Source organism: Sciurus carolinensis, chromosome 12 (assembly GCF_902686445.1).
Source record: "Sciurus carolinensis chromosome 12, mSciCar1.2, whole genome shotgun sequence".
Classification (NCBI taxonomy): domain Eukaryota; kingdom Metazoa; phylum Chordata; class Mammalia; order Rodentia; family Sciuridae; genus Sciurus; species Sciurus carolinensis.
In genome coordinates this window covers 104,541,019-104,611,707 of record NC_062224.1, presented here as the reverse complement: position 1 = coordinate 104,611,707, position 70,689 = coordinate 104,541,019, and the positions used below count along the sequence as shown (strand labels likewise).

At 49.1% G+C, this 70,689-nt stretch overlaps 1 protein-coding gene and 2 long non-coding RNA genes across 4 annotated transcripts; 2 read left to right on the top strand and 1 right to left on the bottom strand.

The window, feature by feature from the left end:
* The first annotated feature begins 11,901 nt into the window (after positions 1 to 11,901).
* Ier5 (immediate early response 5) lies at positions 11,902 to 14,001 on the top strand. Its single transcript, XM_047521793.1, has one exon. The coding sequence runs from the start codon at positions 12,108 to 12,110 to the stop codon at positions 13,044 to 13,046; it is 939 nt and encodes a 312-aa protein (XP_047377749.1). The 5' UTR covers positions 11,902 to 12,107; the 3' UTR covers positions 13,047 to 14,001.
* A 20,578-nt stretch (positions 14,002 to 34,579) lies between these two features.
* LOC124961145 (uncharacterized) lies at positions 34,580 to 47,737 on the top strand. The gene is made up of 3 exons (XR_007104245.1): positions 34,580 to 34,711; positions 43,875 to 43,984; positions 45,663 to 47,737. It is a non-coding gene; the product is annotated as an uncharacterized LOC124961145 (long non-coding RNA).
* On the bottom strand, positions 37,595 to 40,789 carry LOC124961853 (uncharacterized). 2 transcript variants are annotated; one of them, XR_007104343.1, is made up of 4 exons: positions 40,657 to 40,789; positions 40,268 to 40,307; positions 39,188 to 39,527; positions 37,595 to 37,697 (listed from the first exon to the last, which is right to left on the bottom strand). It is a non-coding gene; the product is annotated as an uncharacterized LOC124961853 (long non-coding RNA). The 2 variants fall into 2 exon arrangements; XR_007104342.1 differs by lacking the exon at positions 40,268 to 40,307.
* Positions 47,738 to 70,689: the final 22,952 nt, after the last annotated feature.

The following is a 70,689-nucleotide window of genomic DNA, read 5'->3' as shown; positions in this document are numbered from 1 at the left end:
TGGGCATGATGGTGCCACTTATAACCTCAGCAGCTCAGGAGGCTGAGACAGGAGGATAGCGAGTTGAAAGCCAGCTTCATCAGCTAGTGAGGACCTGAGCAATGTAGTGAGACCCTGTCTCAAAATAAAAACTAAAAAGGGATAGGGATGTGGCTCAGTAGTTAAGTACCCATGGGTTCAATTCCCAGAACCAGAAAAGAAAGAAAGAAAAGAAAAAGAAAAAAGGCAGTTTAAGGATAAGGAAGAGGCTGTGTGCTAATATAGCATTTTTATTCATTCATTCAACGAGTATTTTGGAAAGCTTTTTTTTTTTCTTTTTTTTTTTTGGCGTGGGGGTACTGGGGATTGAACTCAGGGGCACTTTACTACTGAGCCACACCCCAAGTCCTTTTTATTTTGAGACAGGGTCTCTTTAAGTTACCCAGGCTGGCCTCGAACTTGGGATCCTCCTGTCTCAGCCTCCTACATCACTTGGATTACAGGCGTGTGCCACCATGCCTGGTTTGGAGCACTGTGGTGTCAGTTGCTGTTCTAGGTGCTAGAGAAACTGCAGTAAACAGAGCAAATGTGGGGACCTAAGCACATTTGGGGGGACACAGGAGATTTCATCAGGACTTGGAGGTGATGGGACCTCTCCCTATCACTCCTATCTTTCTGCACAGTATCCTTTTCTACAACCAGAAGAAAAATAACTCAAGCCTCTTTCCTTAACACTGTGTGCAGTGGCCTGTTTCCCTGGCCCCAGGACCTGTATCACCAGAGAGTTCCCTGCCTCTGTGTGTGTGTGTGTGTGTGTGTGTGTGTGTGTGTGTTGCTGGGGGTCAAACCCAGGGCTTCACACGTGCAAGGCAAGCACTCTACCACTGAGCAACACCCCTAGTCCTTCTTATTTTGAGGCAGGGTCTCACTAAGTTGCCAGGCTGGCCTCAAACTTGCCATCCTCCTGCCTCAGCCTCCCAGGCAGCTGGGCTTGTGTTTGCCATGGTGCATAACTTCCTTTTCCCTTTCCATCTCACCCTGGTCCTGCACATAGTCCCACTGAAGAACTGATCCGCATGCATTTGTGTCGTATTCTTACCTTTCTGTCTCCTTTACAAGGTGAGCTTCCTGTAGGCCAGTGGGTGGGGCCATGCTCCTCTTGGTATTCTAAGGACAGGTATAGGGCCCAGCACATAAAAGGCAATCAGTGAGTCTTCATTGGATGAATGAAGTCAAATAAGTCATTTTTAAAGTTAATTAACTAGAATATTATGATGGACCTTTTATCCTCTTGTATTTTGATGGTTGAGACCCTGAACTGCAGAGATTACAATAAGCACCAGAAACACTTAGGAAACAGCTCCTTTTCCCTTAAAATATCCCTCCGCTGCTTACAGGAGAGGCAAGGAATCATGACGATGCCCAGACCAAACCCAGATTTTCTGAGCAGGTTAGAAAGAACCAATTAATATGTTTCAGATGCAAGTTTGCAACCTAATTTGGCAAATAAAGTTGGACAACTCAATGTCTTCTTCATTGCCTTTTTTCTAGTACACTGAACTGGGAGGCCTGATGAACATCCTCATTTCACAGATGAAGCACCTGAGGACGCTGCAGTGGCCCGGCTTGGTACAGTCATGCCTGGCCAGCGGCAGAACCCCTGCTAGAATCTTTGTTCTGTTCCCCATGACTATCTCTCAAATCTTCATAAGATAGCCTGGGTTCCACTGGAGGGACAGACAAAGGTTGAAAAAGAGGTTCCCACCCTGAACTGTTTTATAATCTAGAGAGGAAGGCAGGCATGGAGAACATAATAGAAATACATGCAAAAAAATAAGACGCATGGAAAACCCACGAGGTGATGAGCTTTGACTCCAAGGACTGGCAGATGGCGCTGGAGTGTGAGGGTGGTGTCTTAGTTGCAGTCTCTCCCTTGTCCTCTGGGAGAATGGTGATAGGTGTGTGGAGATGGGGGCTCACACCCCCATCCGGTCCCGGGGGCCATTTCCAGCACAGCTGGCAGGGTGGATTGCTGGCTGCTCCCTCTCCTCCTGTGCTTAAGGGGGAGGCGAAGAACCACCATGATGCCCACATCAACCGTGGGTTTTCTGAGCAGAGAAGAAAGAACCAACCTAAATATTTTAGACACATATTTACAACCTGTCTTTTCTTAACCTAAAGTCTTCCTGAACAAGGACTTCTGAGCCAAAAATCTTAGTTTGCAATTCTAGTCAAGGCAACTTGATTTTGTAAAACCACCTCCAGGATATTAAGTGATCCAGGACGGCAGGGAACAGTCAGTGGAATCAGTGTGTTAATGAGGTACTAACACAGCTTTGCTCAGGATTAACACATTCAGGAGTCAACCAATTAACTGCCCTTTCTGATACCTCGTGGGCACTTTCTGTGTTCAGAACTTGGTAAGGCCGCAGGCTTCTGTAAATCTCAGCTCTCCTATACTTCTTGTTTTTTGCAGGACTTGAGGAGTAGAGGAGAGTTGAAGAAAAGAATGACCTTAAAGGTAGATGAGGCTGGGGTGTAGCTCACGTAGAGCCCTGGCCTAACGTGCATGAGGCCCTGGGTTTAATTCCAGGGGTGGGGCAGGGGCAGTGGGGAAGCCAGCTGAATGACACATCCCAGACTGAGCTATCTTGTCCTTGGACTAAATGTTGGTCATATACATGCACAATCATGCATTTGCTTAGTGTTACCCAAATCCTCCACGGAGCGCCCCCCTCCTTCCCTCCCCTGCCACTGGGGTCAGAACAGAGGCAGTGCTGTCCGGGCTACAAGTGTTCTATTTTGCCTACTGTTCTTCCTCCCTAATGAATATCCTCGATCATGCAGAGTCTTTGCCAAGTAAAAAGAATATAATCCTCTCTGGATCTGAACATCAAACAGCTGAGTTGGCGACAGACTTCTGTATAGGAAGGGGCTCTGGAAATGCCACACCACACTCTCCTTGCAATAAGAGTCCTTCCAAGTCCTCCAAAATATCCCTTCTCCTCCTGAGGTTCTCTCTTCTATTAGATGTTCCAAAAAACAAGGCTGGGAGAAACACTGTCGTAAATGCTACACATTGGCATCACTGCCCACTGGTCCCTCTTTCTCCTTCCAGGAAACCTTTTCCTCAAAGGAGAATTACTGTTTTGTTTTTTCCTCCTGTAGCTTTGTGTATATTATCTATAGCACTAGGTGCTGAAGAGGATATATGAGGAGCAAGCCTTCCTGTCAGAAGAAAGTCTGCCAATTATATATTCCCTTTTCTAGACTGTTGAGAGAAAAGGAGATGATTTAGAATATTCCAAATGTCTTCTTCTCCCATCTACTCGTCCACCCATCCACCCACCCACCCATCCATCCATTCATCTCACCAATCCACCTACCCATCCATCATCCATCCATTCATCATCCATTCATCCATCCATCCATCCATCCATCCATCTCCTCACCCTAACACTTTAAAAGTCCTAACATTTGATAGCCTCCTTTGGACCAAATGTTGTGCAGGGAACTGAGGATATACCAATTGGACAAGACCTGCCCTCTGCCCTCAGGGAAGTCCCAGTCTGGAGCGCTGCTGTCCAAGGATCAGACCGTGAACTAGAATGTGGCTGCTGGAGTGGAAGCCGGTGCCTGGTGCGAACCCATCATGCCCACAGTTCTGACAGGTAAGGCTGACTGTGAGCTAATTCACAGGACAGATTTCTTTTTTGCTGATTGCTTTAATTCCCCTTGGGTATATTTTCAAGGAATTTTAAAAACAGCAAAATCCTGAATCCAGTTTGAGATGCATGATCTTTCAATTCCTCGGGGGCACGCGTGGGTCCTCCACCTTCCTCCTTATCTCCAGGCTCCTGACCTGGAAGGGAGCTGCTGGCTGGCTCCCTTTGTTCCGCTCAACCTGCGCTTTCCCTTCTCAGGCACTTCCCTCCTTGTGACAGGGGACATTTCAGGACCCCAGAGAGCCTGTTGGAAGAACACATTGACATGTGGGAATGTAAGAGGCGGTCTGTCAGAGAAAATGAAGAGGAAGAGGTAAAAATGGCAGTCATGCGGAGCAGGAAAAGGAGCACGGGAAAAGAGAGGGAAAGGTTGGGGCAGAGAAGGCGGAAGGAGGAGGAGATCAGGGCTGTGATCCATCTCTAGGAGACCCGGTGCTGAGCGATGGCTGTAACTGGAAAGGGCTGGCAATGTCAGTCCTTCCAAATATGGGTGAGGCAGAGCAGAACTGCAGGAATACCAGACGACCTGGGTCATCCGCTGGGCCATGTCTTGAAGAGCGATTTTGCTTCAAAATAAACCGGGGGTGTCGTGGGGGGAGGACAACCCTCCCAACATCCATCATGTGTTGCTTTTGAAAATTATTATTTTGGAGCACAAGCTGTTTCCTGTCTTTAAAGCCTGTTATCTATTTCCCTTCCAGGTGGAGCCTGGGCTGCCTGCTAATTTAATCCCCTGGGTTTCCCCTCTGCCTTCAAGATCTCATAGACATTCAGGCTTCAGAAAGAGGGCACCTTTGTGTCCTCCTCCCCTGAAGGCCCCCATCTACCCTGGCAGCAGAGGAGATGCTATTTTGGGAAACAGCAGCTGAGTAGGGAGGGTTGTTAATTGTTTGTCAAACCCTTCCAGTCTAGTTAGGTCGCATGGAAAAGGTGGGGAAAGAAGAGCAGAGCCGACGGCTTTCCTTCACTGTTTTACTCTCCCATCTGTGACAAGGGACGGGAACGGCTCCTTTCCTCCTCAGACACAGATGCGAACGTTCATTTTTCAAATAATAAACCTAATTCTTCTACCCAATTAGAAATATATAAGCAAACATAACCCTGGTCCAGGAACCAATCAAAATGGTTTAAAAATCACTCATAAACCTCAAAAACCAAGCAAAACAGAAACAACCAAACAAAATACCCTGTCATAACTGAAAGGAGACACCGAGGCTCTGTTATCCATTCTGGCCACAGTGTTTATTCAAACCACTAGGTTCAAACCCGCCAGCAGACCCCAGGCCCTACCACCACCCCACCAACACACTGAGGACAGTCCTGCCAGGCACACTAGCCAGAACCTTCCTGGTGACACATCTGCTGGTCATGGCCTGGACCAACTCAAAGCAAACGGAAAATGACCCAGACTGAGAAGAAGATATGGGTCTCTGACCCCAAGGCCTCCTGTGACTCTGAAACTTTCTAAGCATTAGGTCAGCTTTTGAAGGGAAGAAGGAGCAGAGACTGGGAAACAAAACCTTCTTTTTCTTAAAAGGGCAAGGCCACCAATCATAACCAGGTGGTCCTTCCTTGACCAATTCGCCTATGGACGAATGTCTAGTCCCACCTGTTTTTAAAGGACACTGTTTTTGTTTTTGTGGTTGTTGTAACAATATTTTTTTGGTATTTTAAGAGAACATGAAAAGGAATTCTCTCATTAACAGAGAAGTTGAACTCAGAGCTTATAAGGGACCAGGGTGAAAGGAAGGATGGGAGAGCCCTGCCTACTTTACGATCCTTCTCTCCCCAAAGGAGCTCAGGCTGCCTCATAAACACAGGTTTACTAATCCACACCCTAGCTCTGGCTAGACAGCGGATCTGAAACTTCCTTTCACATGGAGGGAAGTGTCTGTATAAATACTCAAAATCTGCTTAGTCAAAATGAACACGAGATGGGTGAGTGACTTGGGGTTTTTGAACTGATGAGCATTCATGTTAGACTGGAGAGCCACTAGATTCAGGGTGGACTTGATTGATGAGTTAGAACATGTTCTTATCAGCTATAGCAGTTAAAATGGGAGTGGGGAAGAAGTGCCAGGTTTTCTTATGGGTTGAAAGATGAATTGACAGCCCCTAAGGAGGTGCTTATACTCAGTAGGGTTTTCAGAACAAAGTAGGCAAACCATGACATTCTTAGTAATAAAGTCATACGTTTGTAAACAGCTTGGTAGAAAAAGCAAACTGTTTAAAATCAACTTATGTTTCGTGGAAAATAACTTTTATAGGGAAATGATACAGCTTAGAATCATGACTAATTATGAGGTAGGGAAAGACAAAATGGATTTGTGGTGATCATTTGGTTAGTATACTACTAGAATAATTTATGTGGTGTACTCTTTTTAGCCTCTAGTTGGCTGAGTTTGAATGGATTAGTTTCAAATTTAGGGAACCCATTAATTAATTTATCAAGTAGTTATTTGTTCTCTGATACCCACGTAGCTGAGTATAAGGGAGTGGGATGGGAAAAAATGCCACACAGGCTTTCCCAGCACTTTATAATGTTTCTAGGAAATAAAAATACAGCCACAAAAAACGTTAAGTGAGTAATATGTGAGGAAATAAAATATAAAAATGAGGGGTGTCACAAGATGCTGAGTGACATTGTAGTTTTAAATAACAATTGACTGTTAGATTATGAGAGTGTGCACATGTGTGCGTGAGCAGACTTAAACGCCAACAGGCACAGAGGCTTCCTGGAAGAAGTGATGCAGGATGTGACGCTTCCTGGGGCAGGAGGGGAGAAGGTATTTTGTTGAGGAACTAGGAGATGAGATGTATGTATACTTAGTTTGGTTTTATACCTTGTTTTCTGGTAATAGAGATTGAACCCAGGGCCTCATGCATGCAGAGCTACAACCTTAGCTCTAGAAGATACACTTTTTTGTTTCTCTACACGTTTTATTGGTACCTTATACTTGTACATAATGGTGGGATTTGTTGTTACTTATTAGTACATGCGCATGACATGACAATATAATTTGACCAATATCCCTCCCTAGCACTTGTTCTCCATCTCCCACCCTCTAGTTCCTTTCCTCTATTCTATTGATCTCCCTTTGTATTTCATTTGATCACCCTCCACACACCTTTCTTTTCCTTTTTCCTAATAGGTGTACTTTTTTAAAAGAATATTTTGTTTTATTTGTAGGTGGACACAATACCTTTATTTTATTTTTATGTGGTGCTGAGGATCGAACCCAGGGCTTCACACATGCCAGGCAAGCGCGCTACCACTGAGCCACAACCCCAGCCCTTCCTGACAGGTATACTTTTGATAAGACAAGTCTAGCTGGAAAAAGGTGAAGCATTTATAGTAGTAGTAGACAGGCTGGAAAAGTTTGCTTAGATTTAAAGATTCATGGAATTTTAGACCCCAAATAATCCCCGATTGGTTAGGTCACTGGTTCTCAGACATGGCAGCATGGTGTGATCACCTGCGGAGCTTTAAGGAATTCTGGTGCCTGGGTCTCACCCCAGAGACTCTAAGTGATCTGCTGAGACCTGGGTGTCTGATATTTAAAAGCTCCTCAGGTGATTCCAATGTGTAGCCATAGTTTGAGGATTACAGATTTAGTCCAACTCCCCAAATTTATAAATAAGGACCACCTCCTGGTTTGCCCCTAGCCGGCTAATGAGAATGTATTCTTTTTTCTTTTTCAGTTGCAGATGGACATGATACCTTTATTTTACTTATTTTTATGTGGTGCTGAAGAAATCCTTAGACCCAAGGGCAGATAGTGTTTAAGTGGCTCAGATATCTGTGGGAACAGTGGGGCTGACGTTCCCAGGACTAACCTTCCTGTGCCAGGCAGAGGAGACGGGGGCAGGAGGACAGAACAGGCCTGCTGCAGGTTCTTCCGATGTCCCTGCTACTTCTGATCCTGCTACCAATTTTTTTATAACTGAAAAAAAAATCTCAATGATTGGTATTAGCAAATTTTAGCTTATGTGATTCCTGAAGCGTTGAAGAATCTGCATTCCATTTTCCCACTTTGGTAGTGGAGGTAAAGTTTCCTGATCATAAGAGTCCAGTCTCTCCAGAGATGAGTTCTAAAAATTCCATTTTATTGACTCAGGATAAAAGAAAATCCCAATGATAATGGTGGTAATTAATAATTTCAAATCATCAGGTATTTATTAGGGCACCCAATAGGTGGTATATTAGGAAAAGCATTCAAAATTCAACATATACTGACATGTACTTACCACCTGTTCAGTATTGTGCTAGGCCCTGAAGCAATAATAACCACAATCATAACAACGACAACAAAACTTAAGTGCTTAGATGGTATAGGAACTGTACTAAGCAATTTAGGTATTTTTATTATTCCCGTCTTACACAGTAGACTGAGGCACAGGGAGGTTAAGTAACTTACCCAGGTCACAAAATTAGGACACAGTTTTCTCATTTCACCTAGAGGTGAAATAACTTTCCACAGATCACAGAGCAAGAGGTGGAGCCAGGCAATCTAACCAAGAGCCCCCAAATCAAGCTTTAAATAAGTTTGGAGTTGAATCGAATCTCTCCACCTACAGCTGTATCACTTGAGAGACTTACTTAACCTCTCAGAGTCCTAGTTTCCTTACCTGTAAATGAAAATTATGATGCCTGCTTTCAGAATTTCCTAAGGATGTTGAATAATGCATGTAAAGTGACTAGCCTGCTGCTTGGTAGGCGCTGTCATCACCAAGGATCCATTAATCCCAGTGCATTATCACTTCAGATAGACCAGCACGGCCACTCCTGTTGTTAAAACGTTGAAGCACTTCCATGCCTGTTGGCAGAACTTCTTTCCCCAGCCCCTGCATGCTCCTGCAGGAACCCTCCACAACCCCTGGCACTGTGCCCTGCTCGGATGGTTATACCCCACGATGCCATATTTTCATGTCTCCTGGCTGCAGATATGAGACAGGCACCTGCCTTGGGGAGTGTGTGGTCTAGAAGGGGCCCTGGACAGGACAGGAGAAAGTGATGAGGGCAGTGATGAAGGAGCCTAAGTGCAGAGTGAAGGGTGGTGGGACAGCTCAGTTCATGTGGTGAGACAGGGGTCACCAAGGCAAGAGGCTGGTGCTGTCAATAACCTGCTTCCCAGAGTGAGTGAGTGCGTGTGTGTGTGTGTGGTGTGTGTGTGTGTGTGTGTAGCGGGGGATCCCTGATCATCACTAAAGTTCTTTTTGTCTCTTGATGTTTTCATTCTTACTACCTCCAACTAGTTCAGGTCTCATGACGCTTTTCCTAAATGCTCAGAAGAGCTGTCGAATTCAGCATTCTGAGTACCAATTGTTCTAGAATCCATCCTGTGTTCTCTCACTCAACAACCTTCAGTAGGTCTCTGTAGCCCTATCTCCTCACTGAGTCATCACCAGTCCACCATCAGCAGCCCCAGCCTCAGTTTCCCACATTTTCCCACTTACTTTTGGACAGATGCCCATCACACCTGTGAAATGAGATGTTCTCTACACCAGATTCTTGTCCACTGCTTAGAATTTGTGGAAACTCCCTCAGGGGTTTCCACCACCCTCCTCAAATACTTTCTTAGATAAAACTTTCCCCCATCTGTGTATCTTCCTTTTCCAGTCTCCTCTCCCAACTCAAGTTCATGCACAGGATAACATGTTCTAATAACTAGTATATACTGAACACTTACTACATGCCAGGTGCTGTTTGCTTGTGTTACCTTGTTTGTTCTTCACAAAAACTCTTAAGAGGTAGGCTCTATTATTTTGTGTTCCAAGAAGGGTGGAACAAATCTCCAAACAGCACACAGCAAGGAAGAATCAGAGCTGAGAGTACAATCCAGGAAGTTGATGCTCTTAAGCATTGTTTTATAGTGACTAAAACCTATAGAAAGAGAACAAAAGAAAAAAATTCTCATGTGTTATGGTTTGGACCTTGAATGTCCCTGAAAAGTTCTTGTTTTAGTTAATGCAGGAATAATTAGAGGTGACATGATTAGATTATGAGAGCTGTAAACTCATTAGTGGATAGCTGAATAATTATTTGATAGCTTAATAATTTGAATGGACTACTGGGTGGTAACTGTATGCACGTGGGTGTGGCTGGAAGAAGTAGGTCACCGGGGGTGTGCCCTTGGACTACATCTTGTCCTTGGTTCCTCTCCACTTCCTGGCTTCCACGAGCTTACAGCTTTCTTCCACCATACCCTTTGGCCATGATGTTCTGCCTCACCTCAGGCCCAGAGCAATGAAATTGGCCAACCATAGACTAAGACCTCTACAACTGTGAGACCCAAATAAACTTTTCCTCTTCTAATTTGTTCTTGTCAGGTATTTGGGGCACAGAGATGAACAGCTGACCAACACATCGTGTAACTGCTCAACATACACTACCAGGTTTTGTAACTGTTCTTGTAATTATTTATCTTCTTCTTTATGTGGACTGAAAATTCCTAGAATGGAGGAACTCTAGGTCTCATAGTCTGTGTCTCAGTTACCAGCAATAAATTGTTGGTAAAAATAACATTACTGATGGGGTTTTGGTGGCGCAAACCTATAATATCAGCCACTTGGGAAGCTAAGCCAAGAAGACTGAAAGTTAGAGGTCAGTCTGGGCAACTTAGCCAGATGCTATCTCAAAAAAAGAAAAAAAAAGTAACACTACTGAGTCATCAAGTCCTCTGGAAGCATCCTGGTTATGAACTGGCCATGTTAAAGTCCACCTTTCATGAGTATTTCTCTTAAATCAATGCACAGCTTGGCTAAACCCTGATGTAGGATCAGGTCAACTGTTTGGATTCCAAGAAAGTTATGCTTATTCAGATTGTAGCTGAGAGTTGTCATTTGTTTTCTGCATGATACAGTAGATGTATAGGAGACTTTTCACTTTAGAGTTGAAGAAACTCAAAGGTTCTGAGGTTATTTACACAGAGTCATCGGGCAGGTCTGTGTTGGAGTTCAGGTGGGACTAACTAGGATTGACTCTTCACCTTGCCAATTCAGGACCCTGTACAGTGATTTTACCCTTATGCCATGGACTTGTAAGAATCAGCAGATGGAGTCCCAATGACCTGGTGGTTGAGGCAGGAGAATCCCAAGTTCAAGGCCAGCCTCAGCTACTTTGTGAGACCCTCAGCAATTTAGTGAGACCCTGTTGCAAATAAAGAGGACTGGGAATGCGGGTCACTTGATAAAGCACCCCTGGGCCTAATCCCCAGTGCCTAAAAAATAAAAATTAAAATCAAATCAGTAGATGTACTAAGTTGTTGACTGACCAAAAAATTCTAAAACACCCTTCCTCTATACAAAATAAAAACATGACATCATTATGGGAACCCAGAGCTTCTCTATTTGTATTTTTAGAACTTGCTAGATTTTCCCAGTGGCAGATTAGTCAGTTCTTGCGTCGAAGAAAAATCTCTGTGGAGAAATGTGTAACATCTTCCATTTACCTGGCAACTGGATTTGTTCTAGATTCTGGGGAACAAGTGACAGATACCAGCTTTAGTGAAGAACGACTAACTTGGGACCTAGACAGAATTCCTTGATAAGGGGCCAGAAAGTTAAGAACTTCTAGAACCACCCCCTCCCCTTTTCTTTGAGGTTAGAATTGTCAGTTCCTAAGAATTTGTGACTCTAGTGAGCAAGGGACTCTTCCACAAATATCTGCCAAATGCGTTGTGGTGACAGTTTCCTAACCAGTGTTATCCCCTGCCGTGTATTGCCATCATCTTCATTTTTGTCAGAACTGACCTAGGTTTCCGGGAGTATGCAGGTGGAAATGGTGGGAAGGGCGTGGTTGTCCTGGGAAGAATCAGGACTTTATCTTGGAGCAGAGTGCTCCACCAAACTCCGATGAAAGTTCAAGGGTTCCATCCGCTTTAATTCTGGCAACCCAGCACGCAACCCAGAATCTTTACGAACATCACTGAGAGCTCCCAGTGCCTAGTACCGCCCCAGATCCCAGGCCCCACCGTGGGCACTGCTTCGTGGCGGCCAGCAGTCGCCCCCTTTAAGAGCCTGCTCCGCGGGACTAACGTTCGAACCGGCCCCGACGCTCCTCCTCCGTCTCCGATTGGCAGCGCGCGGCGCACGAGGGCGCGCCGACCAGCCCGGAACGGTTGGCGGCGCTTCGTGATTGGCGTTCGAGGAGTCTATATAAAGCGCCCGGCGGCCCAGCAGTCTCAGTTTAGCAACCGGACCCGAAACTACGTGGTGGTTAGATGAAAAGAGGGGAAGAGGGCAGCGCGCGTCCCCGGAGTGATTTCTCTTCGGAGCCCTGAACTGGCGAGGCTGTACCCGCTAGGCGGACTTGTTTACACCTCCCGCCCCTCTCCCAGCTTCTGAACCTGAGCCGGGGCTCACCCCGACCCCTCGGTGCCCGCCCAGTGCAGAGGAGGCAGGATGGAGTTCAAGCTGGAGGCTCACCGCATCGTAAGCATCTCTCTGGGCAAGATCTACAACTCGAGGGTCCAGCGCGGCGGCATCAAGCTGCACAAGAACCTCTTGGTCTCGCTGGTACTGCGCAGCGCCCGCCAGGTCTACCTGAGTGACCCGTGTCCCGGCCTCTACCTGGCCGGTTCCGCGGAGACCCCGGTGCCGCCGCCGCAGCAGCCCGGGGAGCCGGCGGCCGGGCCCCCGGCCGGCTGGGGCGAGCCACCTCCGCCCACCGTCCTCGCCGCCTGGCCGGAGACCCAGCCGCAGCCGGAGCGCCCAGCGGTCCCAGACGCGCCGCGGGCGGGGGACGCGGAACCAGCGGGCGCGGTGACCGGAGCTGGGGGCGCTTCTCCGGGCCGAGAGGCGGACGCAGCGGAGGCTGCCTGGGGCCGCGTGGCGGCGGCCGGGGGAGTCTCGGACTTGCTCCCGGAGGGGCTGCGCGCTGCGCGCCGCCCCTGCGGCTGCCCCGCGGGAGGGGAGGACCGGCCGGGCGCGTCCCCCCGCGCTGACTGCTGCTGCGCGCCGCGGCCCGCCGAGGATGAGCCGCCCGCGCCGCCCGTGGTGTGCCCCAGGAAGCGCGGCGCGGCGGGAGCGGGCGGCGGCCACGCGGGCTGCCCGGCGCCGGACTCGACCCCGCTGAAGAAGCCGCGCCGGAACTTGGAGGAGCAGCCAAGCGCGGGCGAGGAGGACGGCGAGGAGGAGATGGAGACCGGGAACGTGGCTAACCTCATTAGCATCTTCGGCTCCAGCTTCTCGGGACTCTTGCGGAAAAGCCCCGGGGCCGGCCGGGAGAAGGAAGAGGCAGAGGAGAGCGGCGCGGAAGCCGCCGAGCCCGGGCAGATCTGCTGCGATAAGCCAGTGCTGAGAGACATTAACCCCTGGAGCACAGCCATCGTGGCCTTCTGAGCCCCGGCCCCGCGCGGGTGAGGTCGAACAGCGGCGTCCCCAAAGCCAGGCCCGGGCCGCGAGGACGCCCCAGGGACCGCAGGCGCTGGGCGCGTCGGGGAGACTGCTGCTGCCGGGCAGCGCTCACTGCCCCCGGCTGGGCAGCCGGGCTGTGCCGACACTTCAGGTCTCACGGTGAGACCTGGAGTCGGAGGCTTATTGGAAGAGGACGATCGTTAACTTTTGTGTATGTGTATGTCTGTGTGTCTGTAGTTTGTCTTGTTGAATTAAGACTTGTTTGTCCTTCCGGAATGCACCACCCCTTCCCCGGGGCTTACGACTTTGGGGGCAGACAGGGACTTTCCTCTGCCGGCAGCAGAGAAGGAAGCGGCCACAAGGCTCGGGGCCGGGGAGTTCCCCACTCGTTCTTGGGGGAGGGAGGGACTTTACACACACCCCTCGCATGAAAGCTAGGACCACACCAGGGCCAGGAGTGGCGTTTCCTCCCAGGACTTCCTCAGACTAGAGGGACTTGGTCTGGAGTGCAGACCTGTGGTACTGCTCGCCCTCCCCACCATCCTCCCGCACGGAAGAAACGTTTATACCTGTGATCGCTCTGGGAAAGGAATATTAAGGGACCTTTGCTTCCCCACAGGGGGAGAAAGCTTGACGAACTTCACAAGAGTTCAAGCTTAGAAATACGGAGTTTATAGAGAAGAGATATATTTTTAAAAGCTCTAGCTCAGAACTACTACACAGTGCTTTTAAAAAGTGTTTAATGAAACAAAGTTTACAGACAGAAGCCCTAAGTGGAAAGACCTTATGGTTTTGTAGATATGGTGACTCCAGTCTTTGTTGTATAAAGGTTGGGGGAGCTGATAAGGTTTTTGTACAGTATTTTCTCCTTTGTTGTATTGATTTTCGTATAAAAAATGTAACTTTACGTGTCTAACACGTATTAAATATTTTGAAGCAATTTCACTGCCTCCTTTTCTAATCACCTACTTGGGTTTTGTGGTAAGCTAAGGCCTGGGCTAGAAAATTTAAGGTGTGGTTCCTCCTATCAGTCATTCACAGGCTGAGAACATTGTTTACTGACTTCACCAAGTATCAAAAGGGACAACCTTAAGGTTTTACCCCTCACATCCTAGGACTGCTGTTACATACCAGTATCAGTGACTGCCAGTGTCTTGAAACCTGCCACTACAGCTGCCTTTTCTAAAGTCAATTTAGGCCATTTTGATTTTCTACAGCCCAATCTGATAGGGTCTAATGTTTTTAAGTGCCAACTTTAGAAGCCCTTCCTACCCACATTCCATGAAAATTTTCTTTTCGTTTCCTGTTGAGCTAATGCCATGGATCATTAGTTTTGTGTTGAAAGGGGGAAAAAAGTTGCTAGCTTACTTTAAGAAGCCCATTAGAACCGGACAAGAGGCTGAGAAGGCTGACTTGTCCAAGTGGCCAGCTCCACCTCAGCATTCCACTAGATGTCAGGATGGAAATTTTCTTTTTTTTCCCCCCTTTTATTGGTATAGCTGTAGAAAGTAAATGAACTGGTGAAAGTGAAATTGAAATTTTATGTGTCAAACGGAAAAGGAAAGAGGCCAAGGAAGACTAGGTAAATACTCATTTAGCAAAACTTGATTTGCTTTTGTCACCTAAATGACATCAACATTTGGGTCATGATCAACACTTAAGTGATGACAGCTAAGTCATTTTACTAAGACTACTACTTTTAAGGGAACTTTGTGTCTAAAGCAAAATGTTCAATATATGAAAGGTTTTCAGTAATCTCAGAAGCTAACCAGTTGGAGAGTGATGTTTTAAAATGTGGTTCTCAACTTTAAAAGATAGTTTTATGAGCAATTAGAGTGTTTAAGAAATGGAAGAAAATGACGAAAGAGACTTTAAATAAAGGTTCTGACCTTTGAGCAAAGGGGGCATATAGATGATACTTTAGCTAAAGTCCCAATTATAAGAACACTTGTCATAGCTGAATAGGCTATCCCTTTGATATTTCTACAAATCTTATTAGTGGTTCCTTAAGCATAGGTATCTTGTAGTTTATGTTCCATCAATATGCAGAGAATAAAAATTCTCTAATTAGGGTCTTGATAAATTGACTTGTTTTTCTTTCAGAGATTAGCTACTTAAGTTCTGTTAGAGCCACCAAAGATCAACTGAGTGTTTACTGTTTAAACTGAAGTTGTCAAGGACCCTAATTCTACAACTATTTCCTGTTGCTAGAAAGTAATTATTATGCTTGAACAGCTATCTGCATTTTATATTTGAAAGGGGGTAACATTTGGTGTGTTAAAGAGAGCTGTATGTTTTGGATGAGACTAAAGTTCCTGTTGATCCTTGATATCACATTAAGATGAACCGTGGGACCATGTGTCTGCTTAATTTAGAGAATGCAAACTGGCATATTTGATAAGGGGATAAAGCTGTGCAGGAAATTTGAAAAAAAAAATATTTTTGTTGCAGAAGCAGCTTAGTGTAATGGTTAGAGCATGGGCTCTGGAGCAGAGCAGGTTGCCTAGGGTTTTGTATTTCAGCTCTGCCAACTCGGCTCCGAAACCCTGGACAAGCTGCTCCATCTCTCTGCGTCTCAGTTTTTTCAAATGCGAAATTGGGATGACTACCTACTTTGTAGGATTGTGAAAATTAATGAGTTAATGGTCTTAGAAAAGGACCTCAAACATTGTAAGCACTCAGTTGTTAATGTAAAAGTGAATTCTGTGTAGAAAGCAGGCAAACTATGGTAAAAGAATTGTGTATATTTGTAGGAAAAGAGGGGGAATGGAAGATCTATTTTTAAACTCTATCTGAATGCTAAGTTCTTTAATTCTGTTTTGCTCCGGACCCTTGGCAGTCACGAAGCTTTGTTCTACCAGCGTAATTTTGTTGCTATGTATGTCTCAGACCAACCCTGTGACTCCTGGATTGCATCAAACAACTCTATTTTCAGGGAGGAGTAAGCAGGAATGAAAACTCCCAAGGAGCAAAGTTCTTGTTGACATACAAATGTGGATGAGTACAGAAAAAATAGCTCACAGCTATGTTTTTAGCCTGAATTGCTTGGGCATAGAATGTTTCTAAGCCATGCTCATTGATAGGTCCTGGAAAGGAGCCTTCCTGATGCCAAGATAGGGTATCACATAACTAAATCAGAAGCAGTGTGACTAGAAACAAAGCCACAGATTTTTCTGTTGTTTGTTTTTTGGGGTTTGTTTTGTTTTTTCTCTGCTAATTTATTATTATATCAGAACTTTATAGTTAACACATGGTAGTTGGGTTTATCCTGACAAAAAAAGTCATAATTTTAATACCCATTTTTGGACCACTCTGGGAAGACCTGGTCCCTTGATCAAATTAACCATAGCTCTGGTCTGCTCTGGAAAAAAAAAATATTTGGTGGTGCTGGGTATCAAACACAAGACCTTACAACATGCTAGGCAAACTACTTCCTCAGCTTGAGGAAAAAAATTTTTTTTGACTGCCATGTAGAAGCCAGATGTTTAATGTACTTTTTGACAAGTACTTCAAGAAGATCACATTAGTAGGGAATAAATGTGGTAGATCTTAGTATAGTATTTCTTAACCACATTTCTTTAAACCTATCTTCCCTTCCAGAAATCGATTGTATTTGGGGAAAAGAACTAAGTCTGGAAAGCTTGAACTGCCCATCCAAAGTGACTGGGTCTTCTCTTTGGCAACTAATAACCCTACCATTGGTCCTGCCCATTACTGATTCTATTTGGGGATGAGAAGTGGAAGGCAGTGGGTCACTGAACAACTTCTGCAGTTGATAGTGAGAATGAAGTTAATGACGAAACGGGTCCGTGTTAGCACTGGGTTAATCTAAGTCTCTTCAACTCACTGGGCATGACAACCTAGCTTACAGCCTGCAAGACCAGTCTAAAGGCTAACACTCACTGTGACATGGAGTTTGATGGATGTGTATTTCATGTGTATATATATATATATATATATGTATATATGTATATATTTACATATATATATATACATATATATTTACATATATATATATATATGTATATATTTACATTTTTTTTAAGTAGAGTTGGTCCAGTTGACTGAATAACCGAAGGATTTCTGATCTCTTGCCCTAAATATTTCATTCTTGTCCTGTTTGTGAATTTTTTATTCGCCTAGGCTCCCTTTTATCCCAGCAGTTCCTGAAAGACGATGGGAATGAAAAGAAATGCTGATCCAACCTTCCCGCGACTATGAAAGAAACCCTTGCTAGGAGGTGCAGTGCTCGGGTGGGGAGCGAGGTCGGCTTCCCAGGATTTCTGGCACACTTTCCAGTAATGAGCAGTTTGTCTCTCAAGCCTTTGAACCATTGTTCACATTTAAAATTCTACCCAGTGGAAAGTCTTAGGAGGAAAAACATGGCAGGAGCAGAGCTGCTGTGAGGAATTGCTGCAATCTAAACTCATGCCCTTAGAGGTTTTCAGTAACAATTTTTGAGGGTACAATGGAGAATGAATAAGAAAGAAAAGAAAGTGTAAACTACATCGATGGAACACCTCCTTCCCGACCCAAACAGGCCTTCTCAATGCCAGCCAGCACCACAACCCTCCCCCAGTGGGAATGAAGGTTTTAAAAATAAAATCCCTCTGTAGAAACTGCTCTCTCCCAGAGGAATAGAGCCCAAAGCGACTTTGCTGGACTTCAGCCTGGGGTTTGTCTCAGACCTTTGGAATCCTGCAGGCAGGGAAGCAGAAGCCTCCAGGGACTGCATTCCTGAACTGGCCTTTCCCTCTCCCCTACTCTGCAGATCAACAGCAGCCTCCACCGCTGGAGACCGCTCACTTACGGGCAGGTGAGAAAGATAATTAGCTACCAGCTTTTGGAAACTGCAGGAAGAAGGGCTGGCTGTTATCACTGCCACTGAGAACATCTCCAGCCGGTGAACGTTTTGAGGGACTGGCCTGGGATGCTTGTTGGCAGATCTACTTAAGAGGTTTTTATAATGAAGTGTTCTGGGACCAGGTCACAGGAAGCCCCTAGGCCTGTGTGATAAGCCATATCCCTTAGGGACAGGATGAAGGCGAGAATCAGTTGCCTCTTTCCCACCCACTTAGCGCCAGGTCAGCCCTGGCCCCAGCCCTCTGCGTTTTCCCTATGAACTGGCCTCTGCCAGGTTTCCCTAGCCCAGTCATTCCACCAGATCCAAGGCAAGGCTTCCCTCAGCTCTTCTGAACTCGGCTATGCTGAAAGCCTTGTGTTCCCACTGCTTATTCCTCAAGACTTGAGGCAGGGCAGCAGCTGGTAAACAAAAACAAACAATTCTGTTCCCTCTGCAAATCTTGTTCCTTCTGCTTCAGAGCACAGAGTCTGAAGTACAGAGTTTCCTGGGCTGCTCTCCACGCTCGATCCCCTTCCTAAATCCAGGATGCCATCCATCAGAGTGTTTCTCCAAGTCGCTCTACACCTATTTGGCTATTTCTAGCTAGTCACTATATCGTCCCAGTCTTTGTAGAATAGGTGTTTCCATCAGTACTGTGGCTGTTTCGTCTTTCCATTTCTTTCTGGGGCTTTCTGGGGTTTTTTGTTTGTTGGGGGCAGTATTGGGATTAATCCCAGGGCCTAGCACAAGCTAGGCAAGTGCTTTACTACTGAGCTATATTGCTGGCACTGTTTCTTTTTCCCCCTTGGAGACAAGGTCTCAGTAAAGTATCCATGCCAGCTTTGAACTTGCAATCCTCCTGCCTCAGCCTCCTACTAGCTGGGATTCCAGGTGTGCTCTGAGTTGGGCCCAAGTCGTTTTTCCACCCTCTGAGGGTACACTGTTCACTGCTTGCCGGGTTTAGAGCCGGATTGTGCAGGGAAGACTATGTGACAGCCTGATGAAAAGGCGCAAAGATTAGGACTGTCCTGGCCATGAGACTCACAGAGTCTCCAGATGCTCTGCGCCCTGGAGATTGAGCCACAGCTGTGGTCGCTGGAAGTCATCCTCTTTCCAGTGCCTCATCAGACCCCCAATTCCATCAGAACGGAGGAGCAGGGAGGAGAGCAGCAGCTGGAAGCCTGCTTGGCTTGTGGCCAGGTGCAGGAAAGGAGAGGCAGCGCCAGGAGCCTGAAGGTGGGCTCCGCGGTATTTCTGCTCCTCCTTCCTCACTGAACTACATGTACCGCTTTCTAGAACAGATGATGAATCACAGAACCAGTCAAATGGAGAAATCCAAAAGCGCCTCTTTGCCTTGTCTCCCGGCTCCAGTCTTTCATTAATAGAGACTTACTACAATGAGTTACTAGAAGTGGGAGAGGGGAGCAGCTATTTGACATTGCACAACAAAGATGACCAACAGGAAGTGAGCTGAGGCCTGCAAAGCCACGGGGTGGGGTAAGGTCTTCACAAGGACCTGCGCTGCAGCAAGGGCTCCAGGTCCGCCCTGGGCCAAGTGGATCGGGGGCAGGACACCCCACCCGCTCTTTTCTCCCCTGCTTTTCTTAAGCTGCAGCTCTCATTTTCTTCAGGCAATCTCCAAGTTTTATTTTTGGTTTGGAAAGGGGTGAAAGTGCCTTGGCATCTGCATTTATCAGCTCGCCCTCTCTCCCTCTCCCTGTCTCTCCCCCTCCCTGTGTGACCTACTTTAGAGACTAGAGTGGCTTTCATTTTTATGGCCATGGGAGAAATCACTAAAAGCAAAGATTCCGTTTCAGAAGCTGAAGTTGAGGTACACGGGACGCTCTGCTGTGGTTGTTATTGCTCTATAATTTCTGTGGCTTTCTCCCCTCACCCCACTCGGTCTTCAAAATGTCTTTTAAAAGGCGCTCCTAGTCTGCACTGCTGAGAGCAGCTGTAAAGATGTGGTGTGTGGGCGACGGGGCGTGGGGGCTGGCCCGGCTGTCTGCTTCCCAACCTTCCAGTCACCTCACCCTCAGGCCTCCTAGCACGGGGCTTCAGGCTCCTTAGGGCTCCAGAACGCCCTCCTGAGAGGAGACAGGGGAGTCTCCTACTTCTCACGGCAACAGTAAATAAGGTCCAGAACCTGAGTAGTGGTCATGGAGAGGAACCAAGTGAAAGCAGCCTTCAGAGTCACCCCTCCCTCACCTGCTTCCTTGAGACCCCTCTGAGCAAGGGGCTGTGAACTCGAAGCTGAATATGTGACTCACTACTTAGAAAGTCATTCATCTTACTTGGTGTCTTTCTTTTTTATTTTATTTTATTTTTTCAAGTATTTGCTTGCCTCACAATTGTGATTAGAAGATAAATAGGTGTTAGTAAAGCAAAGCCTAAAAATAAACTGTAAACAACTCAGCCCTGGGTCCCATTAATTATTTACAGGCACACTCAGAAGAAGTTCACCAATAGAAAATACAAAGATCCAGAGGAGAGAATCTTGGCCCTCAAGGTGCTTATATTCCAAAGGAGATGCAAAAACAAGACAGAAACCCCCAGATATCTGATGGTAGATGAAGTGGGGTCAATCCCCTGCTTCTCAAAGTATATGGTGCATTACTATCTCAGAGCTTATCAGAAATACAGAATCTCAGGTCCTACTCCAGACTCACTGAATATGCAGTTTAACAAGATCCTGGATGACTGGTATGTTAGTTTTCTTAAAAAATATTTTTATTAGTTGTTGACAAACCTTTTATTTGTTTGCATGTGGTGCTGAGAATTGAACCCAGTGCCTCAACACATGCTAGGCAAGTGCTCTACCACTGAGCCACAATCCCAGCCCCTGTGTTGTGGCTTAAAAAGCAGATATTTCCACCTATCTCAGGATCAAGTGTGAATGTGTCTGCTTTAGGTCATTGGAGGCCTAAGTCCCTCTTGCCATTCCCTTTCTGTCAGCTTCTGGGCTTTTCCATATGTTCCATTGATGAGTTCAGCTGTGAGAATAAAAGTCCCACCAGTGAAGATAGAGGGCAGGAAAGCTAAGACCTGGAGACAGGGAGAGGAGGGTTGGGTTGGAGTAGGAAGATGGAGCTGTCAAAGGAACAGTGTGTGGGAAGGCGGGAGTCCAGCCAGGCTATCACCAAGGCACTTGGACAACTGAAAAGTCAAGGAAACTGAGAACAAAATGTTATTCAGCTAAAGATTGTCATGGGTGGATCTGAACAGAGGTTCTGGTAGAAGATGGGGTGGGAGAACCAGATTATAAAGGAAGTGGAGGGAGGATGTGGAGGCTCTGCCTATAACCCCTTCCCCAAGAAATCTGGGGTGAAAAGAACCAAGATGACAGCTAGAAAGGCTCCTGGGTCAGTTGAAGGGGCCTGCACGTGTCTTAAGACAGAAGCAATGGGCGCAGGAACAGCCATAATGAGGATGAATGGGGTTTGAATATACATCGGCTCCTGAAAACGTGACTCTTATCAGGAGAAATACACACGTTCTTTTCCTTCTTCTGTCAAATAAAAGGAGACCAGAGACACTAATAAATCACTCCAGGGACCTTGTTAGTTTCAGCAGCCTGCATTCTCTTCCTCACTTGCAGCCCACAAAGACCCTTACAGCTTAAACTCCAACATACCAGTTGGCAAGGTAACAAACTGCTAGAGATCCTGGAGAATAAAAGGATCGCTCCCTGAAACCCTAGAGCTGCCACTCACTCATCTAAAGATGGGGATTTCTGATGCTTCATCCCCTTTACATGTTTAAAACATACTGCATTGCAGGCATGTGCCGTGAGCATGGCAGGATCTGGTGTTCTTGCAAGAACACCTGTGCACGTGCGCGCACGCGCACACACACACACACACACACACACACACATGCTTGTAGTCTGTGCTCATTTGGAAAGCCAGTTATGAATGAGCATGGGTTCCTGGGTAAAAAAAAATTTCTCTTCTTTCCCTCCCCACCAAGTCTGACCTCATCTGTCTTTTTCAGTGTTATGGAGGATTAATCTGAGGCTGAAAACAGGTTGAGACATGTCCAACAAAGAGGCTCCGGATACTGAGAGTAGACAGAGAGAAGTCAAGCAGTTTAGGTCTCTTAAGGCAACTGAGAGAGGATAGGAGATGAAGTAGGAGTAGGAGAGAGTGGGGAGGACGGATGGGGAAGACAAGAGAGACAGATGTCTGTGATGATTTAAAGAGAAACAGAAGACTAAAATAAACTCAGAGTCAGAAAACAGGAAGAATGTGAGAAGTAGCAAAAGGCACTGGACTGAGAACTGCAGTGCATTCGATGAGACGCAGCCCAGTCCAGATGGGGAAACAGCATTAGCCCCCAGCAACGTCCCACTGAACACGGGAGAAAATGCGGAAGCATTAATGGCACCACTCGGCATGGGGTATTTCGTGTTAAACTATGACAGTGATTTACAAACCAACACCATGACTGGGCCTTTGTCACAGTTTTCTAAAAGGAGAAGGTGAGGCCCTAACTTGTCGGTCTTTGCATGCCTAGACCATCCAGAGACAAAACAACTCAGTCCAGAGCTCCAAATTCCTCCAGTCTGTTTGCTTTCGGTTCTAATTAGTCGCAGCTATTTCTGAAAACAAACAGATCATCTCTCCCATATTCCCGAGCAGGCCTTTCCACACTCCCATCTGCAGCCAGGGCCTTCTCCTGACTGTTGTCTGTTCTCCTGCTTTCGCTCCTCAGCACCAGGCCTGCACATTTGGCTCCCCACCCATCCTTCTTGCCAACACATCCAAAATTCTTGTTCAACTTGCAGCAGGACCTCGCTCATTTCCATTCTGCTTTCCAGCTCCCACTGCTATTAGCTTTGTTCTTGAGGAAACACTCATTCTCCAGTCTGCTCTCCCTTTGCCTTAACCCTCCTCTCCCCCAGCCCTACCTTATAATAGTAATAGGCCGCTCATCTTGCAATATGCTTTTGGTGATGTTATCAGTTTCTGACTCAACAGCTTCTAATGGGCTAGGGGTGTAGCTCAGTGGCACAGCACGTGCCTGGCATGCATGAGGCCCTGGGTCCAATCGCTAATGATTTCCCATATTCTCTACCTGCCAGTCAACGTTTCATTCACCATCATTTGCGTACTGTGTTCTAGTCACTGGGTACAAAGATAAGTAAGGAACTTGATGTCTAGAAGGTAGAGGCATGGGAAACGGATCATTACAAACCAGGTTTCCTACTATGGTGATAGAGGAATATTGACAAGGAGTATTTAATCCAGAGAGGTTACTAGGGTCCTGAGATAAGGAGGCTATTTCTATACTGAGTTCCATCTGGAATTGGTCGAGTTTGGAATAGGGAAAAAGCATTCCACACAGATAGAGCCGCACATGCAAAGGCCCTGAGGCGGAGGAGTGAATAGTAACTGGATGTCACAAATGTTTACTTTGTGGAGTGGGGCATGGCCAAAGGATTAAGAGGGGTCAGACAACAAAAGGCTAGGCATGCTGTGCTGAGGGGTTTGGCTTTATCTTTAAAGATGTGGGGTGGTTGGAGGTGTGGCTCAGTGTAATTGTGGAAGGCCCTGTGTTCTATCTCCAGCACTAGGAAATAAAACGTGGGGGAGCCAAGGAAGGCCTTTCAGAAGGGGAGGGACACAATCGGATTTGCATTCAGATCTATCACTGGCTGAAGAATGGAGATAGGACTAGCGGTGGGAGAAGAGGAAAGACTGGGGACAAGGACAAGAGGGGCAGTAAGAGGGCTAGTCGATAACCCAAATGAAGAATCGCAGGGCCAATGGCAGCAGGGGACTGCTGTCTAGGGCACACTGCCTTGCGTTGTTATTTATGTCCATGTAGCTTAACTCTCTGAAATTACTTACCTCTCCCTCCCCACTGAACTGCAAACTCTTTGAAGATAAGCGAGAACCTAATCTTATCTGCAGAGAGGCCTTTCCGTGCCGGGATCTGCACTGATGTCAGCAGAACCAGAGAAAGTGAAAACCGGGGGGACTAGCCCAGGAGCAGTAGCCGGAGGCGGCTCCAAGCCCAAGAGGCAGGAATGGGAGGCTTCTTTCACCTGACCCCACACTTCCTGCAGCCCAGCTGGGTTCCCGCACCGGTTTCTAAGAAGCAAGTTCTGAGTCACCTCGTCCTTCCTAAGCTCCCCGCAGCAGGATTTGAGGGCCTAGGGTTTGGGAGCACCATGTCACTCCTTCTCCTTCTCCCAATATAGGCAAAGCCAAGAACTGAGCCAGAATATCACTCCTGCCTTCACCCCGGGACCTGGCCCCAGGGGGATGGAATTTCGCTTGGAAAGTGGGTAGAGGGAGGTGAAAGCAGCCGGGGAAGCTGGGTGGGAGGAGGGTTGAGGGAAGGCAGACATCCTCTCAGGCAGGGAGTGGATCAAATGATTAAGCCGCTTCTCTGGTTACCGCTCGGGGCTCTCTTGGTAATTGCTTGTTTACTCACTTCCGGGTCCTCAGAAGCTGCTGGACTCCTGCTGCTCTGGGGGTGGCGGGTTTGCTGGGTCCCCCTCCTCCCCCTGTGCAGAACCCCCTGAGAAGGAACAAAGACCAGAGTTCAAGTCCTAATGAGGTCTCTAGTGAGGTGGAGGCGAGTCTCCGTTCAGTCCCAGGCAGAGGGAAGCTGAAATCCCGGAGCCAGCCCACAAATTGGCTGTTGGCCTGGTGCTCAGAATGGGCGCCCCTGGGAGCGGGGCAGGCCTCTGGAACCTGGTTTCTGGGAGAGGGACTTTAAGAGTAAGTAGTCCTGTTGGGCCCGTTTCTTCCACAACCTACAAACCCTTCCCCAGGGAGGGTGCTGGCGTGCTGTGATTTAATGAATCTCTGAAAGTCAGAAAGGGTTAAAGACGTGATAAACACATGCACGCAGACTGTACCCACAAAGAAAGCAGCAGAGGCGCGTCCTTGTACCTGACGGTGACTGGTAAGGGTTTGTATTCACGCTCTCAAAGGGGGAAAGATGTCAGTCCCTTCATTGATGAAGGTCCGTATCAGCATTCCCATTGGAAGGGATGATCGTGTATCATTTAAGGAAGACTCCGTGCCTCTGGAGATCAGCATTTCTGTGAAAACACTGAGGAAGGTCGGACCTTGCTAGGAACAGCCCTAAGTTTAAGATTCCCATCTTCAAATTAGAGCACGTTATCACTTACTTCCAAATGGTTAGGGCTGTATGTAATAAACTAACCCTTAGGAGACCCCAGGTCAAACAGACAAAGGTAATCTACTAAAGAAGCATCAACAGGAACCTAAGTGGAGCAGTGACTGTTGTTTTCCTTAGGGACATTGGGTCCCTAAGGACTCAGCCTTGATCTCTAAGCTAAGTTCTCCTGGGGGAGGCCATCAAGAGTCCTTGACAGGGAAGGCACAGTCACCATCTCCAGTGACATCTGGGGCATCTCTGCCCCTTCCTTCTATCCACTGAACCCTAACTTCAGCCACACCTGTAGCTCCCCCCAAAACCATGTTTTCCTACCTTTCTTTTCCATGGACTGCCTTCCCCGCCTACCTGCTGAGCCAAAGAATCCTTGTAGACCCACCTTTCCGCAATAATTCCTCTACTTCTCCCTTCTCCTGACCAGACTATGTCCTCTCTCTCTCTCTAACTCACACTCACCTTTCTATCCCCATCACCTAGCCCAGAATCTGGCGCTGGCTAAGGACGAGCTGTTGTCTGGGGAGACTCGAGTCCTGGTTCGGTTATGCACAATCTGAAATGACTTTCAGCAAATCATTTCATCTTTCCGAGTCCTAGCTTCTTCATTTTAAAATAAATCTTGCCAATTCCAACTCACACGGTTACGAATTAAAAATGAGACAACTGTGGAAGTGCTGAACAAAACGCCAGGTGGTGGAGGTGGTAGGAGGGGCGCTTAGCTCCAAGCGAAGACATATTTGTCTTAGTCTGCCGGAACCACCATAATGAAATAAACGAGGTGGTTTAAGCAACAGAACTTCATTTTCTCACAGTTCTAGAGGCTGGAAGTCTGAGATCAGGGTTTGGGAATGGTGGGGTTCTGATCAGGGCTCTCTTCCTGGCTTCTCACTGCTTTCTTAGCAGATCTCTCACTCTCTCTTATAAGACCACAGTCCTATCAGATTAGGGCTCCACCCATGTGACCTCATTTAATAGTTACATTCTAAAGACTATTTCCAGATACAGTCCTGCATGAGGGGTTAGGGCTTCAACATATGCATTTGCAAGGAGCACAGTTCAATCCATAGCAAGCGATATTAAAGGAGATTCATCAGCACATAGAACACTTCCACCCTGGCCCCACTTGCCCCAGCATGCAGATCTGGAACCCTCTCCCCTCTCCATGTTGCAGCTACAGTATATGAATCATGACTTGTCCACCAATGTGTAGACGTCCCAGTAGCTGGGTATTTGCATGACACATCATATAGCTGACAAAGAACATTTCTTTCGAACACCAGTTCATCTCATCTTCATGGCCACCATTTGACAGATGAGGAAACTGAGGCCTAATTGGTCCAACCCAGACTTATGCCTAAGTCCTCTGTTTATTTCCAAACTCTCTCCTCCATACCAAGGTATCTGACTGTAGCCACTTCGAAGAAAACAAACACGGGGCTCTAGGAACTGGCAAAATCTAAACTCTTTAAATCCCTCCACTATGACCCTATGCTAGTAGCTGAGAAGTTTCACTTGTAATTTGCCCTCATAGAAATCCTTCCTTCCTGCTTAGAACTTTACGCAGTTTTAAGTCAAAAATATACAAGGAACGAGGTGACATTCTTAGAAGAACTTTACAAATACAAGGTCTTAATATTTTAATATGCTCATTTGATTGGAGGCTGATTTTTAGGCGCACAGCACACTTAGCGTATTGTTTTAGGCTGTCCGGCCCATTCAGGACGACTGAATGAGGCACTATCTCATTTTAATTGTACTCATCCACTAAACATTAACTTAGTTTAGAACCTTCCAAGTGCCAGGGCTTCTGCCCTGCAGGAGCTCATATTCCAAATGTCAGGTGTAGACTCTGCCCCTTGATAGGGAGGGTATAAATCAAACTCTCTCTGGTTTGGTCTACGCTTCCCGCTCCCCGACACCAAAGAAGTCGATTCTGACAGACGCCCTGGGGGCTGGAGACCCTCCTCTCGGGAATCCGCAATACTCCCTCCTCAACAAAACCCACACAAGGAAACGCGCGAGGGCCACTCACGCGGGAAACCCGTCTCCCGCGGGCGGGGGCCCAGGGAGCTGTGTTCGCCGGCTCATCGAACGGGGTGCGAGAACTAGGGGTGCCTGGAACGCACGACCCCGGATCCGAGAGCGATTCCTCCTGCACCCCTCCCCCCTGGCTGAGCGCCCCTGGCCCCGGCCCTCGGGCAGAAGGGGTTTTCTTTCATCTGGCCACGCAGGCCAGGGACCCTCGGCCAAGGTTTCCTCCCATACCATGAGGAAGGGCGGGTGATCCGGGGAGGATTCAAAGGGGCCCGGAGGTCAGGCGGGCCGGGAGGCTGCGCGGAGAGGCCGGGCTGCGGCGGTCTCCGCGGGGCTTCCTCCTGCTCCCGCCTTTCCGGGCGGGCGGCGGAGGGGGAGGGGAGGCTCCCAGGCCCGAGGGCCCGGGGCCGCCCCGCCCAGCGCAGGCCGAGGCCGGGCCGGGCGCGCCGCGGGCGGGCGGGCGGCAGGGGCGGGGCGGGCCACTGTCGGAGTCGCCTCCCGCGCGCCGCAGCCGCCGTTGCCAGGGTGACCGGGGCGCTCCGGTCGGGGGGAGCGCCGCGGGCGGGGCGGGGGCGGGAGTCGCTGCCGCGTCGCCATGGGAACGGCGCAGTTATTTCCAACCCCCGGGCCGTGCCAGTGGCGCGGTGCCAGGGTGCGAGGGTATTGTAGGACAGCGGCAATCTGCCGCGGCCGGGACGCAACAATGCCCGGCTTCTGCAGCGCGGGCCCCGCCGGCAAGAAGTCCCGGCTCGGTGGAGGGGCCGGGGCCGCCCCCGCGCCCAGCCTCCTCCCGGGCGCTCTGCGGCGGGGAGCCGGCGGCCCGGGGCGCTGCGGCTGCACGTGCTGCCCCCGCCGCCGCGCTCGCCAGACAAAGCGGGGCCTCCCGGGCGCGCTTCCTAGGCCCCTTCCCCCGGTGAACCCTTTGATTCCTCCCCGCTCGGGTCTCCATCTCGCACTTCGTCCCACCCCTCGCAACTGCCTCCTGGAGTGCCCCCTTTGTGCTCGCCACCTCCGCTTTGGCTTTCCCTCCAAGGCTTCGCCGTCGGCCCCTCCCCCACTCGTCTCTGTGGCAGCTCAGCCCATTTGTTATAAGGGCGACCGCTCCCTCCTCTGGGTGTTTTTCAGCTGCACGTTACCTTTTCTATTGTCCTCTCCCCTTCCTTCGGAACCTCCTTTCTGTCCTCAGCCCTCTTCCAGGAACTCCCCTGGCATTGTCTCTTTCCCGGGTTCCCCTCCACTTTTGTCAAAGGGCTGTGGGACAGCAAGAGAGATTGCAATGGCCACCTAGATTGAGTCCCCCTTTGTATCTCGCTGACACCACCTTTTCTCCTTGCCACTCTGAAATCACATTATTGGGCACCATGATTGGGGAGACGGGGGGTTCTACTGTTTTTTGTCGCCATCGGCGGTCTCCATTTGGAAATTCAAGTAAAGGAATCTACTGGGAACTGGCCAGAGACCCTTGAAATGCAACTTGAGTATGAAGCATCTCTCTTACCCCATCTCTGTCAAGCCTCGCTTTGTTTCACACACCACACGCCTCGCCCCACCTCTGGACACCGCCACCCCCAGCAGCCGCATTGTTCATCCTTTGGCACCAGCTCTGGAGGAGGAAAGGGCAGGTCCTCCTCTCCAGGAAGGAAGGTGGGGCAGAGTACCTCCTGCAGGAAGGGAAGGAAAAAGGAGGGAAGGAAGGACGTGGCCAACCGAAGAAGGTGGAATCCGGTGGGAGGGCTTTTCATTGTTTCAACTTTCCTTTTTAGTTCTGGAAAGTCAAGCCCAAGGCCATCCCCAGAACCAAGGTTCTGCTGCCATCTCCCAGAACCCTGGCAGGGACTCCCTGCTTGACCTTGGAGCGGGCAGAAGTGTTGGGCAGAGTTGAATGTATGTTGCAAATGGTAAGCACTTACATTTCTAATATGTTCATTTCCTTTTGTTTTCTGTCCAGCAAAATTGCTTTTATCTTGCTTTTCAGTAAAAAAAAAAAAAAAAAAAAAAAAAGATGCCCCAGGGTTAGAACCATGGCTTAGGTGAGAAAAATGTATCCAACGTTTCCTGAGGACCTTCTATGTCTACCTGCTCTTACATTGGTACTACTTCACATTTAGTAGGGCTTTGTACTTAATACAGAGTTCCCACCTACACTACTTCATTTCAGCCATTATCATCAGTCCTAACTTTGGTCCCTTTTGGCCCCTAACTTTATATTATTTGGTGCTGGGGATTCAACCCTGGAGCACACTGGACAAGTACTCTGCTCTACCACTGAGCTACCCCCCATTACCCATAGGGCTCAGGCCCAGGGCCAAATGCAGACTCCAGAAACAGCAGCAAGGAAGTGCTTTGGTCATTCTAGACTTGCAGAGTGGAACTTTGCATTTCCATTAAGTTAAGACCCAAATGGGTTGGAAGCTACCAGCCACTTTTCTGACATCCTTGGCATCTTGTTTCTTGAAAACCCTAGAATGAAAAAAAAAAAAAAGACCTACTTTGGAAGATCTTGTCTGAAACCTAGTCCAAAGTTAACCTGTTATTCGTCTTCGCACCTTCTGAATTAGTTAAGGGTCCTGAATGCTCAGAGCAGAGGCTTGAGGAGGGTTATAAAAGCTCATCTTTGTTCTGTGAGAGTGTGACCAACATTTCAAGAACTGGTGAGCAGGGTGGGGATGAGGATCAAGAAGCAGAGCCAACAGCACTAGATCCTTTTATCTTGTTTTTTTTGTTGCTGTTGTTGTTGTTGTTTGTTTTAAATTGCTGATGTGTTGGTTGAGGAAGGTGTGAAGGAAGGGACACCGGACTGTATGAATTTGGAACAAGTGCAAGCAGAGTTCTCAGGGTTTGGCTTTCCTTCCTTCTGTCACTTTCCCATTGATCAATATTGCTCTAAAGGGATTTTGCTACCACCTTCAATCAGCAGACCAACCTGCAAGTTAGTTTGTCCTGGACTTAGGTTGCTGAGTTGAGTATCTGGGCACCTGGACTCTACCGGAAAATACAAGCCCTGTGCTTGGTTCTGTGGTTACTGTGTGGGGGATGCAGAGGTGGGGAGGGCAGATTTCTGGTAAACGGAAGAGAGGATTTTCTCATAAACAGAAATGTCAACTCTGAGAGGGTTGGGCTTCCTTAGACATTCATGGTCATGGAGATAGTCAAGGGGTCTAGACAAGGAGCCCACATGTCAGGAATCTGCAATTTGTGATCCTGTCCTGGGTGGGTCAGGAACTTATGGCATCCTGGGTCCCTTCTAACTTTAAGATTCTGCAGTTTTGATCGGCATGGTAGCATGCACTTATAATCCCAGAGGTTGAGACAGGAAGATTGCCAAGTTCGAGGTCAGCCTGGCGATATAGCTCAGTGGTAAAACACCCCCCCTGGGTTCAATCTCCAGTGGGGGAGAGGAGGATGCAGTTTTGAGGTATAATAATGATACTAGGCAGCATGCAATGAATAACTGCAGCTTTACTGGGGACTCCATTCATCAAATATTTATTGAGTGTGTACTTTGTACTGCTGTTTTGCTAGACACCATGGGAGATTCAGAGATGTGAATAGTGGGGTTTAAGATCTTAAACTCTGCTTGGAATAAAGCTATTCAGGAAGGGTTCCAGGCCAGAACAAGTGATCCTGTCCTGTACTCCGCCAAAGCCCAGAGGATCAGCATCCTCTCGCACCATTGCTCCGTGATTTGTTTCTTCCTGACATGCTGGATTCCAGGAGCATCTGGCTTTGATCTGTATGGGAGGGGTGGGAGAGAGGAATGGTATTCTTAGAGAGGGGCAGAGTGGGCTGTGTCTGCAAGGGTGGACACTGAGAGAGGGTACGGAGCCCACCCTGCCGGGATGTGCTGGGATGGGGACAGGAATGAGAACCACGAGGAAAATGAGGTGGAAATGAATGGGCCCCTGTGGGAGAGGTAATGAGGTGAATCCGAAAAATCTGTCACTGAGATCCAAGAAGAGACGGGGAGGGCTAACCTTCTTGGTCCTTTTAAAAGATGAAATGAGTTAGTTAGAAGCCTGGGCTGGTGAAGATAGATCTGTTGCATTGGCTTCTAGCAGGGGCTTGGGATGGAGTAGGTGGGGGCTCTCGACCCTGCTGTGAAAGAACATGTGATCCGAGCACTCGGGCAGCCGGGAATCAGCTCCAGGGCCCTTCTCTCTTTGACCACCTTTGGCAAGAGGAGCCCAGATAAGTCCCAAGAACTCCTACCCTAACCACTGCTCACCACCTCAGTCCCCCATAGCAGCCTCCCCGGGAACAGTCCAGGTGTCTCTGGGAACTCTCAGGACTTGTGAGCCAGAAAGATTGGTGGAGTGAAGGTGGAGGTGACTACGGGGAAGTGGGTGGTGGGTGTCTGGGGAAGTGGAGGGGCTCCTAAGGATTCACACTGGCCCATCTCTTGAGGAGTGTTTCATTGGAGTCTGAAGCAACCTCGGGGATAAAAAAAAAGTTTTGCTTTTTTGTTTTCTGTTCTCCGTGTGAACTGGAATAGCCTCCCTCTCCCACAGTCATGGACACTCAGAATCTTATACCTAGAATGTCCTTCAGGGGATCATTTCTAGCAACTGGGGAAAAAACTGATTGTGATTTGAAGGGTGTTTGGGGGCGGGGGCACTCAAATTCCCCTCTTATTAGCCCGAAGCTTCTTTTGGAACTGGTCTAGGTGCTCTCTACCACTGAGCCACATCCCTGGTCCTTTTTATTTTTTATTTTGAGACTGGGTCTCAGTATGTTGCTGAGTCTGACCTTGAACTTTGAATACTCCTGCCTCAGACTCCCAAGTTGCTGGAGTTACAGGTCTCCACCACTGTGCCCAGCATTTTTTTAAGTGCTGGTGATCAAACCCAGGGTCTTGTTCTTGTTAGACACACTCTCTCTACCTGAGCCAATAGCCATAGCCTGGGTTTAGTTGCAGCACTCCCGTGGATCACTGTCTGCTGTAAGGAGCATGGAAAAGAGCCACCCCAAGCTCAGACAAGGAGCCTGAAGGGAAGGGAACCTAGGACAGGGGATTTTGATGAGGTGGGAGATAGAAGAGAGAGAAGTCAGACACAAGGGTTGGGCCTGGACCCTTCTTCCCTGGTAAGCTGAAGGACTCTGAGTTGCCCCAGGTCCTAATTATAGGTTAGAGGTGCTCAGCCATCTTTGAAGGATGGGGCCTGAGGACCTGTGAGTGTCACCTGGGTCATCTGAGAACCTCTCTGAGGCAGGTGGGTGCAGGAGTGGGCTTCATTCTGTCTTGAATTTGAGAAGAGAAAGACTGCTTCTGGGAGTTTTGTCTTGTCTGCATTCAGATCGTCTCAGGGTTCTTTACTTTGAAGAATGAACAGAAGCCAGGAGCTCAGTTTGACAAGGGCTCTGCGGGGGAATGGCGGGACACGGCTGTGAGCTGCAGGAAGCTCTTCTCCTGCCCGGATGATGGATGTGACAGGCCTCTGCGAGAGAGGCAGCCAGATGCCAGTTGCTTTTCTGGTATTAGCTCTTGCTGGTGGGGGTTCAGCTGGAAAGCCCTGGCAGGTACCGCTCGTAAGCCAGAGGAGGACCAGAGGCACCTTGCCTGGACTCAGGGTCCTCGAGGCCCCAGACACCTGTGAGGCAGTTCCTAGAGTTCTGCCTGCACAGGACCTGGCTATAGAGAGGAGGGGCTGAGTTGGGGCTCAAGAAACCTGGCTCAGATCAATTCAGAGGATTTGATCTTATGCCTAGTGCACTAGGTAGAGTGACCAAGAGAGAGCCCTTGTGCCCAGTGGGCCTCATCAAGCTTTGAGAGCCAAGTTAGTGAGACGTAACCCAGGCAACTCAGGTCTGGCCATTCTTGGATTCTCCAAAGCCACTGGGCCTTCCCTGTGAACCCTGATGCCCTTCCCATCCCTAGCTGCCAACCTCAGTGTTGGATGGTTTGGTTTTATCTTCATCCTTGGCGGAGATGTTCAGGAGCTCGCTGGGCCTAGAGGACTGGAAGGCAAAGAGGCGTACCTTCACTTTCAGGATCACATCCAAGTCCTCCAGGAGCAGGTGTTCCAGCCTTTGTGTCTGTTCCCTGCCTGCCTTTCCCACCTCGTCTTTGACAACATCCAACATACATGGCACCCTCTAGTCACCCAAAGTTCTGCATTTGTAGTTTTCCAGAACATGCTGGCTCTCTTGCCTCTGTGTCTCTGCCCATGCTGCGTCCTTTCCCTTCCCCCAAACCAGAAATGTCTGGCTCATCTGGGAGGCCTTTCAAGGAGCTTGTGTCTCATCTGTTCTAGAGATCCTTTCCCCTCGCCCCCAGCTCCCTAGTCTGGAGTAAAATGTCCCTTCTCTGTTCTCCCAGAGAAGTGTATGTGTACCCGAGCCACAGCGGTTACCATATTCAGTTGTGGCACTTTGTGCCTGTGTCTTCCCAACAAGGAAACAGTTCCTTCTGGGGTTTCCCAGGTCTCAGCACAGTGCCTGATATGGAATCAGACCTTGTTTATTTGTGTAGTCGCTAATTGCCCATGTCATCCCACCCCCGGTAGAATTCAAGCTTTATGAGAGCAAGGATCTTGCCTTCTGCCGTTCATTGTTCAACTCCAGTGTCTAACACAGCCTCCAATAAATATTTGTGGAATGAACGCATGGAAGTTGCGGGTTGTGATTCACATTTTGTTTTCCCCCCCGGCTGCCCCAGTGACCTCATGTGAGTTCCTCGGCATACCTAGCATGGCTGGTGGGAGTCTGCTTCTAGTCTTTGCGGCTGGGCTCTTACTCCAGCTGTGCTGCTATGACCAGTTCTCTGCAGGACTCCCAGCCTTGTATGTGGGCAACTCTGAAGTACAGAGGAGTTAACAGTGGGTAACTCTTGGGAAACCAGAGCCAAGGGATACATGCTTTTCTCCCTCTTCCCCTGTTGATCATCCTGAGATACACTTCAAAGTTTTCCTGTAGCATTGGTTAACCAGCTGACGCTTGGCAGTAGACAGCTTCGTATGAATCCCTGGATTGGCTCTCTCTCCTTCCCTGCTTCTGCCTCCTGGGATCACATCCCCAAATGTACTACTTGCACAAAAGCCTTTGTCCCAGGCTCTGCTTTGGGACGAATCCAGGTGAAGAGAACCCTCTTGGCTCTGCCACTTAATCGTCCTGTCTTTGGGTAAAACCCCTTAACTTCTTGCTTCTGTTTCCTCAGCTGAAAGATGAGTATGGAAATGCCCACTGCACAGGTTTCGTAATACTGGATAACGTAATGTGCGATGTGTGAGAGTGTTGGATTCAGCACCCGCCTGTATCATCAGCTCTCACTTAAGATTTCTTTTCTTCCTGCCTGTTTTTGTAAAAAGGCAGGTCGGGGAAGTCTGCTTTGGCCTCCTGGCTGGCAAGGCCTGTGAACAAACGTTGCTGAGCCTGATCTCGGCTCTGGTGGGAAAACCAGAACAGAGGAGCAAAGGGTGACTAGGCCAGATGACTCAGGGATTTGGCAACTGGATCATTCTTCTTCGGAGCATTCTGTAAACATTGGTCAATGGTCTTGCAACATGCCTGGCAGGTGGAGGCGGGAAGGAGTGAGGGTGTGGAGGATGTGGAGGCCGGGAGAGGCCAAACGTGTTGCTCACAGGGGCCCAGGGCGGCGTGTCTGAGATGCTTTTCCAGCACACTGGTATGAGGCGTCTTCGTGGAGGGGGCTGGGATGGTGATGAGCTCTCGGGTTCTCTCTCTGTCCCCACTTCTTTCCTATCAACCCCACAGCCTCTCCCAGATGGCATCCTTTTGCTGCAGAGAACAATCCCAGAGTTCTTCATGCTTCTCTGCCCAAAATAGCCTAAGGCCCAAAGCAGTGAAAACCTAAGAACGATTTCTGCCCTTACCATAGGGGTGGGAGAGGGATTTGGGGGCAGGGCTCTGCCGGGCTTACATACCATATGCCTCCTCAGCCTGCAGGGAAGGTTGGTTCTGGGTGCATGTTGCCCCTTGGCTACTGGGAAGCTCTTTGGGAAGTGACTCAGGAGGGCTGGGTCAGCTTTTTTAGCATTTAATCATCTTGGAGCAGGAAGGCTTCTGCTTCCCACTCTTCCTGGCAATCTCAGCAGATGGTTGAGAACAGCCATGCTCACGGTCTGCAGAGGGATTAGACAACCACAGAGGGGAGGTTGGGGCCAGGGTGATTGGCAAGTGGCTCCCCCTCCACAGAGGTGGCCCCATCTCCCAGAGCCGCCCTCTTCTACCTCCCAAGGGATTAAATTCCTGTCCTCTTGGAAATCTGGCAGACATCTGGTCCTGGCTGGGCCCTGCTGAAGGATCTCAGGAGCAGAAAGGACGATCTTTAGCAAATGATGGCCTTGCTGGGGCCACACGTTGTGTCTGCTGCCCCTCTGCCTCCCTGACCCCACCCCATGCCTTCCTTTCTGACAGTGGGGGCCAGAGACCTAAGGTCCCATGTCCTCTTGCACTTGGCCAGCGAGTCCTGTTCCCCAAGCATTCTGAGCATATTGCACCCACCTTCAGGCCCCTGTGCCTGGCGATCAGGTGTACTTAGAGACCTACTGGTCTGCGCAGACCGTGCTCCTGTCCTGCGGCCTCCTTTCCTGCCCCTTAGTCAGCTGCTGGCTGCAGAGCACTAGAAGAGTGAGCCAAAGATATGGGAACTTTCTCTGCCGGGAAGTTGGTGCGAGGGGAGGGAAGAGGAAGAGTGAAAACGGGGAGGACACAGGCAGTGAGAATCTAAACTAAACTGCCAGGGGATTTCATCTCTAGGCTCCTAATTCCCAAATTGCTACACTCCTCTGGGGACCAGCCTGGGATTGGTTACACGTGTCTACACTGTTTGCACATGCAGAAGTCAGCGTGGGTGGCTGGTCAAACGCGTTCCCAGCCCTAACCCTCCTTTCCAACTTCTGGTCCTCTCTATGTTCCATTCCCATGGTCATCCCATTGGATGAGTTATGTCCTTTATCACGGTGGTTCTCAAAGTGTGGTTCCCGAACCACCAGCATCAGCCTCACTTGGGAACTTGAATTGCAAATTTCATAAACTGAGCCCAGACCCACAGAATCTAGCTCTCAGGATGCCGCCCAGCCATGTGGGCTTATGAAGCCCTCTGAGCCATTCTGAGGCTCTCTGAGCCACAAGGTCTGCAAGAATCTGAGCAAAGAAAGCCCTGTCCAAAGTAGAGAGGCCACGGCAGGGGTCAGGGACTTGCTCTACCAGGCCAGGCTTCCTGGTGAACAAGGCACTGGTGACATCTACCCCCGACCCCAAGGGTGCTGAGTGGGCACCTTTCACTGATGTTTCTCCTCACTGTGAGGGGAAGTCACGGAGGTAGAAAGGCTTTTCTGCCACGAATATGAGAAGCTGGGAGACAGGGGCAGTGGAAAGAGAAAAAGAAGAAAGGAAAGAACAGGGGAAACAGTTTCTCCTAAGAGGCAGCATTCAGGGGACCAGTTACTTGCTAGAGGAAGCAGCGCAGCATTAAGAGACAGTGGCAGGCCAAGCATGGTGGCACATGCTGTAATCCCAGCTGCTCAGGAGGCTGAGGCAGCAGGATCACAAGTTCAAGGTCAGCCTGGGCAACTTTTTGAGATCCTGTCTCAAAAATAAATTTTAAAAAAGGGTGGGGGTTAGGGCTGTGTAGCTCAGTGGTAGAGCATTTGCCTAGCGTGCGGGAGGCCCTGGGTTCAATCTCCAGCACCAGGGGCGGAAAAAAAAAAAAAAAAAAAAACCAAGAAGGGGAGAAAAGAAAATGGCAGTAGTGCTCCTGGATGGGCTTTCAACCTCTTCTTGGGGGGATGAGGCAGGAGGATCCAAGTTCAAAGCTAACCTTCACAACCTAGCGAGGCCCTAAGTAACTCAGCCCCTGTCTCTAAATAAAATATAAAAAAAAAGGGCTGGGGATGTGGCTCAGTAGTATATTGCCCCTGGGTTCAATCCCTGGTTAAAATAAAGCAAACCATAGTCAAAAGTCAGGTATTTAACAATGCTAGTATTTAAAAAAATATATGTTCCTGGGGTCTGGACCCCAATTGCAAGCAGAATCAAGAGGCAGGTTGGTATGTTGGAAAGAACAATTCAGTAGAAGTCAGGAAGCCTGGGCCCTGATTTCAGTTTTGTTATTAACCAGCAATGCAATCATGGGCCAACCACCTTCCCTCTCCAGGCCTCAATTTGCTTATCTGTAAAAAGGGGACATTGGATTCTGTCTAATGGCAGGCTAAGATTTAACAGTCTGTGAGTCCCTGACTTTGATTAGACGGTTCCCATGATCTGGATTCCCAGGTATACACCATGGTGTTCTGGCCTTTGCCTTGTGGAGGGAGAGGAACCAAAGAAAAGAGGTGGGGCACAGTGTGGCTGGATCTAGGATTCAGGACGAAGGCATGGAGGATGGAGACAGAAAGCAGAGTGAGATGCTGTCTGAGAGGTTGACACATCATGCTCAGAGAGACAGTTTGCTCAGTGTGTCTGTTTGTTTTTGTTTTGTTTTATTTTTTCGCCCATGAAGCTCAGGTTAGCAGCTCATAAACAAGGGAGTTCCCAAGAAAGAGGAGCGGGAGGATTGGCCTTCAAGACCTCTGTTCTTCTTCCTCCTTGACTGCATGACATTGGAGATTCGAATTCCCCTTTTCTCTTCCCCACCACAGTTGACACATCTGGAGACATGGAGACCAGAAGGGAGGTTGCTTAACATTTCCAACTCCTGAGTTAGCCTGGCCTTAGGGAGGCAGCTCAGAAAGGAGGGCAGAGAACAGACCCCTGGCTTCAGGCGGGAAAAGGAAGAAAGCCGGCAGTTCTTTAACAAGACCAGCTCTCTGGCCTTCCCAAGCATCCTCTGGTTCTGCCCACTGGATGCCCCTGTTCCCACCCAGGCCAGGGGTGTGTGCCCTGAGCCTCACTCACCTTCTTCCTCTTTGGGGACCAAGCACAGCATTGGGGAGCAGCTTAAGTGGCAGAACCGGTCTCAGAACACCCCGGGGCTCTATGAGGCTCTAGCTTCTACTCCTGGGAATGGCTGGAGGCTATTTCTATGCCTTAGTCAGCACAGGGCGGGAAGGGTGAGGGCCTGGGAAAGGCCAGTGGCGCGAGCTTCTGTAGCAATCGCTCCTTCGTAAACACGGTAATAGCAGGTCTGAGATTATGGCGGTCACCCCTGATAATTACCAGCTGCAGCGCCTTCCACCCTAGGTGGGCCACCAAGCTCATCACTACACAGGGGGCTGCAGAATAAGCTCCAGACTTCCAGATCGCTTCTTCCAGTTGCTAGGCAACTGGGAGTCTGTGCTGGAAGGGGGGATCTCATTTAGGAAAATCTCTCCAGGTCTCCCAAACCTCTGAAGTCTAAATTGATTGTTCTCCAATTGGAGATGACTGGTTGCTCCCCTGAGGGTCAGATGCTGGTCCAAATGCAAGGGTAGTCAGGACTGGGAGACACGTGAGGGACCCCATGGCCCAGGGACACTGGAGAGGGGAGGCTGGTCTGGGAGCAACCCTTTTGCTGACACTCCTTGAGTGTTATTTAGGGCACAGGGCTCAAAATGTCATGCTGGTCAAGGTTAACAGGATCTAGGGCCAGTAGTCCCTGTCGTCTCCTTCAGCTGGTTGGGATAAGAAGCAGCCCATGGGTGTCTGCCTCATACTGGCCAGTGAGGCCCAAGAGGTGAAGAGGGAAGGAAAGCGGGTTAGTGTTCATTGGCTTGTTTTTGGTGGCAAGAACCTGTGTCAGGGAACAGGCCCTGGTACCTTTGCTCCATTCCAGAGCTCGGTGGTTCAGTTTTGAGATCTTGGGGAGGAGAAAGCTCTTGCAGCTGCCCTGATTTCTTACTGAAGATCATGTAATTTGAGGACTGATGAACCCAATCTTATCTGCTTGTGAATCTACGACGTTGTCTCAGGCAAGGTTCAGGAATCTACTCCTGAGATACTTGGTCACTGTGTCATAGGCTGGGACAGGTTCAGAGTTGGAGGGGGAGAGGTGAAGAGGAGAAGGCCGCAGGATCTATTGGCCCTGGATCCTGTTACATTTGACCCCGCATGACATTTTCCTATCGAGTTCTGAGCAGTGTGTCCAACTCTGCTTTCCTGGTAGGAAACCATAGCTTAGAACAGAAACCAAAGGCAAAGGAATTTAATAAATCAAACTAACCTTCCTTGACCATGTACTCAGATAGACAGGTACAGGGACCTGGAGGGAAAGGAGGACCAGTGTGACCCAGTTCCTGCTCTTAGGAAGCTCACGGTCTGGCCAGGGAGGTGTCCCATGTACTCTTGCAACTCAGGGTCATTCTTCTTCCTGGGAATGAGGTTCTCACAGTAGTCGGAGGCCGAGGCTTTGCCGAAGGTGGAGGTAATCACAACCGGTTTATCTTCCCATAGCAAGACTTGCCTCAGGGTCCCCGCTGGTTGGAAACCGGGCGCTTGGATTGCCTGAGTCAGGGTGCTGGGAAGCAACTCCTCGTCTTCGGAATCCTGCTGAGGTGGGGCGACTGTGTAGGAGAGGGAAGAGGTGAGGCATGTCCCTGGGGTGGGGGGCTCCCTGTGGAGCTGCTGGCTGCCCAGCAAAACTGACCACAGTCCTCTCCACCTAAGAGAGACAGAAGGAGACAGCGAGGAAAAGAGCAAGCCGCCCACCACTCCTGTCATCACTCTAGACCGGGGATCACAGTCACCTTCAGGTTCAACAAATATTCATGGGGTTCCCACCGTGTGCCAGCTCTGGGGCCTGGTGCCTCTTGGTGACTGTCTTACTCAGTCTACCTTCTCTCAAGAATTCCATGAAGTAGGCTTCAGCTTCGTTCCACACGGGAATCGGAACTTGGGAGGCTTAAGACGACGTGCCCACTACCCTTCAGGTTCGGGCTGAGCTCAGTCTTGCTTGCAAGTTGTAGTGTTTCATACTCATTTTATCTGAAATCAGGTTCACTACCTATTCTGCACTCCTCCTGGCTTCTCTGTCTCTGTCAACAGCCCCTGGTCCAGCTGCTTGGGACATGGAGGTTTTCCTGGGCACCTCCCTTTCTCTCCTTCCTACTTTCTGTACCTGTTTTTCTTAAGCTCCAAACATCTCTTGGCTCTACATCCTCTTTGCCATTGCTGGGTCCCTGGCCTAATCCAGGCTGTAATCGTTTATCAGTCTGTCATCACAGTGGCCTCTAGACTGGTCTCCCTGCTTGGAGCCTCCCACCCTCTCCCACCCAACCTGGACCTGGAGAGTGCCTCTCCGTACCTTCCAAAGAAATGCCGATCCATTATTTTCAAGAAAACTCCTTTCAGGGGTGGGAGGGGTGGGGGGGAAGGGAAAAAATAACAGAATGAATCAAACAACATTACCCTATGTAAATTTATGATTACACAAATGGTATGACTTTACGCCATGTACAGAGAAACAACATGTATCCCATTTGTTTACAATAAAAAAAAAAAAAAAAAGAAAACTCCTTTTAGGTTGGACCTTGACTGTGGTGCCACAGCTCCTACAGGTCTTCACACCCTCTCCTGTCCCCCTGCACACCCCCTGCCTGCGGTCCCCGCGTGTGCCGCAAGCCCTTCACCCAGGTTTCGCTCAAGCTCTTTGTTCTTTCTGGACTGCCCTTGCTGTCACTCATCTCCACTCACCTCCCAACTCCATTCTGTGTCTTCTGACTCAGCCCAGGGTGCCCTGGTTTTTGTTAGCATTTCCAGATGCCCCCAGGTGGAAGACTGGCCCTACAAAATGCTACCTGTTCCCAGAACAGAACTTGGGCCTCTGCAGACCAGAAGTGGAATTATCTGATGCCTGACAACAGTTGTTGTTATTTGACAGATGGATAGACTTAGGTGTGGTGCCACATACCTGTCATCCCAGTGACTCAGGAGGCTAAGGCAGGAGGATCCCAAGTTCAAGGCCAGTTGGGCAATTTAGTGAGATCCTGCCTCAAAATAAAAAGTAAAAAGGACCAGGGAGGTGACTCAGTGGTAAAGCACCCCTGAGTTCAACTCCCGGTCCCCCATCCCCACCCCCCAAAAAAAGAAAGAGAGCTTTTAACCTGGGGGAGATACTGTAACATCCCAATTACAAACCATGAAGCCGTATGTATATATTGCATAGTTCCTTATTCAAAGGAATGGAGTCAGCACTCGTTGAAGCTCACTGTGTTCTGTGCTGGCGTCTTTGCATGTGTAATGTCATTTAGTCAGCAGTGCTGGGACTGAGGCAGCACAGACTGGAGGGGTCTCTAAGGGGTTTCCCAGCCACACTCAGCAGCGAGGTGCCACATCTGGGACTCAGATCCAGTCCAAGGCTCTGCTTCCTCCACTGCCTCCTGCTGCCTGTGTTAGTTAGGGGCAGCTTATGCAGTGTGGAGATTATCTTTTGGCTATTGGAACTGCCACAAGGAAGGGGACGGGGATAGGGGCCCCCGGGACAAGAGGATCAGTGATGCCAGGGACCCACAACAAGACACCTGCTTCATGTGGGGTGTTTCCCTCTCTTCATTTCCTCTCTCCTGAAGCACAATTCCTGAGTAGCGTTGCCACAAGGTGGCCCGAAGGCTGAGATCACTGCGACTCGTACCAGGATCAGTCGTGTCTGGCCCATGCCTAGATGGCCACCGTTATCCTGAGCCCTGGGGAGGGCCTGTGCCCTCTCCAGTCTCTGCTCCAGCAGAGCACCTGGCCCCAGCGGGGCTCAGCACGGGTTTTTGCATGAATGAAAGAATGATCACCAAGTTCCAGAACACCACACTTTCCAGGAAGGAGAAGGGAGTGTTTCCCAGTTTCTTGGTGTCTGTCCCTAAGGTCCTGGACATTTTCACCATGAGACATTCCAAGGGCCCGCCCTGCACTCCACCTTTCTCATCTTCCTTTTATTTTGATATTTTTGCAGTTAGTTATTAATATGAGGTATTGATTAGGTATTATTAGGTATTAATTAGGTATTAATATTAGGTATTGAAGTGCTAGAGCTCTTACTTGCCTAGCACTGAGCAATGTCTTCACCCCCAGCCCTTTTAGATTTTGAGACAGGATCGAAGTTGCCAGGTTGGTCTTGAACTTGGGATCCTCCTGCCTCAGCCTCCTGGCGAGCTGGAATTACAGGTGTGTGCCACTGTGCCTGGTTGTCCTTCTCTTCTTCTCTCTTCCTTAACCCTTGGGCCTCTTCTGGTCCCACTTGGGTAATTAGGGCCCCCTCCCACAGTACTGGGGCTTGAACCCAGGGCCTCTCACATGTGGGCAAGTGTTCTACCACTGAGCTCCATCCTTGGCTTAGCCTATTATTTTTTCCAGGCCTATTATTCCCCTTGAGAATGGTCTGTTCAGCATTTTTTGGTGCCTTCTCTGTGTTCAACAGCTCTGCAGGTAGAAAAGGGATGAGGGTGTGATCCAGGAACTCGTGTGCAGTGGGGTGGCCAGATGGGGCACCAGACAGTTACAGTGGCGTTTGACTGGCAGTGAGAGCAACGAGGAATAGCCAGCATTACTTAGGTGGTTGGGTTCAGGCAGGGCTTCCTGGAGGCAGTAAGAGCTGAACCAAATGCTGGGCTCTTGCCACCACCCTGGGGGTGGTGAGTGCCTCCTTACCCCTGGTGTCTGGGCACCTAATTTGCTTCACTTAGCCCCAGCCCTGTTTCGAGGATGGGTTAGGGTTGTAGGAAAGGGAAGGTAGAGATGGAGAGTATCCAGGATGTGCATTCCAGGTAAGGGATCAGCCTTCTGCAGGTCCCCTCATCCTCCTCTCCCGCCGGGGCAGGGTGTGGGTGGCACCTGAACCTGTCAGTCATGTGTAAAAGCCAGATTGCTGTTCCCATCTCCCCCTGGTTCCAACGCTCTTGTGGAGAGAAGGCAGCTCAGGGTGACATGGTGTGAGGAATCGCGGGCTCTGCGATCTGTCATGGCACTTCTCAACTTGCCCAGAGCAAGACATAGCTGACACTTAGCAGGTGCTAGGCACTGTTCTAAGCACTTTACATACCTGAACGGAGGTACTATTATTGCCAACCCAAATCTACAGACAGGGAAACCGAGGCACAGAGTGGCTGAGTGGTCTGGCTGTCTCAGTACCCACACACCCAACCACTACACTACTCTTCCTAGTGATCACTGAACTACAGGGACAGTAAATGTCCTTTGGGCTATTTATAGCAACTGCTATAGAAATTCATGAAAGACATTTTATCTTAAAAATTCATGTATGTTTTGCATCTCTTGCAAAATAAAATCCCTGTTTAATAAAAACAATGTAGTAAAATTTATGCTTCAGAGTGATGGGCCCCATTTATCCCTTGGACTGTACCAAGTATCCTCCGAACACAGGCTGAAGCAGGAGAAGCCACTCGGGCACGGGTTTCAGACAGGAAGGGCCCTGGGCTGCAGGGGCTGTGCAGGGAGGGGCCAGAGCGAACTTTCCAGGGGGCTGGGTTGCCTTCCACTCTCTACCCTCCCACCCTGTCTACACTCACGTCTCTCTGAGGTCAGGGTGCATTCTGGGAACATGATCAGCACGTGAGCTTCACTGTCCTCGGAAGGTGGAGGGCTTGTGTCATTGGCTCCTTCCACTTTACAGTCAGGGGAGCAGTGGTCTCCTCGCTCCTCCTTCCCCTCCTCTTTTGTTTTCTTCTAGAAGAGACCTCCCTGAGGATCATGGGAGCCCATAGGCAGGAGACCAAGCTCCAGGAACCTCTTTCACTTTAGCTCACAACATTTAGTTCCCTCCGTGTTTCTAGTTCCTCTATTTTCTAGAAGTTTTAGTGTTTGTTCATGTTGAGCCACTGCAGAATTCCCCTTGAGCAGTCTTAAAACAGTACCAACCGCCACCACAAACCCAACATTTCCACCCTCTTTCTGTACCCTTCCAGAGCGTTCCTTCTTCTTGGCCAAAGCTGGATTGTCTTCTTTGGTTCCAGACCTGAGTCACACTTTCCCACCGCTGCCCACGAAGCTCAGCAGGGCCATTTCTACACTGCAGGTGAAATCTCCCAGCTTCCCTCTCCTCTGATGCCTTCCACTCATCTGCTCTGAAATCTCCTTAGTGTCCTTTACTCACCTGTGGGTCATTATTGAGTACCTGCTGTTGGCAGATGTGATAGGCACGAGGGTGACGTGGGGAACGTGACCACAATATCTCGTGAAGCTTACACTGCCCAGCGAGGTCAGACACAACAAACAAAATCACCCAAGAAGTAAATAAATAATATGCTTTCAGATAGAAGTGCTATGAAGAAAATAAAACTAGGGCGCTGTACGGAGTGACAAGAGGAGAGGAAGCATCCAGCACAAAGGTCCTAGGGTAGAAAAGAGGATGGAAAAAGGAGGCCCGTGTGGCCAGATGTGGTGACTGAGAGGATGCAAAGTACCAGATGAGGAGGGAGAGTGAGCAGGGACAGATCCCATGATGTCTGAGACTCCATACACAGTAAGGAGTGGCATCTCCATTTCCACGCAGTAGGGGTGTGACGTGATCGCTCATGGCAAGGTCAGCCTGGTTGTTGTGAAAGTGGGTGTTGGGACCAAGAACGGGAACCAGGAGATCAATCAGGAGGCACATGAATGGCCCAGGTGAGTGATGATGGTGGCTTGGATGGTGTCATTTTGATGGGGACAACAAAGAGGGGGAGAAGTAGACTCGAGGCTGATCTTAGAGGCAGTCACCGTGGAGTAGAAAAGCTCTACTTTTGAGTCGGGGACCCAGAAGTCCTGGGATGGAGTCCGGAGCTCACGGTCGGCAGCTGTGAAGCCTAACATTTCAGTCCCCTCATCTGTGCAGTGAAGGTGACTGGCACCTGCCTCCCAGCTCATCAGGAGGGGAGATGCAGAAAGTGCCTAGCCCACGTCACCTGTGAGAGGGAAGGTAGGGTGAGTGTACGGAGCCAGGTGGGCAGCGTCGCAGGAGTTTCCTGGACCCTCCTCTCCTCTACTAGTGGGGTGAAAGGGAGCTTGCCCCCGACTGCCCACCCTCAAGGTGACTCAGCGCCAACTTAGTGTTAGCCGCGAAGCATGCATCTGGGGGCCACGCGTTGCCTTTCGAAGCAGGGAAGAGGGTTTTGAGGGGTGTTGGCTGATGCCTAGGCTGGTGGGAGAGGATGGCCTGAGGGCTGATGGTGGCTGACCAGGGCAGCAGGGCCACCACCTGGGGTGAGCCTGTCACCGTCCAAGGCCCTGTCTCAGTGCTTCGGTGGGTGAGGGGAGGAAGGCCGGGAGCAGCCTGAAGACTGACAGGTTTCCAGAGCCCTCAGCAAGTCCCGCTGTTGACCTTTAGCGGGTGAGGCAGGCCAGTTTGGAGTCCTTTCGATGAAAGTTCGGAGAGCAGAGGTCTGGCCTCTGGAAATCCCCGGCCTCTGTTCCTTGTTCCTGTGTTTCTGTGGTCCTGCGCTGGCTCTTTGTGAGTCTGTGCCAGGCTCTGTGGGAGCTGGCTGGTGGGGGGAGGGGCACGCATGGACTTTCATGAAGGCCCGAGTCAAAGGTCAGTGGAACGAGTGACATTCCCTTTCACTCTCTCAAGTGTGGACTCTGGAACCGCAGGCCCAGGGGGAAGTGAAGGGACCTGTTATCAGCAGGGTGCCTGGGTCTGCTGGCCGCAAGCCAAGCACCCCACATGTTCACAGCACGCTGTTGAAGAAAACCTTACCTCCATTTTTTTATTCTAGGAACCTGAGACTCTGAGGGATGCAGACATCTTTCCCAGTGTCCTGGGCCTGGTCCTGGGTACTGAGCCTGCCTGCTCCTACACAAGTGACCCCAGAGAGGCTGGTGTACCTCAGAACCTCCAGAAAAGGGGCCTGGAAGAGCGAAGCCTAAAAAGGCGCCTATTGGTCGTGGATCTCCCTGCACTGTGCAGCTTTCCTGAAGGGCTTAGTGGGGCATCTGTAGGTGTCCCCTTACCTTAGCAGGATCTATGGAATCTTAACTGGGTGGAAAACCTTGTGTTAACTGGCTTGCTAGCTATGATGCTCCCGGCAAGTCATTGAACCTCTCTGAACCTCAGTTTCTTTGTCTGTAAAATGGGAACCAGAATGCTTATCCTGCCGGACTGTTGAAGGATGAGGACTATTACAGTCAGTGACTTAGCGCAGCACCTGGCTCTGCCACAGCTGGAACATGGGAGCCATTTGTGTCATACAGTGTCATTCAGTCGTCTTTCTGTCGGGGGAGCTGCAGGAGATCCATTCCTGCACCCCTTGCTGAGGCCCCTCCTTGTCACAGCCTGTTCCACAGAAAGAGCAGAGTGCTGGTCACTCCTCTCCATCCTCCTGCAAAGCCGGGGTTCCTGCAGGCCACTGGACGCTTGCCCCTGGTGCGCAAGGCTCAGACACTTGGTGACACCCTCTGCCCTTCAGCTGGCAGCCATGCCCACTCCCTCGGTTGGCCTGGGCGGGCTGGGCAGGGGAGCTGGCCTCGTGCTGTGGAGGCTGGCCCTGTGCCCTGCTCCTCTGCCAGCTGGGCGGCTGGGCCGGCAGCAGCTTGGATGGCTCCAAGGCCCGGCGGGGGCCGCTGTGGGCGGCAGCCTCCCTGAGCCCCTCTGTTAGCATCGGGCCATCTGGTGCCTCTGTCCCCTTTTGTGTGCTGGAGGGAGAGGCTGGGCGGCAAAGGGGGAGGACAGGGGATGTCTCAGCTAGCTTTCTTCTGAATTGAGGAAGGAGGAGTGTGAGAGGAGCGGAGCAGAGCCGGGCAGAGGAGGACGGGAGGAAGGACAGGGGGAGACTGGACGGGCCATGGTGGGCAGAAAGCCAGAGGCTTGCCTGGGAGAGCTGGAAGGACGGGGGGACAGGCAGGAGGGAGAAAGCCAGAAGAGAGAGCTCTGTGGGGAGGAGAAAGTGAGCCTGAGAGGGAACAAAGTCCTCAGGAGAGTGGGCCGGAGGAGCGGCCCTGTCTGTTCAGGAAAGAGGAAGCGGGAGTGCGTGGGCTGGAGTCCTTCCGGTCCTGTCCAGGCGTAGGTGAAGGAGGGGTGGCCTGGTTGCAGGTGGTATCCCAGCAGAGCAGCCTGCGTCCCTCTGTCCTGTCCAGCAGCGTGGCTGCCGGGCTGAAGGGCCTCCAGCTGCAGACGGTTGGAGGATGTGGAGTTAGTCCCCGGGGCTGGGGAGAACAGGTCGCAGTGACAAACATCCCCTTCGATGGTGGGTGCAAAGGTGTGCCTTCCTAGGGCTCTGGGGAGAGGCTGTCCTGCGGCAAGTCCTGGCTCCAGTAACATGGACACGGACACAGCGAGGTTGTGCTGCTTGGTGTTTCTCTGGTGCCTTCAGGCTTGGGTCCCATTCGGCATTCACTGGGGTCACAAAGGACCCAATGGGTGGCTCTTTTCTCCTGGAAGACTACACAGAGTGACCTTGGATCAGAAGCACCCCTTCCTCTGAAGACCAGAGCTGCTCAGTGTTGAGCTCACCTCCCTCTGGGCTTCTCCAGGCAGGCTCCGCACCCAGGCCTGTACCCTCCCTGAGGTATGGTGAGCCCCTTGTTGTCCCCAAATCTGCCCCGCCATTGGCAGAGGGCCTTATTGGCATTTGTCTTCTGGTCCCATGTGGAAAGTGGGCCTAGTCGCCTTTACTGTCCTTGTGGAAGGACATCCTCACTAAGTCTGTGCCTGAGGTTCTGGGAGGGCAGCTCGGGCTGAGGAGAGCCGAGTGTGATTGCTGCAGTGCATTCAGGTCCATCAGCATCAACCAAGTGCTGGGACGTTTTTTCTTCCATTATTAAAGTCACTTGAAGAGCATGGGCTGACAGCTCTGGGAAGCACTTTGCAGCTCAGGGGGGAGAGGGCGGGTGATGCATCCTGTCCCCAAATGGATGTACAAGTCGTGGCTTTGGAGGGGTGTACCTCGGATGGGGACAGCATCAGTGAGGAGGTGGGGGGAGTGTTCCCAGCCACAGAGACACATTCACCTTGAAGGTCCTCATGCGTGGTTCAGAAAGTCCCCAAGGTCACCAGAGGCAGGAATGGACAGCTGTAAATGAACAGGGCTCCGCAGGAGATGTCCTTTCAAGTGTGTCTGCAGAAGCACTGACAGCTGGCTCAGCTGAGCCACCTGAAGAAGGAACAGAGGTGACTTTAATAAACTGCTATTTATTGAGCACTTACAATGTTCTGGGCACTGTGCTACAGGCTGTCACAATTAGTACTCTTACCAATCCTGAATGGTGTGAGCCAGGAAACTATGGCCCAGAGAGGCTGAGGCACTTACTCTCCATCACACAGCCAGTAAAGGACAGTGCCACTGTTTAAACTGTGACTAGGGGACGACAGAGTCTGGGTGCTCTCCACTGGGCCATATTGCCAGCTAGGCCTTATGGGAATGCAAGGAAGGAGAGGCATTGGTGTTGGGGATGCTGTTGGGGGTCAGAAAAGGCTGCAAGCCAAGACCTCAAAGAACGAGCAGGATTCTGACATTTGGAAAGATGACATTTCTTCTAAATGGAGAAAATAGCAGATGCAAAAGTACTGGGCCATTTGGGGATCTGGGCAGAGCACAGAATATGGACCAGTGTTTGGAGATCAGGCCACTGAATCTATGGAGTCTTAATGCCTCTGCGGGAGGTAGTATTTTCTTCAGTAATGGTGGGGTCCCATGAAAATTTTGATGAGCAGAGTCACAGGGTCAGGGGTGTCCTGGCCCCAAGGAAAAGCTAAAGGGAAGAGGATGGAGTGGGCCAAGGTGGAAGGCCACCGCAGGGAGAAGGATGGAGAGAAGGGTGAAGGGGCCGTGTCTGCAGGGACCCTGCGGGGGCAGGGGGCGAGTGGCTGAGGACTGGGAGAAATAAAGCAGGGTCGGGATGTTGGCCGGGAGGAGGGTGGGGTTATGTATAGGAACCAGGAAGTCGCAGAGAGGTGGTGCTTTTGGGTAGCGGAGGGACAGAAAGGAGAAGGCGAGAGGGGATTTTGATTTTGAACTTGTTGAGGGTCAGTTGTTGGTTGGGCCTCAGTAGGCAGTGGGGCTCCCTGATCCTCACCCCCAAATCCTCGCTGTGAACGCGTTTGGCCTTTCCAGAACCCTTCAGGGCCTACTGGATCTTCCCCACAGATCCGCTCATCCTTCTGCAGCCTTGCATGGCGCCAGGGACAGCAGGGCCCGGATACAGAGGCCGGCTGCAGGGAGTGGGGAGACGTTTGGGGTCAAGAGGCCATGACAAAGGCTGGCTGGGTAGGAAGCCCCCATCCTGCCTGGTGATGCCTCCTGTTCCCAGAGACTCCCAGATCCGTGGCCCCTTCTCAAACACTCCACTTGCTCAAGGAAAATCCCTTTTAAATTCAAATGATAGATTTGGATTAACTCCAATTCCTAGTGAAAAGATAGAGCTCTAGGAAGAAGCAAACTATAATAGAAATAAGATTTTTTTTTGTCTGATTAGGACGGTAGTTAGGCTCCAATCCCCGCCCCTGAGGAGCCGAGTTGGGGCTGGGTACAGGTGGGTAAACAGGCAGAGACAGCAAAGGAGGGCCTGTGTCCATATGTGGGGAACTCCCCCTGTGGAGGCAGTGCCTCAACCAAGATGGGGTCAGTAGGCAACTGTCCTTGGGAGGCAGAGGGGGAACAGTTCTGGGCCATGGGAACAGCAGGAGAAAGGCTGGGTAGGGTGTCCTGCCCTACTGAGACCGGGAGGCTGTCTTCCTGAGAGGATGTTTCAAAATGCCTGTCCAGCCAGGCATGGTGGTACGTGCCTGTGATCCCAGCAGCTTGGGAGGCTGAGGTGGAGAACCCCAAGTTTGAGGCCAGCCTCAGCAACTTAGCTAGATAGACCCTGCCTCAAAATAAAAATCCTGCCCAGTGGGTCTCAGTCTTGACCGTGTCTTAGAATCACCTGGGGGCTTAAAAAAAAAAATAAATAAAATAATGCAGCCATCTGGGCCCCCCTCCCCCCAGGCTGTGATTTGCTGGGTCTGGAGAAGGGCTTGGGCCTCCGCATTTTAAAAGCTCTCCAGATGATCCCAGTGTGCAGCCAGGGCTGGGGACTAATTACAGGCTGTTCTTCAAGGGAGCAAGGAATAGAAGCTGCAGAGCAGTGTGGGAATCAGGGGAACAGTGGTCTTTATTTTTACTCTGTGGTGCTGGGGACTGGACCCAGGGCCTTGCACCTGCTAGGCAGAACATTGGTCTTTGTGGTCTTTGAAGTTGGCCTGCCTGATATGGCTGTGGGTCTGAGGCAATGGCTCTCTCTCTCTCTCTCTCTCTCTCTCTGGTGCCAGCTTCCCTCCACTTCCTCTCCCCTCCTCCTCTCTGTTCCTGCTGCCACCACTGTGCGCTGGCCTCTGTGCCTCTCCAGATTGCTGCAGTGCTCTGCAGCACACCCCTGCTGCCTGCGTGGCCCTGCAGGGGAGCCAGCATGACCTTTGCCCTGTGGTTCCCTCCTTCTCGCTGCTTTGCTTCACCTCCCCATTCTCCATTGGGAGAGCCACCTGTCATGCTCTCTCCATCTTCGTTTCCCTTCCTAGAAAATGTGCTCCCACCTTTTCTACCTGAACCCCCTGCAGTGTCCAGGTGGAGGCCTTGCCTTGGCTCCCAGCAGTCCCTGTGCCCCTGGCCTGCACTGTGTGCCCACAGACACGCGCGGAGCCACAGGTAAGAATCCACTGACCTCTGGCCTTTGTTCCCCAGGCCTGATGGCTCCGGTACATGGTGGGCACCCAGGGAGACAGTGATGAGCTCATGAGCACAGCGGGGGTGAAGGTGCGACCAAGGCCTCCTCTCAGATGGAGGTGGGACTTCAGGTGCTGCTCTTGATGAGGAAATTGTGGTTCACTGGACGATGAGAGACTTGTCAAAGTCACCCTACAAATGACGGAGTTGGCATGTGAGCCTCAGGTTCGGGAATACCACCACAAGTTTCTGGCTTCATGTTGACAATGAGGGACTTGCATGGTGTAGGAAATGGGGGTAACTGCTGTTTGCTCTGTCTTCCACCCCAAATCCTTGTGCTCTACCGCCCCAGCTATTTTCTCCAGTGTGTCTGACTTATCCCAGGTGTTGTGTCTTTGGCTTCCATCAGTGTAATTTTAGAAACTCCTGGGAAGGCTCATGCTTTTAATTGTCATTTCTAAACCAGGCGTGGTGGCGCATGACTCTAATTCCACCCACTTGGGAGGCCGAGGCAGGAGAATGGTAAGTTCAAGGCCAGTCAGGGCAATTTATCAAGATCTTGTTTCAAAATAAAACTTCGAATAAGGACTGGGGATGTAGCTCAGTGGTGGAGTACTTGCCTAGTCTGTGCAAGGTCCTGTGTTCAGTCGCCAGCACCAAACCAAAGAAACAAGAAAACAAAACACTGACAAAATGGGGCTGGGGTGGTGGCTCAGTGGTAGAGCACTTGCCTTGCATGTGTGAGGCACTGGGTTCGATTCTCAGCACTGCATATAAATAAATAAAGGTCCATCAACAACTAAAAAAAATTAAATACACCCACAAAAGCCATCCCTGTCAGGAGCTAGTTTTTTCAGAACTTGCTCTCCTGTCTTGGGTGTCGGGGTGGGAGAGCCCTGCAGAGAGGGTCAACCAGGGGCAAGAGGGGCAAGACTGCTAGTGGTGTGCCTGCCTGTGTCCCTGCATGTCTGCATGTGGCAACAGCTCAGTGTGAGGGTGAGGGACACATGCCTGGGCATGTCCTGTGGGGCAGGCTGGCCAGGAGCCCAGATGCATGAAGACCAAGGCGCTCCTTGGGAGAGGTGGCTGGCTTCTGCAGCAGGCACTCTGGGGGTCAGGGACAGGAGGAGAGAGCTGCCGGGGAGCAGGGATGGATACTGATGGTGGTGGTGGTGGCAGCAGCGTTTATTGAACACTCACTAGGTGCCTGGCCCTGTGCTTAGGTCCTTTATACACACGAGGTCATTTTATCCCTAGAGCATTGCTGTGGGTGAGACTCCCCACTCCTCAGAGTTTACGTTTTCAGTTTTCAGACAAGCAAACTGAAGCTCACGCCTCAGCTGTCTTGGGAGCTCCCGTCTGTCTGAGCCCTGACCTTGAGAGCCCTTCTGGGGACCTCCAGAAATACTGGGTGGGGGTTGACAAGAAGGGGTTGAGCAGAGGAGGCCCAGAGCTAGCCAAATATAGGTTCTATTGTTCCTGCTCTGGGGCTGGCAGGGGCTGGGGGATCTCGGGTTACATTTGTAGGTCTTTAAAACATGGAATTGTTTTCACCCTGGACTCCAAGATAGTATTTCTTTAGCCTTCACTCATAAGTGGGTCTGGCTTTCTTTAAAAATGCTTCTCAGGGTGGTTTCGCTGGGCCAGTCTACTCGGCCAGCACAAAAACAAACAGCTTAAGCCCTTCTGAGCTGAACACCAGGAGAACCCAAATCCTGGAGTGTCATAGTTGGCCACAAGCTGAACATGAGTAAGCAGCGGAGATATTGATGGGTAAAAAAAAGCTGGGGGGTGACGGGGTGGTGTGCAAGAGGGTGGCCTCCTCCCGGCTGGGGAGGGCAGAGCGACATGCTTTGTGTCTGAGTTATTTATAGTCACTTGTTAGGACCTGGAGACCCCTACCCTTACAGAAATGAAGGCAGGTCATGAAGCTAGGCTAGAAATGCCCGTCCACCGCGCAAAGTCTCATGCGGATGATAGAACAATGGTGGGAGCGACTCCCATGTGAAGCTCATTTTTCTCATTCCTTTGTTATGACGGGGAAGCACCCCGCTGGGGGGGAGGGTGGCAGTCATGACCAGAAACACAGCTTCTTTTAATTTTCAGGTTGTTAGTACTTGGCGAGGAGGCCTCTGCCTCTTTCCACCCCCAGCCCTGGTGGATCTTTCTGGAAGGTTCCAGCTCTCCCTGGATCCTATGCAGACAGATAGACAGACACACAGACATATACAGAGACACACAGGCCCACACTTCACAGGGTTCCAGGCCTCTGTGGGCACATGGCCCCCTCTGGTCCCCATACTCTGTCTCTGGCTCCCACCGTGAGGCGCTCCTTCCCTCCACCACTTTCCTAAAGTCTGTTAGTCCCAGCTCCTTGATGACCTCCCATCCTTCCCCTGCCTTCTGTCTCAGCCATCACCAGCACCCCCGTCAGTTTTCCAGACAAGGGCATGAGCCTGGCTGGCTCACTCCCCACCCCTGCCCTGTCCCCACTTCCATCTTGCTCAAGGAGCCAGTGTGAGCTTTGAAATGCTCCCTCTGTTCCTGCAGCTCCCAGCTGGCCAGAGTCAGGCTGACCCTGGCCCCAGACCCCCACTCCTCCACTGCTTGCCTCTCTCCTCTTTTCTCAGCCCCCACACAGCCCCTGGTGCCTGAAGATCCCAGTGTGCTCCTGGCTCTGGCTCTGGCTCTGGTCTCTCTCTGGGCCTGGAATCCTTTTCCTCTGCTGTTTCTTGTCTGGCAGGAGTTGGTTTAAATCCGAGGCACCTCAGTGGAGTCCTCCTGGGTCTCCCTTAACTGGCCCCCTCTTCCCTCTTGCATGATCCTATTTATTTCCTTCAAGGAACCAATCACAATCTGCAGTGCTTTTGTTATTTAGGTGTGTTCTTGGGCATCCAGAACTTTCCACCAGAAAGTCACCTCGGAAGCATGGCTTTGTCCCACCCATTCCCTATTCCAGCATAGAACAGAACTTGACAGTGAAACTCTTCACAAATGTTTGCTGAATGAATTAGATTAAATGAATAATAATAAAAAACGTTCCTATGGTAGGGAAACCTGACATGGGGAAGGGATTCTGAGAAGTAACCGTGGCACAAACCCATAGATGCTGCTGGCCTGGGCTGGCTCCAGGTGCAGGGTGAGGCAGCGCAGTGTGAGGGCCCTGGTGGTGGAGGACACTGCTGGTGGGGCAAGGGGGAGGTGTGGAGGCACAGGCTGGGGTCAGTGTCCAGGACAGGTGTGGTGTTGGCTTGCTGCTTCCAGGAGAGTCCATCCGGGAGGTGCAGTCACAGTATAGACCTTGCTGCATCTGTGCTTACAATGAACAGGGCTATACAACTTAGACACACCCCACACCTCCGCGTGTGTACCCATATTAAGAGCATTAAGAATAAAGTGGCAGGCCAGGCACAGTGGCTATGTGTGGTGGTGCACGCCTATAAATCCAGCGTCTCAGAGGCTGAGGCAGGAGGATCGCAAGTTCAAAGCCAGCCTCAGCAAAAGCAAGGCGCTAAGCAACTCAGCAAGACCCTGTCTGTAAATTAAATACAAGATACAGCTGGGGATGTGGCTCAGAGCTTGAGTGCTCCTGAGTTCAATCCCCGATATACCCCAGCCCCCCCCAAAAGAATAAAGTGGCTGGGGTGAAGATAACCACAGCTTGACTGGTTTAAATATGCCAAGGCTTGGGTTGAGAATAGCAATGTGAGCCAATACCAGCACACCTTTGGGGTATGACTTCTCTTGTGCCACAGGGGGATGACTAATGAGTGAAACGGCACCCCGAAAGACAGCTTAGGGGCCTGTTTGTCAAAAGCCAAGTAGAGATCTGGCAGAAACAGAACTCGGCTGGGAGGAGGACGTAGTGGCAAGGACAGAAGAGTGAACGGGTGGGAGGTAAAGCAGCAAGTCCTTGTGGATGTTTGTCCTGTGCCATGAGGAAGAACTGAGGGGACTTTCGAGTTATTAGAACAATGGGTTTTTACTCTCAGGAATCACGATGCTCCTATCACGGAATCAATGGGTTTGTGGCTTCAGGAGAGCCTAGAAGTCTAGAACAAGGAAGTCTTGCTCTGCTTCGCATTTTTCAAACTAGAATTGTTTTCCCCCCCAGCAAGCACATGCTCCATATTCCTGAGTGACTGGTTGTCCCGAGGGCGACGGCCCAAGAAGATTCCTTTTTCTCTCCTTGAGTGAAGCTTGGGCATCTGACCACAAGCTGAAGGGTAGAGTTGGGGGTGCGGCACGAAGGAAGACAGAAGACAAAGAGTGAGGTGTCGCGTGCCCCACTCTCCACCCCAGGACTCGGGGAGGGGTGGCTCAAGGGCAGACACAGCCCACACAGGGTGGCAGGAAGTAGAAAGCAGAGGGGCGTAGCTGCTCTTCACATTCGGGTCTCTGGGTAGAGAATCCCTTGTGCCTATTCAGGGTAGCCCGGGGCTTGGTAGAAATGCTGGCAAATAGTTTCAGCAGAGAAAGGGCCTGTGACAGTGACCCTCGCTTCCCCGAGGGCTGCGTGAGGGTGAGTTCAGAGCCTTCCAAGTGACCCCTGGAGATGCATAAGGAGGCTGCATAAGGAGCTGAGAGGTGCCTGGGCTGGGGGCCCCTTGGCAGAGGGGACAACCGGAGCAGCGGGGCGGTGAGGCTGAGCCCTAGGGAGTCAGTGGTGCTAGGGAACAGGGGGAAGGGGCCAGGCAGCAGGGGGCTGTCTAGGAACATTTGCTGGGCATTTGCCTATGTGCTGAAATCAGGTCAGGTGTATCCTACGCCCTGCTGGACCAGGGGGAGGAGAGGATGTGGCTTAGGTGCAGCACATGGGGAAGGCATTCAAGTTTTCATTCCTGACAAGGTCAAAACGAGCCCCCAGCCTATTACGACTTGTGAATGAATGAATTGGTTAGACAGTGTGTTCTGGTCCATTCTCCAGGCTGGTCAGCTCATTTCTGGAGGGCTGTGCTTCTGCTGAAGTCCCTCTAGTCCATCACATTCCACTGGTCTCACTTTGAGATTGAACAAACCAGACCCCATACCAAGGAGACTGGTGATAAACCTCCACAGAAGAGGAAGTCAAAAGGAACAGAGAGAGTACAGTCTGCAAGAAGAGAATTCCGATGACACGCTGCTTAGGTTCTGTCCGTTCCCAAGAGCAGACCCAGAGCAAATATGTTATAGGGAGAGAGATTTCACCTTCCAGCCCCAGAGAACTGTCCAATTATTCTCAGCCAGCATGTGCTAAACCAGGAGACTTCCATGGTGTGGGGCATGGAAGCAGAAACCAGGACACTATGCAAGAAATTCTGACATTTGCTGGGGTCACGGACCTGGAAACCCTTCAAAGTTTCTCCTAAACTTAAGATTTTGTGACTGGCGAAGTGAAATTCTAATTTTATCATTTCTGACTCAGATGCAGAGGAGGCTCTTACTTTGAGTCAGAGTATCCGAGTGGAAAGACCCAGCTCCTTGGAGCTGGCTTCTGAGACTGGCTCTGTCACTCACCAGCTGTATGCCCTGGACAACTTCCTGCACCTTCTGAATCTCAGTGTTCTTGCCTGTAAGATGGAGATATTTGCCTAGGGTTAGGTTGGCATTAAGTAAATCAATATAATAAAAGGTTAAAACATGGCAGATTGCGTGCACACGTGTGTTAGTGGGGAAGGAGGAAGAAAGGACCTTTGCCATGTTATAAAATCGCATTACTGCCTACTGGTTAATTTTCTTCTTCATCAGAGCAGCTTACAGAGCAGGGAATGTTGAGTTTAATGAAAAGATGAAACAGATGCTGATGTGTGGGCAGATTCTGCCTTGAATCCTCTTAACAGGGAAGGGAAGGGTCTGACCTGGCGGGGACCTATGACTATTTCTGGGTGGAGGGCCACAGAGGGACACCCCAGCCCTGTACCTTGGCTTCTGGCCATGGACGAGTGGGGAGCTGTGTAGGTGCTCACTGTCTTTGGCTGGAAGAGGGCCTGGACAGAGCTCTCACCCTTGCTCTCCAGGTGACATCAGATCTGCAGAACCCTCTGGCTGTGAAGTGGGCACAGGTGTTTGTGCAGCCACCCCGTGTCTGCTCTCCGTAGGTATTTCCCGCAGCCCCAGCTCCCTCTGACTTAATCCCTTTGTAATTCTTCTCTTGCAAATTTTGTTCCTTAGGAACAGCTCATGGTGTTCACCAGGAGGCATAAGGGCTTAGAGCTAAGAGGGCTACCTCCCTCAGGGACCTTGCAGCTCAGCAGTGAGTGGCATGATGCGATTCTCCCCTCGGCCTCCCCTCTGTGGCAGGAGTGTGGGTGGGGTGAGCCCACTGACCACACCGAGGCGCCTCTGGCCTCTCCGTCCAGTTGACCCACTCTGGGTCAGGCGCTGACTGTCGAGTTCTGGCAGGGAGGGCCTGAAAAACAGGCCCCCGGCTCTGCCCCCAGCACTCCCTCCCTTGCCTTCTGGTTGGAGGAAGTGAGTGGGTCTTGCCTGGGGCCTCAGCCGGTGGAGTTGACTCAGTGATTCCTGGAAGGTGGTGACATCACGGTGACATGGCAGTTCCTCTCCCCAGCCAAAGTCAAGAGGAGAGTGAATCTCATGGGCACAGAGGCCCGAAGCTCTCTCCAGAGTGACCGTATCCACTGAGTAGGCTGTTTAATGTCACCTTCGTTAATAGCTCCCTTCCTCAAATTCCCACAGCTCTCATTCTCTATTTGACTGTGATCCCATATTCTGGAATTCCAGGGCAGTTTTGATGAATTCAAACATTCTGTCCCTTTCTTGTTCCCTATAAACAATTTCACTGATCATAGAAAATCATCCTGTGACCTGGGGCTTTGGGAACAGAGAGCTTACCACTCTTTATTAAAAAGCAGAGCTTGATCAGGTGTGGTGACCCATGCCTGTAATCCCAGTGGCTGGAAAGTCCGGGGCAGGAGGATCATAAGGATCACAAAGCTAACCTCAGCAACTTAGAGACCCTGTGTTAAAATGAAAAACGGGGGTGGTGGTGCTGGGGATGAGGCTCGGTGGTGGGGCTCCCCTGGGTTCAATCCCGGTATCAAAGGAAAAGCAAACAAACAAAACAGAACAAACACACACAATCAAAAAACAACTCCTGACGACGTGTCTCCGTCTCCAGGTTAGAGTCAGGGGCTGAGCCTCTCTTTTGTCTCCCCAGGACTCCTTTGTGGGGCTGAGTGCGTGGGAAACTCTAGAAAGCGCCCATGGGAGGTGTTAAGCTCCCTCTCTAGTCCCTGTCAAGGGCTCTCTCCCACTGCTTCAGGGCTGTGGGGCATCTGCAGCAAGGATCCGACCGGTGGTGAGAGGGAGGCAACGTTCGCTTCTCAGGATTAGCCAGGCATTGAAAGGTAGCAGCAGGTCGGACTCGGGGGTTGGGGAAAGCCCGGCTGGACTTGCTGGGGCTGGGGATGCTTTCAGAGTGCCACTCCTTGCTCCCTCGCGCACCAAAGGCCCGAACCCCTGGAAGGCCGCGCGTTAGATGCACATGGAATCAAAGCATCCTTTGTCAGGGGAATCTGAACACAAGCGCCTCCTCTGCGGTCCTCGGGACCGACCCCGGCGTTTTGCAAGGAAGCCCCTGCGTTGCCTTGTGCTGCCCGATGCTGCCCCCTGCAGGTGGCTCGCGGAGCCGGGTTTGTAGGTTCGGCCTGGGCGCCCAAAGGGTGGCTCTTCATCACCTCAAGCTGTCGGAGTAACTAAGAACGCAGAAACAGGGAGAAAACCAGGCTTGAGTATACTGGATGCTGAAAGTCATTGAGATAACCGGCAAAGGCAACGAGAATGACTGATGGGACGGAGATCTCAAAACATTTGGGGAGGCGCGCGTGGGAGAAGGGATGTTTATGATGACCATCCTACTTAAATCAGGGTTCATAGCAACCCGGGAGGCAGCTGTTCTGAATGCCTGCTCAATGCAGGGTGGACTTGGGTCTGCCAGAGGTTAATAACTGCCCTTGCTTATACAGGGAGTCAATGGCAGAGCCAGGTCTTTTTTTTTTTTTTAAACTTGGTTTTTATTTTTTATTTTATTTATTTATTTATTTATTTATTTTTGGGTGCTAGGGATCGAACCCAGGGCCTTGTGCTTGCAAGGCAAGCACTCTACTGACTGAGCTATCTCCCCAGCCCTGCAGAGCCAGGTCTTAAACTTTGTGGCTCTAGAACTTTTGATGGTTTATAGTAACCCAAACACTCCTTGCCAAGGGATCAGAATCCTGTGAGGGGCGTTCACAGTGGCACACACCTGTAATAGCAGCTACTCTGGAGTCTGAGGTGGGAGGATTGCAAGTTTGAGGCCAGTCTGGGCATTTTATAGACCTGGTCTTAAGAAATAAAAAGGGCTGAGTATGTAGTGCCATGGTGGAATGTCCTTGGGTTTAATTCCCAGAAGCAAGAGAGAGAGAGAGAAATGAATCCTGTTTTGGGGGAAGGTTCTTTTATCCGTAATGTGGACTGGATACTGTGGAATGAAGGCAAAATTCAATAGGAAATTCACTTAGCTAGAGTTTTTAGTAGTAGCCTCTATGGTGTGGTGCAGGGAAGATCTTCCCAAGTTGCTTATCTTGACTCACTACAGGAGAGTTATTCATTCTTTCTTTTTTTTTTTTTTTCAATTAACTTTTAATTTTGAAATAACTATAGATTTACAAAAAGTTGTACAAATAATGTAGAAAAATCTCATATATGGTTCATTCAACTTCCCTTAAGAGGTACATCATAGTAACTATAGCTACTTAAAACCAGGAAATCTTTTTTAAAAATTTTTTTCATACATGCATATATGGTAATAATGTCTGTCTCATTCTACCATCCTTCCCATTCCCACCACCCGCCCAACATAATCACTCACTCCCCTCGACATAATCCAAAATTCCTTCATTCTTCCCTACCCAACTCCACTATGGATCAGCATCTGCTTATCAGAGAAAACATTTGGCCTTTAGTATTTTGGGACTGACTTATTTCACTTAGCATGGTATTCTCCAACTTCATCCATTTACTTTCTAATGTCATACGTTCATTCTTCTTTAAGGCTGAGGTAATACTTCATTGTGTATATGTACCACAATTTCTTTATCCATTCATCTGTTGAAGGGCATCTAGGTTGGTTCCATAGTTTAGCTATTGTGAATTGAGCTGCGATAAACACCGATGTGGCTGCGACACTGTAGTGTGCTGATTTTAAGTCCTTTGGGTATAAACCGAGGAGTGGGATAGCTGGGTCAAATGGTGATTCCATTCCAAATTTTCTTAGGAATGAGAGTCATTCTTTTGAGAAAGATTGGCTAAATGGTATTCTTATGCTGAATGAAAATACAGTTTCTAAGGGGGGGTCACATGTTAAACCTTTAAACCTCAGTTTGACCACTATCTCTAAATGACCCCTCACTTCTCCAATGGGTCACACCCCGCCTGGCTCTGAAGTTGGACTCGAGTCTCCCTGTGTGCTCTCGACCTCTGGTCTGGTCAGGCCTTCGTCCACGTACCCACAGTTCTGGGCCTTCATGTTTAACTGAACAGTGCATGGGTGAAAGAGAGCTTTCTAAAATATACATCTGATAATGCCTGTGTCAGTCAGATTTTCATTGCTGAGACCAAAAGAACAACCTAGGGGAGGAAAAGTTTATTTTGGTTCACTTTCAGAGGTTCAGTCCTTGGTGGGCTGTTTCCATCACTCTGGTGTCAAGGTGAGGCAGAACATCATGGTGGAGTGCTGCTGAGCTTATAGAGGCCAGGAAGTGGGTGGGGGGAGAGAGAGAGAGAGAGAGAACTGCAGGGAAGATGAATCCTTCCAGGGCCTGCCCAGTGACCCATCTCCTCCAGCACACCTTACCTGCTACAGTTACCACCCCGTCAGTCCATTCAAACTAGGATAGGCTGATTAGGTTACTGCTCTCACAGTCTAATCATTTCACCTCTAAATATGCCTGTGTTGACACAGGAGCTTTTGGAGGACATCTCCTATCAAACCATAACAACGCTGCCCTTCCTCTTAAAATCCTCATCACCTTGAAGAAAAGTAAAACTTTCCCAGTTTTTTATGCTCAGGTCTTGTTACTATCCCTCTCTCCAGCCCCGATTCCCTCCAGCTCCCTTCTCTGCCTCCCTCCATCACTCTCCTCCACCCATTCTTGAGGCTTATCATCTGACACGTGTGTCTTGTGGTCCTTCACATCTGCAAGCTTTGTTTTTTGTCAGGAAAACACTTTCCCTTTGCTGGACCCCTCCTCCGTGAAGACATCGCTGATTCCCACCCTCAATCCCCAAGGAAGAGGTAAGTATTTGGGTTCTGAGTCCCCCACTAAGCCTGAATGCTTGAAGGAGAGAATGAAGGAAGAAAAAGAGAAACAAAGTTAACTGATGGGTGGGTTCTCCAGTTCAAAGGGAACACAAACCAAACTGTAGTTGTGTTTTCAAATGTTGCCCTGATGCAGTGAATGTGTATCTGTGTGTGCTGGTGGGATACGCCAGCTTTGTTAGGATAATTTGATGGGTCTTGAACTTATTCAAGCAGACTAGTTTCAGAACATTGCCATGGAGACAAATGAGGACTCAGGCAACAGGGTACCACTTAGGCAGTGACAGATTTTATGGGAAATGGGCCTCAGATACCTTTCTTGTCAAAAAATTCTCCTAGCTAATGGGTACAGAACTTCAAGACAGAATAGAACCTTCTATCCCCAGTAGACAAAAACCCCCTGAAGTGAGGAAAACAGGAAGTAGTAGCAGGTTAGGAAGAACATAAATTCCTAGAGATAGACTGAGAGACAAAAGAGAAGGAGGATGTTGGAGCCCTGACGTGGTGTTTGAAAGAATAAAGAGAAGATGTTTCAAATAGAAATGGTCCCTGAGTTGTGATGGATTTATTTACAATTTTTTTCAACTTTATGATGTTCAAAAGTAATAGGCATTCAATAGAAACTATAGTTTGAATTTTGATCTTTTCCTGGTCTAATGGTACATGGTACAACACTCCCTAAAGGTGCTGGACAGAAACTCCCAGCCAGCCATTCAAATAGGAAGGAAAGCATCCCACACGTGGTGTACTGTGTTGCTAAGTGATGGTGTTTGGTGGATGAGGTGTATTCAGTGTATTTTTTTTTTTTTTTGGTAGTTCTGGGGATGGAATTTAGGGCCTCACACATACTAGGCAAGCATTCTACCACTGAACCATGCCCCCAGCCCTTTTTATTATATTTAGAGATGGGATCTTTTAGGTTGCTGAGGCTGGCTTTGAACTTGTGGGGCTTCTGCTTCAGCCTCCCAAGTGGCTGGGATTATAGTTGTGGCCATTACACCTGGTTTAAGTGCATTTTTGAAATGTGATATTTTCAAGTTTTGATGGGCTTATCAGGATGTAACTCCATCGTAAGTAAAGGAGCATCTGCATATAACAGAATATGTATATATTCTGTTGTGTGAATGAGGGAACTGGTCCCTTTAACCTCATCAAAGTGTTAATTGCCTTTTAAATAACTACTTTTTAAATATTTTAGGCTCTGCTGGGAATGGAGCTTGGGACCTCATGCATGCTAGGCAGTCGTTCTGCTGAGCCACATCCCCTAGTTCCTTTTTAATTTTTTTTTTTTTTTGCGGTGCTGGGGATTGAACCTAGAGCCTTGTGTTTGCAAGGCAAGCGCTCTACACCAACTGAGCTATATCCCCAGCCCCACCCCTGGTCCCTTTTTATATGACTAGGACTAAATAATCTACATAATCTATAGCCCTCCAAATCAGGGAAGAACTGGATACACCACTACTGTCCAATCTGCGGACCCCAATCGAATTTTCAAGCTATGCCAACAATGTCTTTTTCCTTTCTGGCCCATGATGACATTCAGGAAGTATTTCGCACTGTCCTCAAGACTCTTTGGTTTTCTCCAGCGTGGACCAGTTCCTTAGCCTTTCCCTGTCTTTCATATCCTCAGCTACTGTTCTCTGGTGTCTTCTCATGACCAGACCTGGGCTATGGTTGCTTCATAAGAATGACACAGGAACGATGCTCCTAGTGAATTGCATGGGGGTGGCATGGGAAAACACGCTGTCAGTGTGTCCTATGACTAGTGCTGTTTATCTTGATCACCAGTCATATTGGTGTCTGCCAGTCTTTCCCCCTATAAGGTCACCATTTCCAAAGGGGCACAGTGGTGTTCCTCTGTAATCTTAGTGACCCGGGAGGCTGAGGATTGCAAGTTTGAGGCCAGGCTCAGCAATTTAGTGTAAACTTCAGTTACTTAGTAAGACCCTGTCTCAAAATAAAAAATAGAAAGGGCCGGGGAAGATGGGTTTGATACACATGTACACATACACACACACACCACACTAAAAAAGTCAACATTTTCCCCTTTTAAATAGGTTGGCATTTTATGGGAGATATTTCTCTTCTCTATCAAACTTCCATCCACTGATCTTAGTCTCTGTTGATGTCTCCCACCAAAATCAACCCCCACTCTGACAGTTGCCAAATGGTGACTTTTCTATTTCTGTCATTCCTTCTCCTCTTATTGGTTGTCAGGCTCCTGATATAAAAAGCTTTCCCATTTAATGTGTTTATTTATATATTTATTCCATAAAGGAATCTTATTTTGTTGACTAGGTTGTATCCCATTGCTATCCTTCTTTACTTTGATGTGCAACTTGTTCCGGATGTGGAAGATGGCGTCCACTTGGGTGGCTCCTCCTGACACATGCCCATCATTCTCAGTACTTCCTTACTTTCTGGCACAGCAGTATGACCCAGGCTCATCTTGTCCTCTCCCTGAACCAGCCTGAAATTTTCTCTTTCTCCGAGAAGTCTGGCTTCCTTCCAGTGAATCATGGTATTTAGAAACCAAAATCTGGGCCCTTAATGTGCTTATAGTTACTGGGTTATCATTGCTTTTAAGCCAGTTTAGTGGAGAGACCTGGGAAATCTACAAATGTTTATGCACATATATGAATAAACACACACCTATAGCTATTTCTGTATCTACATGCATTTATATATTAAAAAACAATAAACCAATGATACTCGTACCTTCAGGAACAATCTACCTTCAAGTTTCTTAATAGTTTTCTCCTTCATATTTGTAACTTCTTTTTCCAAATGTGAGAGAAATGTCTTTTATTATCACCCATATTAGTACTTATTTACTTAATAAGTTTACTAATGTAATAAGTACTTATTTACTTAATAAGTTTACTAATGTAATGTGACCAATCTCCCAATCATTTCAGCTGTGCCTTTTACCTCCACTCTCTGCCCCTCCCCCCCCAGTGCCCTGTTTCCTTGGGTACCGTCAATGTACCCTACAGGGTACTTCCCAAATCCAAAATCTTTCCCTGGAGTCATTCATTCTTTCAACACTACTCATAGGGATGTCTGCCATGTTTCCTCCCTTGTACCATTATTGTCTTTCTTTTGGGGGTTTTATGTTACTCTCTAAGCACTGGAGGATATAGCAGGGAAGAATATTCAGTCCTCATAATTAGAAAGTTCATAGTTGGTGGGAGAAGACAGACTAGTAACCAGGCCATGGCAGTGCTTGTACTGAGTGTTGCAGGGGTGAGCATGTCACTCTGGTTTGGTGGAGGGGGCATGTAGAGATGGACCAGAGGAGGTGACATCTAAGCTGAGATTGCAAGGACCAGTTGAAGTTAGCCAACAGAACAGAGGGGAATACGATTATAGGATGAGTGTCCATGTTTTCCATAGTCTGGAAAGGTGAGAGAGCATGGTGCACTCAGAGAGTGGCAGGTGGCTTGGCACAGCTGGGAGGATTTGAGATTGGAGAGTCAAGCAAGACCTAGATCTCAGAAGTCTTGGTGTGTAGGCATCTGGACTTTATCCTAGGGAGGGAGATGTCCCTAAAGTGTGTTAGGCAGCTGTGTAATATGATCATAATCCCATTTTAGAAAACCTCCCTGACACTGTAGAGCAAGTTAATCAAACTCAAGCTTAAGTGCCCCCTCCCTGAAATGGCCCTCACTTTAAACACCAACTCCATGTCTAGAAGTCCCTAGGGTCACCTTCTCTTCAGAAAAACTGGCTAAAAGTTTGGTGGTTCCCATAGCTGCCTTCAGGTTCCGTGATTTACCAGAACAACTCACAGAATCAGGAAGTGCTATACTTAGGATTTGTTTTATTATAGTCAAAAGATACAAACTGGAACCAGCCAAAAGAAGAAATGCATAGGGCATTTCTTAGAATATAAGAATATAAGGTTTTAAAAGCAGAGCTTCAGCATCTTCAGGATGCACTGCCCTCCTGGCACCTATGTGTGACAATATGCTCTAGGGACATTAACTTAAGCTTCAGTGTCCAGGTTTTTACTGAGGCTTCATTAGTGGTATTATTGATTAAATTTTTGTCCATGGTTAAAGTGAATTTTCGGGTCTCTCTCTTTTCCAGGGACCAGGCTGATACCACTTGGCCCCAAACTCCAACCCTCTGATCATGTGGTGGTTCTTTGGGGGCAGTCCCTACCCCTGGTCATCTCATTATAAATGAGGGGCTCGCCATGAGTAACAGCACTCATATCACTGGGGAAACTGCAAGGGTTTAGGGATTACCTCCTGGGAGCTAGAGACAAAGGTCAAACCTCTCTTTAGGTGAATTCAAATTCCTTACTACATACTTGTGCTTTGGCAATCAAATTGGAGGAAAGTGAGTCCAGAAGCGGGTGGTTGCTGCAGAAACCCAGTGAAGAGTGTATGAGGCTGAACTAAGGACCAGCAGAGGGGATGGAGAGAAGTTGAAGGAGTTCAAATGCATTAAAGACAGACAGTCAGGATGTGGTGGGTGACGATTGGAAAGGGCCTTTGAGGGATGGGGAGGAGCTGAGGATGATGGGCAGGTGTTGAACCTGGGCAAATAGCTGGTTTGGGGTCCTGTTTGCCAAGATCTCTGGCTTCTCAGTTTCCTGATCAATCATCCCAGGAGAATGCTTGGCATATAGCAAGCATTCAGCAAGTTATAGGCGGAGTGAGGAATGAATGAAAGGACCCATCTTCCATGCACTTAAGTGTGAACCTAGCCACCAGTCTTATTGACACTGATGCCTCCTAACTGCATCAGGACACTACAGCCTGGCACTGCTCTTGATGATACTAATTTCCTCCAGAACCCTGTGGGAACTCTGTCACCTGCACTGATCAGCTCTTGCTTTGCTGCGTGAGCTTTCTATTCCTGTATCTGCATTTTACTTCCTCAACTAGACTGTAGTCTCTTTCAGAACAGAGACATTCCTCTTTTTTAATTTTCCATTTTTGAATCTTAGTATCGTGCCTCTTTGCACATAGCACTTGCTCAGAAAAGGAAGATCGATTGCTACTTTACCTACTTATGTCTTCTAAAAATTGCCCTGTAGTCGTGAGCGGAACTTAGCCCACAGAGACTGTTACTACGAGGCGTGTTTATTCACTTATCTGTTTATCTAGCAGCGGGTTCGACCTCCCGTGACTCACGCTCCAAATGAGGACCGCTGCCTTATAAGGAGGCACTGTGGAGGCTAACCATTCCAAGGAGGCTGTCACCTCTCAAAGCATTTTTTGGAACTCTGATTTGCATCAGCACTGGAGTTGGGGTGTCAAATTGTCACACCTCTTGGGTGAGTTATTTTTGGAAACAAAGTCATTTTGGCCAAGCTTTGTGGGTGTGGTGGGTGAGGGGAGGGTGTGGAGAGGGATGAGGGGTGCACTGATCATTGGTTAATAACCATCTGGGCATTTCCAGTGTGCCAGGCACTTTATATTCACTGTTTTCAAATGGTCTCCTGGAGGCAGGTTCTGTGGTGATCTCCATTTTACAGACAAGGAACCTGACACAGTGCAGAACAACCCTCTGCACAGGGACTCAGTTGTTTTTCCCCATCACTAAGCTTGTTTGTGTTGGGGAATGAGTGACCCCAGCAGAGGTGAGGGGCAGGCACCTTATCTGAAGACAACAAAGCCAACAACAGTGACATTTGAATTGTTGGGAGCAGAAGGAGCCTGGGGAGATGGCAGGAGCCATGGGTGACTGAGACCCTGCAGAAACTGGTCGGACCCTGCAGCGTCGGCAAGAACAGGCACCACACGGGCTCCTCTGGAGAGACCAGAGAAGACAAGAGAGGACTGACGCATATATGGGCACCTACAATCGGGTGGAGATGGTCACTAAAATCCCAAAGGAATCCCTTTTATGCCTCTCTTTTTTAATGTTCTTAAAATAGTCTGCTGACTCTAAAAAGAGTTCAAGTTCATTGCAGAAAACTTGGAAAACTTAGAGATGTATAAAGAAAAAAATTATCTCTAAATGTCCCCTCTTCCCCTAGAACTCTGGCTTTGCTGAGACAAGGCCTCTGCGCAGATCAGCACACACAGGGTTATTTTTAAAGCTCCGTCTTTCCTCCCCACCTACTCTCTGCTCTGCTTGGCTAGAGAGAGGCCTTCAGCCAGGACATTCCCTTGCAGCCCACTCAGGCTGCTATATAAAGCCTGCCCTTCTCCGGCTGGATCAGAACGTTCCTTATCTCTCTGCAGCAGGACTCTGATAATCTGGCCTGTTGGCAGGTGCTCTGAGATCTGCCCTGGCTGCTGCTATCAGGGCCTCCAACCCCATGTGGTCGTCTTCTCTGGTTCCCACTGAAACTTGGCCGACACCCCTAACTGAAACCTCAAATATAGGAAGTTGTTTGCTTGTTTCACTAGAGGACAGGTGCCAGACGTGAACTTAATGGGCTTGGCACGGGTGACGCGTGTGTCCGGCACATGCGGGCTCCGTGGTCAGACTGATGGACCATCACAATCCACGATGTCCCCCCTGCTGAAGCAGCTCTGCCAACCCACCCTCCCTGCTTCCCTCCCCTTTCTCTTCATTAGCGCTTGGCTCCGAGTCCTCTTTATCCATATGGCTTCTACAGGCAAAGGCCTTACATGGCGGGTGGCCTGCTGTGTCTCAGTTCCAGAATTCCGGGCTGGACTTGTACCTCGTTGAGAGTGGACCACAGCAGATGTACTTACTTTGTCTGGAAAATAAGTCTTGCCAAAGTGGCAGAACCCTCTTACTGCTGCAAGTTGGGGCAAAGGGGAGACAAGACAGGCAAAGTAGCATCCTGAAAACGCACAGGTTTTACATCAGACACGGCCCATGCGGACTCCTAGCTCCTTCACTTAAGAGGAAGTGCGATCTTAAGCTAGTTATGTAAGCCCTTTGAGGCTCAGCTTTCTCATCTTCAACATGTAGATTATGTGATTCTGTCTTAAAACTGATGCAGAAATTAAGATGACATATATAAAGCACTGGACACTTTCGATGGAACTATGAAGTTTTTATAATTCTTGTTAGTAATATTATTTATGGGCATTTGGATGGCAGAGAGTCGGTGGCAGCTTCTTATTAGAGTCAAAATTCAGCAGGAGAATTCTTGATCTTGGTCGCTAAAAGACCCCATATAGACAGGGAAGTGCCTGTTTCCATTGGCATTTTAGTAATTTTTTTCAAGTTCTGAGAGAATTTTTTCAAAGCAACTTCTGGGCCTTGTGAAAGTCCTGCTGGTTCACCTCATATTGGTCTAATGAGGAACCAATAAATCTTCTGTGAAAAGGCAAGTTCTTGTGCTTATTGCTTGATCAAAATTTAGTAGCAAAATATTCCTACTACAAGTCACAAGGTATTCTCAAGATGGAAAGATTATCTATAAAAAAAAAATAATGAAAACATTACTTATCTGAATTTTTGAGATACAGCTAAAGCCGTGCCCAGAGGAAAATGCATAGTGTGGAGGTCAATCTTATGTATCAACTTCACTGGACCATGGGTGCCAAGATATTCAGTGGAATATTATTTTGGGTACATCTGTGAATGTTTCTGGATGAGATTAACGTTTGAATTGGTAGGTTGCAGAAAGCAGATTGTTCTGCCCAAGATGAATGGAACTCATCCAATCAATTGAAGGCTTAGATAGAATAAAAGGCTAGGAAAAAAAGACTTCCTCTACGTCTGACTTCGAACTGCAACAGATTTTCTCCTGCCTTTGACTGTTGGCTCTTATGGTTCTCAGGTCCTCAGACTGGGCTGGAACTGTACCATCAATTCTATTGCTTTAGTTAATCTATACATCAAGAAGAAAATACAGAAAACTAAAAGCACATATGGAAAAAAAAAAAGTGGAAAGACAACAACAAAATATCCTGAGCCCTATGAGACATGATGCATATTTAAAAGCCACAGTAATTAAAATAGTAGAGGACATCTTGAAGTTGGAATAAAATAAGAAGCCCAACAATAGATCAAAACTTATTGGGAATTTAGCTTATGATAATGATGGCATTTCAAATCACTCGGGGAAAAGATGCATTATTCAATAAATGCTGTTGAGACAATGGAAAAAAATTAAGTTGAATTCATACCTCACTTCTTATAACAGGATACATACCAGGGGGACTCAGTGATTTAAATTTTTAAAAATGCTAGAAGAAACTATGAGAGATTAAAAAATGATCTGATGAGCATGTTGGACTAGGGAGGAATTAAGAAGCCATAATAAAAGAGATAACTTATTCCCTTACACATTATATATGGAAAAACTAACAAAAACAAATTTAAAAGCATAATGTCAAGCCAGGAAAAATGTTAATATTCATAATACATAAAGACCTTCTACTAACCATAAAAATTACCTACTCTATGATAAGAAAACAGTGGGCAAAACTTATGAACAGAGAATTCACAGAAATAGGAACACAAATGTTTCACTTTATTCAAATCGTGAGAACATATAAAATATAAAACTACAGAGAGATGGCATTTACCAAGTATTACTTACCAAACTCACAAAAGCTATAAAGTCATCCATACTCTGTTGGTGAAGGTAACAGGAACAGAAACACATAAGTGTTGTTATGAGAATTTAAATCTCTACAACCTCTGTGGATGGTGAAAATTACAAATGCATAGATCCATAGTCTACTTCCAGGAATTTATCCTAATCACTTTTGGGCAAAATAAGTTTGTACAAAGCTCTTCATTACAACATTGTTTGAAACAGTAAATGATTGGAAACCACTGCCCAAAACAGAACAGGCTAAATAACTCCCAATGTACCCAGGCAATGGAATACTATGTAGCTCTGAAAAGACTCAAGAAGCTTTTTATTTACTGATATGGAAATAAGCTTCCAGATACACTTTCAAATGAAAAAGGTAAGGTACAGGATGTTTTGCATCCTGTGTGCAAAACAGGATGCTATTTCTGTGAAACGAAAAGAAAAGAACATACATTGCAACAATGTGTGTTTTTGAAATTCACTACATTCCCATGAGACGTGCTCTGTGACCCTATCCAGTTCTGTGGATGGGGTAACTGGGGCACAGGGAGGTCCTCCAAGGTCACACACTAGCTGGTGCCTGGTCTTGAACTTGTCTGCCCCAGAGCTGGTCCTCTCATCACCCGTGCCGCCTCCCTGCGTGTGTCCCTGTATTTGCTGGTGTTTTTATAGACTATCCTTGTGTGGCTCAGGGAACAGAATGGGAAGGAGTATTTGGCTCTATTCCCTTTTGTGCATTTGACTACTGGACCATGCTTTAATAAATTTAAAACAAAACAATAAATTTATGATTGGGAGCAGGGTCTGAGGAGCGAGGTGTATTGCACAGGACTCGCGTCCCCTGAGGCAGCTGTAAAATTCCAGCGGGCACCTCTGCCTGTCATGCGCGGCTAGCCACCTGGTCTCGCTGCCGCTCTCATCCACTCTCCTGGATCTTGTAAGGGTGGTCGGTGGAGATCAGCAGATGCTCAGGTCCCGCCTCCCGGAGGGTTGGGCTGGCCCGCCTGCCAGGGTCAAGGACCCAGGCGTCAGGCTGGACCGTCCACGTGGGCCTCCGTGGAGGCAGAGGGCCACGATGTCTTCCCACGGCCCCCCACCCGGCCCCGCCCCCGGCTATCAGCACCGCGTGCCTGGGCGTGCATGACACACCTCAAGGCCGTGGGATTGGGACAGGGGCTATTTTTGGTGGTGCAGATAATGGGTTTCTGCACAGGAACGTGTTCCAGGGAACGGAAGCCATGCTGCGTGGAGGCGCACCTTCAGGTTTTCAAGCACTTGGACTTGGCTTCAGCTGTGGATAAGCGGCCCACGCTGCTGAATGG

Bases quoted from the DNA above. Each gene is read 5' to 3' on its own strand.
- Ier5 (XM_047521793.1), top strand. From the start codon at position 12,108: ATGGAGTTCAAGCTGGAGGCTCACCGCATCGTAAGCATCTCTCTGGGC.